At 39.4% G+C, this 72089-nt stretch overlaps 2 protein-coding genes across 3 annotated transcripts; one reads left to right on the top strand and one right to left on the bottom strand.

Annotated features, from left to right (window-relative positions):
- The first annotated feature begins 17638 nt into the window (after positions 1-17638).
- Positions 17639-24750, top strand: GORASP1 (golgi reassembly stacking protein 1). Its single transcript, XM_039711217.1, has 8 exons — positions 17639-18119; positions 19129-19332; positions 20005-20091; positions 20426-20556; positions 21102-21243; positions 21755-21899; positions 22195-22347; positions 22631-24750. The coding sequence occupies exons 2-8, from the start codon at positions 19144-19146 to the stop codon at positions 22912-22914; spliced, it is 1131 nt and encodes a 376-aa protein (XP_039567151.1). The 5' UTR covers positions 17639-18119; positions 19129-19143; the 3' UTR covers positions 22915-24750.
- Positions 24751-27908: 3158 nt separating this feature from the next.
- Positions 27909-55918, bottom strand: WDR48 (WD repeat domain 48). 2 transcript variants are annotated; one of them, XM_039709539.1, is made up of 19 exons: positions 55827-55918; positions 47319-47459; positions 46472-46550; positions 46112-46194; positions 45867-45996; positions 42291-42379; positions 41315-41416; positions 40778-41002; positions 39371-39445; positions 38929-39031; positions 38536-38633; positions 36852-36959; positions 36356-36452; positions 35763-35858; positions 33597-33702; positions 32141-32228; positions 31496-31572; positions 30471-30663; positions 27909-29911 (listed from the first exon to the last, which is right to left on the bottom strand). In XM_039709539.1, the coding sequence occupies exons 1-19, from the start codon at positions 55872-55874 to the stop codon at positions 29816-29818; spliced, it is 2034 nt and encodes a 677-aa protein (XP_039565473.1). In that variant the 5' UTR covers positions 55875-55918; the 3' UTR covers positions 27909-29815. The 2 variants fall into 2 exon arrangements, with proteins under 2 accessions (XP_039565473.1, XP_039565480.1); XM_039709546.1 differs by lacking the exons at positions 38536-38633; positions 38929-39031 and having other exon boundaries at positions 29618-29911.
- Positions 55919-72089: the final 16171 nt, after the last annotated feature.

Here is a 72089-nt window from a genome sequence, read left to right as displayed (position 1 = left end):
TTATTGAAATCCACAGTTTTCATAACCCTTAAGAGTTACGGGTGTGATTTTTCTACAAGCAAATAAATTGTATGCTTTAGAAAAATTAGTCTGTGGAACATTATAAACACTCCTAACTCCACTGAAATGAAAGGAAAAGTTTAGTATTTATGACATCAGAATCTCACCCACTGTGCTTACTGGAAAAGCTCACTTTGACTTTAAGTAAAAAGGAAAAAGTACAAGATAAACAGCTTACATTCTGAGTCCTTACTCAACATGGAAAAAGCAGTAAAAACATTCATATATAGTATTTCAATATGCTTATTAATTTAATGTCAGTGTTTTTTGTTTAAGGTGAAAAAGAATACGTTATTCACTGTGAATTAAAAAAGGTGGAAAAGCAAATCAGGAGCTTATGTGCAATTTGTAAAAGGAACAAATGTACACGAAAAGAACTAAAGACTATTTAAACTAATTAAAAAAAATAATTCTACAAGTAGACTGAGAGCTTTTTCAACATCTCCTCTGTCTGTAGTAGCCATTACATAATATTCCTGTAATGTCTTTAGATGATATGAGCCCTCTTGCAAACAAGGACAAAACTCCTTTAATCACTTTTCTCTTACACCCTGCTGCCCCTCTTCTTTCTATTCGTCTCAATTACAACAACATTAAATTCACACTGGCATTTCCCAGTTTCACAAATAGTGAGTAATAAAAAGCAAAATGCATTTTTTTGTCTATAAATCCTGACTTCCCCATGTGTAAACAAGGTGGTTACTCATTTACTTTTCTAATCATCTCATAAATCACACCTTGCCCCAGACTAGAAATTCATCACCTTAAACTGCTACAACCTGCTCTGTAGCTGATGCCATCCTACTCTTGCAGCATGGAGGTTTTTAGAAATTCTGCAATTTCATTTTTTTAATGAAAAGGTGTTTAAAAAAAGAATGTCTAGAAATTAATATTCTGTATCTAAGTGGGTTGTCAGTATGTACATTTGTGCTTTTCCTGAGTGTGTATTCATGCACTCAAGACTGACAAATTTTTATCTCAGTTGTATGCTCAGGGAATAGCATCAAGGCACCTTTCTCTTCCCTCCTTTCGTCTTTCTGACATCACATTTGCTGGTGTAAAAAAGAAAGGCACAATATCACCGTCATATTTTCTGAAAAACCTCTTTGCCCAGGGTTCTTCTCTTGGGAAGCTGAGAAGCCTCAGAGAAAAATGAAAACAATAATTATCTGATTTGCTTCTCCTGTGTTTTGCTACTTTGGAATATGTTTGAACATTGTTTACCAACAGGTGATTGTTTCATTGGCTTCTGCTGTGAATTGTTTTGACTCAATGGCCAATTACAGCCAAGCTGTGTCAAGGCATTCGAAAATGTCACAAGTTTTCTTTAGTATCTTTTAGCCTTCTGTAAGTATCCTTTCTGTATTCCTTAGTATAGTTCAGTTTAGTATTTAATATAATCTAGATCATAAAATAATAAATTAGCCTTCTGAGAACATGGAGTCAGATTAATCATTCCTTCCTGCCATGGAGCACCTCACAAATACAAGAGCACACACTCTGCCATACCCGTTCTTCTCAACATCAGAATTTCTGGAAAAAAAAAAAACCAAACCAACTTGTGGCCTCAAAGCAATGGGTGGATGCAGGAATATACTCACAAAAACATATCTGAGACAACAGGATTTCAGCCAATAACAGGAAGTTCAACATAAAGAGCAGAAAAAAGGCTGAGTGCTTCCACATGTGGATGGGGTTCTGTCGTCTCTGGCTGAAGGAGTTTAGCTGCAGTTTCTCTCTGTTTGCAGTGCCACATTTCCAGCCAAAGCAACAAGAGTCCCTGAGAAGACTGCAGCTGAAGAACACGTGTACCTGGATGCACAGCAAAGTTATTTTTGCCTGAGGATCAGGATTTCCATTGCTAGGAATTCACAGAATTACCAGGTTGGAAAAGACTTAAAGATCATCAAGTCCAATCCAGCCCCAACAGCTCAACTAAACCCTGGCACCCAGTGCCACATCCAGGCTTTGTTAAACACACCCAGGGATGGTGACTCCACCACCTCCCCAGGCAGCCATTCCAGAACTTTGTTGCTGCAGGTCCCCAGCTGGGTAATAATTAGCATTGACTCCATCATTCCAGAAGGCTGATCAATCACTTTATTACACTATACTTATTAAAAAACCCATTGCCCTTACCGACAGTCACAATACAGGGGGCCCAATTGGTCCTTCAATCTAATCACCATCACCATTGACCAATAAAGAAACCACCCTTTGGTAAACAAATCTCCATAACACATTCTACATGTGCACAACAACAGGTGCAGCAAGTGAAGATAAGAATTATTTATCATTCTTTTCTCTGTTCTTACAGCCTTCCCCAGGGCAATGCCTGGGAAATTTGTGTGTTGCTCTCTGTGAGCAGAGAGCTGCTGCCACAGAACTTTAGCACCCTTTCTGTGAAAAACTTTTTCCTGATACCCAGCCTGTATTTCCCTTGGTGCAGCTGGAGGCTGTGTGCTCTGGTTGTGTCAGTGCTGCTGCAGACAGAGCCCAGCCCCAGCTGAGCACAGGCACCTTTCAGGAGCTGTGCAGAGTGATGAGGGCAGCCCTGAGTCTCCTTTTCTCCAGGCTGAGCACCCCCAGCTCCCTCAGGGGTTCCTCTCAGGGTTTGTGTTCCCAGCCCCTCTTCAGCCCTATTGCCCCCTCTGGATGTGCTCAAGGAGGGAAGTTGCAGACATGCTCTTATCCAGCAGGAAAACCAACATCAGGGATGGCAGAGCCAGGGATGGCAGGCCTGGCCTGAAATGAGTACAAGAAGGGCTGGAAGGAAGGACAGGACTCTTAGACTGACTGGGTACCTCCAAACCAGGAAATCCGTGGCCAGACTAGGACCAGCTGAATCCCTGGGAGCAAACCCCACTTGGCAAGGGGTGTGTTTGCACCAGCCAGTGCTGCAGCCCTGCCCTCCCAGCCCTGGGCACTCAGCTGTCTGTGCTCAGGGCCAGCTCTGGTACAGTGGAGCTGAGAGCTTGGGTCAAGCTGCTCTGGAAATTGCTCAGTTGGAGGAAATGCTAAGTGAGAAGGAAAAGCACCTGAGAAGCCTCATCTGGGGATGTACCCTAGGAGAGCTGCTCTGGTCCTTGCACTTGGTCCTGCTTGAGCTGTGTTGTTTAGGGTGCAGCTCCTCATTCCTTCTTCCCCCACCCCCCATTTCATGGCCAGCACTTTAATTCAACACTTTCACTGGTGTGTTTGGAGCTCGTGGAAAATGAGTTCCTTGCTGTTAAACTTGATGATAAGTGCTTGCTGGCAAAGGAGATGGGAACCTTGCAGTATCTTATCTGTTGATGTCACAGACATGGAATTCCCTGTTACTGTGTGGAGTTGATGGATTTTGTCTATGTAGGCCCTTGGGATATTCCCGAACATGACAAATTTTGAACTTTCAGATCACTGAAAGGGGTGAGCCTTCCAACCAGGCAGAGAGGCAAACCTGACTGTTAACTAGAGCAGCAAAGATAACATGAAAGGCATCCTGATAGATCCTTTCTCCGTGTTTGCCATGGAGAAGTAAAAGCCCAGGACTTGGTACAAAGAGGGACATTCATGCTGATGAACTGATGAAGTGCTCAGGAGAGTTGGTGCACTGACCAACTCCATGCTCAGCATTTTCAAGATGACCAATCCCAAACCAAAGGTTTAATCCAGAGGTTCAGTTGGCTCCAAGGAAACCTTTTCACACATATCTTCAGACTCAGATCTCTTTCTACATTGAGAACTAAACTGCACCAGAGCCCAAGGCTTGACATTTCCTTCTGCTGCCTCTTGTGAAACTGTTTGCACAGTTCCTGGTGTGGTTTTGCCCCATGTCAGCCACCACAGTCCCAGACAATACTTGGTTACATTTTAGAGCATAATATGGGCTGGGAATTATTCCAGTGGGCAACTGGGCTGCCCACACTCTTGTTTAGAGATAAAAGAGTTTAACCACATGGACGTGAGATGTCTGTTGCCAGCTGGACTCAGGAATAAATAATGTGTGCCACCCATTTGGTTACTAATAGACTCATAATTATTTATTCATCAGCTGAAACCCTGTTCAGATGCCTCCTTTGTAAGCCTGACGCTGATGCAAAGTGTTGCAATTAATCTTTTCACCCTCAAGTGTGTGATGAGCAATATCACATTTTAAAAAAATCTGGATGCTGCAAAGCAGTTGAGCAACAGAGTTCTCTACTCATGGTCATGGTTCTGCCCCATGGTAAACAACATAATTCAACCTGACTGAGGCCAGAAGACAGTAAACCAATATCCTAATGAGGATTTTCAATGGCAAACTTTAATAACAGTGTTTGAATTACTGTGTTCAAGTTCCTCAAACCCTCAGTGGTTTCCCAGCTCCTCTATTCTTTAATAGTAGCAAACAGCTATGAGGAACTCTGCCCTTAAAATATTTTTAGATGGGTTTTGGTGTTTTAGGGTAAGTTGTTCACCTGCAGCAGTGGCAGGTCCTGACTGGGATCTCCTTCCTGCCCTGAGAAATCCAAGGAAAAGGATTGCAGGAGAACTGAGCTGTGCAACTCCAGGGTAGGATGCTGAACACTTATGGCTCTGGGGTAACAGAGCTGACAGCTCTGCACTGAACATGTGCTGATGCACAAAGGTGGGAATGGAAAGGAAAGAGAAAATGGCTTTGACACCTGGAACACAAACTCCAAATGCCTGTTTTGGTGTTAAAGGCCATGCCAAGGTCCTCAAGCACAAAGCACAGGGTACTGTCAGTACTGCCAGGTTCATGCTGTTCTTGAAGAGCTCACAGTGACTGAAGCAGAGAACATTGTGAGTTTAAAGCAGCTGAGGACACAGTGGCACATTGTTCTCTCCCTGGAGAATAACAGGATAACTCCTTGGAAGTGATGAACCAAATTAGTCCTTTTCAAAGGGTCAGAACTTGCTTCAAGCACTGAAAAAGGACTGGACAAATTAGTTCTGCACTTGAGAGTTAAATGAAAATGCACAGGAAAACTTCAGGATAGAAGCCAACCTTCCTTATAGACAGCCCTGCATGTACAAATGTTGGATTTGATAGAGGCAAAGCTTGGGAATGGAGCCTTATCCCAAACAATGGAAGGAGTGGTGAAGTTCACCAGAGCAGAAAAATCACTTCCAGAAGTTATAAACAATCTGTCAGAGAAGCTGTGGTCCTGTTCCACATGAAGAGCCAAAGCCCCAGAGGATCTGGACAAATCTGAAGCACACTGTTCATAGCTCTCTGTCCTTTCCAGCTTCCCCAAATTATCCCAGAGCTTGATTAGATTGTCCATGAGCCTATTTGGAAAAAAACCAGAGGCTGACCAATCTTCTCAACATGAAGTTTCCATATTTATCTATATAAAGCACCATGAAATAGAAAAGTTATTTTACAAAAAAGAGAATTTGGAAATATTTGCAGTAAGCATAGATCTGCACGTAAATTTATAAACAATAAGTGCATAGTTTTCTTTCAGATAGATGTCTAACTTTTTACAATATATTGATGAATGTACAGGTTTTCTCATACATATGCCATCCTTCACATGCCATTTATAGCTTCACAGTTCTTACAGTTTTACAGATCATGTGCTTGCCAGTTCTGATGCACAGATTAATGGAAAATCAACCACTTAAAAAAGAGACAAATCAGGCACTAAGCATATAAACTCTGCCAAGGAAGAAGTCAGCCTCAGAGGAAAATTAGTTTGTTTACTTTTCCCCAAGTACCACAACTCTTCCATCGAATCATGACAGCTTAAGTACCTTGTTTCTGATTATATGCTTAGACAAGGAGTGCTTCTGCAATTAATGAAGTACTGCTGTCAGGCACTAAATAAATTTAAACTCTGTCAATGGCATGTGTTGCTGGAAAGCTGCCAATCCAAATCTCTCCCTGGGACACAGATGCCTGCATTTCTCCAAACTTCTCCCTTGAATCTCCGAGCTGATGCTCCCACTCTCACCCTGAAATTGCAGCACACCCCTGCACTCTGCTAAGTGCACAAAGCCCCCTTTGTTGAGCATGGGATTTTATGGGTTAACTGAGCTGTTTAACACCATCCACAAAGAGACACCTGCACGGCTGTGATGATGACAAACAAAATCCAGCTCGGTGTTGATAAAGAACGACGTTTCCTTTAACGACTGGAAGGAGCAATCCCACGAAGCAGCTGGGGAGGATAATTTATTTATCAGAGGATCTTTAGGGCAGTGGCTCATGGCTCTCCATTTCCAGGTACTGACACAGCTCACAAGTGATGATCAGCTGTGCCAGGGGTGATGTTACAGGCATGGCTGAGCTCCTCCAACAGCTTGTTGCTGCAAAAAGGAGTGACTTGTTATCACTCTATTCCTGGCAGCAGATCCCTCACTTGCCTTGAGCTCTGGATCCTTTCCTCTCAGGGGGTGAAAGGATTTGATTCACTAAGCCAGGGAAAACGTATTTCTGTTTTTGCTGGTTGTTTTAGAAAGCTGAATCAGGTGCAGAATTAGAGGCAGGTGAGAACCTGTGAGAGAATTAAGGCTGGAGGAGGAGCAGGACCTCCCCATTTCAGCACAGCAAGTTCTTGAGGGCCTTTTTGGTTGGACATCAATGTTTACAGAAGTAATAAAAGATGTGCATCTAAATAATGAACATTTTACTGTGCTTTTCATCCAGTGCTGCCAGTCCCATGCAGGATAAAAGATCTGTGCCATCCACTCTCACACAAATCCCAGCCTGTAGGGAGCTACCCCGGGCAAACACGAGGAAATCACTAAAGATGGGAAGAGATTCCAGTTACAATCTGGGTTAGAAACTGCGCCTTAGAGCCATCACACAAACTGCACAGAGGTGTAGCTCTGAAAATCCCAAATCCACAAACATTCCCTCACATGCCTTACCAGCACTAGAGTCCTTTGAAGTAGTTATAGCCAGATTCCAAAATTTATTTTTTCTTCAACATTCCAAAGCTTTTAAAAAAATGTAATTATTTTCTAGTTGTATTAAGGTTACTACTTCTCAGACAATTTAATATTTTCAGGGCTGAAAAGTTGCCTAAAAATTATAAGGCATTGAAGCACATTTTATTGCTACCTTACAAAAACTCAGATTATACCAGATCTGAAAAAACTTAAATATTGACTTAAATCATGCAGACTTAATTTTGTTTTGTTTTGTGTCTGTAACTAATCAGATAGAGCAATACTTCTTTTCTCTTGGGAAAAGAGTAAGGTTTTTAAAAGAAATAATGGCAGAGCTACAGAGCCAAGAGGAATTTAAATGCTGCTGACATCTCCAGCTCCTAGAAGTAGAAAGCTCTTCCAAAACTGTCAAATCTATTAATTCTCCATGTCACACTACAAAAATGCCTGTGAAATCCTGGATTTTACCCAGAAAGGGAAAATTTTTTAGGTGAAATTAAGAAAACAGAGTTTTTATCTTTTCATAACTTTTTGGGCTTTTTTTTAACTTGGAGTGTAAATCTGACTAAAATAACAATCTTCAAGCTTATTTAATGTTATATATTTATCATTTCTATACAACTTTCTGGTAAAGGATTATTGCCCGTTCGTATTTCTGTTTCTTAAACATGAGATCTCTCCTCATCTAGAATACAAAAACTTGTGAAAAGGAAAGGAGATGAACAAATATAAAGCCCTACACATGCATTGCCATTAAAAAATATTCCAAATTTGTTTACTTTAAATTCTCTCAGAATAGATAATAAATGAACTAATATTACCATCCCAAAAAGTGTGTAGGACATTTCCCCTCTTCTGGAAGAGTTCCAAACCCATCTCAGGTGTCACACTGTAATGGATGGATGGATCAGTGTCACCACTTTGGTGGCAATAACCTGCAAAACCCAAAATTTCTTCTCTTTTTAGATGTGTGTATTGAGTGAATACATTTTCTATCCTACAGAGACAGTATTTAGGGGATGCAGATCTCTTATTTTCATAATTTTATTTCTTTACTCCTTTTCTATGATTTTCTCTGGAAAAAAAATTAGTGATGCAAACCATTCTCATGGAGCAATTTCCTGCTTGGTGCTTTTATGTAAAAACAGTGTGCTGGTGTGTAGACTGGAGAAACAGTTATTGCATCTTGACAATCAATCACCCAAATTAAAAATAAGCCAACTTCATTATTGTCTGAGAAAATAAGAAGTAATTAAAAATGAAGTATTTAGATAACAATTGTAATAAGTATCAAGAGCCTCTTATTTTCTCTCTATTGAGTTCTATCATAAAAGACAGAAACAGAGCAGATCAATTTTTTTTCCAAAACAATTTCAATCTAGTTTTATAATTAAATCAAAGATAGATTTCCCCATTAGCACAACTATTGCAGTATCAGAGTAATTATGAATAATCAGCCAAGGGTATTTTTTACTGATTTTCTTTGTGCATCATTAATTATCTGAAGTGACAGGCCTAACATAATTTCTATCATGAATAAACAAGTAGAGGAAACACAGAGGAAGTCAAGTACAAATAACAAGGAGATGGCCTCTCTTTGAAAATCAGAGCAATCCTGCAAAATGTTAATGACTGTTCTATTTAAATGAAGCTGCAAGACATTAAAGCTTGTGATGTGTTGCATATCATTAATTCTCAGTGAAAGTGTAGATGGAATTCATACTTAATTCAATGCAATTTTCTGCCAGTTAATGGCCCTGAGAATCAAACATTCACAAATGTAAATGGGAGTTGTTCCATACCAATACTTTATGGGCTTTAAGAACTGGCTTTTACTGTGAGTAGAAAACTATACCCGAGCAATTTTCCCTTTTCTTGAGTGTGACCTGATTTTTATATTTGTAATATGATGCTCTCTTCTGATGATTTATTGTATTACATGTGAAGTTTAAAGTATTTTTCAATTTGATACATTTTATTTAATGGATAAATAAGTACAAAAATTGCTAACGTGGCTAGATTTCCTTTTTAAATTCTTGTTCCTTTTTGGTTGTTATTCCATTTCAATACCAGAAATACCATTTAAGAATGCCCTCATGATAATTCCATGGTTTTGAAAAAATTAGGCAGTATTTCCTTTCTTATATTTTTGAGGCTGTGACACCAAAAGAACAATTTCTCTCACCTTGTATAGTGAGATAATGATTGAGATTTTTAGAAATACTTTCTTTACTATCTGTTGGAGTAGAGATTTATGTATCTTTATAACTTTCAGCAGCTTGTACTCAGTCCTGGTGCTGATGGTGCTGGACATTAATCAGTGTTGCCAAATTCTGGTGGAAAAAAATTGGTCCTGGATGCTTGAAAGGTCAGGGTTCTGTGTCCTCTGCTGTGTCTCAAAAACCTGCAGTAATGATGAAAAGCGCAAGAAAATGAAGCAACAACCACAACAATTCCTGGAAGTTTTTCAGAGCAGTTTCACTTGTATCTGTGTGAAAGGAAGAATACTTTGAAATCTCCTTTTCCTGGTCCAAACCAGAGCACTCAATTCAACAACTCAAAACTTCACCTTCACTCCCAAAGCTCTGAGGTGACTTCTCCCAAAATCCCAGCTACCCCAGCGTGCTGATGGCTGCTTTACTGACTGCTGCCAACCCAGCTGAGCAGCTCCTGCATCCATCTTAAATACTGGAACATTTCCAAGGGTTCTGTTTGCTCAGGAAATACCTTTGCCTACCAACCCAAGCAGCTCTGATAGCACCGGGACAGTAAAGGAGACTAAAGAATAAGCTGGGGAGTCTCTGCAAGGCTTTGCCATGAGAAAAATCAGATGTTAAACTCATATAATGCTCTGTACAACTGTAATGAATATAGCTGCTCTGCATTTGGAAGAACCACAGCTTCCTTTACCATCAACATCTTATCTCTGTGAAATGGAAATTCTCTTTTGTGAATACAAGAGGGAGCTTGAAACACACCAGAACAACAAAATCCGCAAAACTGGACCTTGTCTCTGGCAACTCTTAAATGTAGAAATATCTTTCTTTATGCTTCTCCAAGGTTAAAAGATTCAATGTTTTACAGGTTCTGAAGAGGAGATATTGTTAACGAGGTAATATTGTTAACAAGGTGATGATGATTTAAATTCTTTATGTATGATGCATATATGAAAATGTTGTCTAATCACTGTCAGAATTCCCATTTATGAGCATCCTGTGCATGCCTTCCAAGAGGTATAAATATCATTGAAGATCGTGACAGATTTAATAATATTTGCCAGTGAAGTGGATAACTCCATCAGATACATAATTGTTCAGTCAGAATTCCCATTTATGAGCATCCTGTGCATGCCTTCCAAGAGGTATAACTAACTGTCATTGAAGATCATGACAGATTTATTAATATTTGCCAGTGAAGTGGATAATTCCATCAGATACATAATTGTTCAAGACAAAATTCACTTGTTCACATGATAAAGGTTCTGCAAAATATCTGCACAAGTGGAAGATGAAATAAATCTCCTTAAGAAAATTCAGTTTAAACTGGTTTGATGTACAAAGTGCTCTTCCTTTTAATTTTAAATAATGACTTCCTGTAAACACTATTGTTCTCTGTCACGTTGAGTTCTTAGTCCCAAGTATTTTGACCACAACATTGCTTAGGGTCAACTTATTTCATAATCCTAAAATTTATTATAGGTGTATTACTGCATAAATATTTTGCATCGATAATGAAGAACTAATATTCTATTAATATTTTTCATCATTCTTAACTAATGAAACTCATTCACAGAATTTTCTCTGTATTGCAAGCTTACTTCTGAAGCTTACTGGTTTTAGTATATATTTGAAAATATTTGAAAACATGAATCCTTTGAGATTTGTTATTCCTTTATAATTTCTGGTGAGTTCTACAGTAAAAGAGTTCTGAAAGAAGCCAAAATCGTTCTACTACACAATCCTTCAGCCATACTGAAAAATTACTTGAACAACAGGCTTGAGAAATCTTTAATAACAGCTACAGTCAAGAATTGCCTGTTTTTCTCCACTGACTGAAAAAAGAAACCTAGCTCAGTTGCAGTTTTTTATACTGTATCTACAGATCTAAATGTAGAGCAGTCAGCACACATCTCACATTTACACAGGAACCTTTAGAAAAGATTGATATTGCAGGCAAGCTGTAAGTGCTAAGCACACAAAGAGCTTTGGAAAATAAGCATTTGAAGTGTACAGTTCTCTGCAGGATCTGCCAGCTCTGTGTGACATTGTTTTAGTTGCATTGCCATGAATGATAAATGACATTTCTTTCAAAATTCAGTATCTGCAAAAGCAAAGACCTGATGTAGATATCATTGTGTGGAAATGCCACAACACTGAACTATTTGTAGTGGCTTAAAGCCCTGTAACAACCACAGTATATTTTTGACTTCCTGCCAGTTGTTATGGATTTAACCTCTCATTATCAATTACCCGGTTTTTTATCATGGACTGATTTTATTATAAAAGGAAAATCTTCTGTGGACAAACTGTTTTGGAGAATGCCTAAAATATTAATCTTAGCTATTTATTACCAATAATACAATCCTATTTTCACTGTCTAATACACAATTAACAGAATAAAAATTTTAAAATTTGAATTTCAAAAAGAGTTTGCTAAGAAATTTGATAATTTTTACCCACCAGTTAAGGATTTACCAGTTTTTATTACATGAATATGCCACTTTGTTCAGTGTCACATGGGACCAAAAAATCTCCTTTGCCTGTTTTCAGAAACTCTTTTAGATGCAAAAACTTGAGCAGACTGTTACCTGTACAAGACAACCAATGAGGAAAAAATAATTACACACCAAAAAAAGAAAAAAAACCCCCACCAAAACAACAACAAAAACAAAACACAGGGAGAAGTGGAAAATCTTAAAGTCCTTATACCTTTTTGTCACTAGGTCAGGATTTGCCTCTTAGTGGAACACTCAGTAAAACCTGTTCAGAAAGCTCTTTAATTCCAGCTTCCTTGCCTCTGGCATATAATTACATCAAAGTAATTCCAAATTTACAACCATATGTAAGTAGACATGATGAAACAGTGTTACAGCCAACCATTATTTTATTTTCCTCTGTAGAAACAAATAAACTTTATTCCCTGTCTGAAAAAGTTTTGGAATAATATAGAAATATCTACTTAAAAAAAATTATCCCAAATTTCATAGTAAACAAGAAATGTAATCTAGATAATTACAAACTAAGGTACAGTATACATTTCATTTTGCATATTAACACTTATTCATATTGGGCTAAAAGTCTAATGATCTCATTTTACTTTTTAAATAGTGAGGCCTTCTGCCTTGCTATGGGTGAAATACCATTGATACACTCCCTCCCTCAAGATCCAGGAGACATTTTCAGCCTTCTGTCAAGTCCTTCATCATTTTTATCCATTAGCTATAAAAGCATTATTGTATAATATAATTAATTATCCCACATTCTTCCCGTTTCTTTGATTCTCCACCTCTAAGCCAGCCTCAAAATCTAAAAACCGAAATATTCAAATTCCAAGACTAAACCAAAAATTTGCTAAATGTGTACAATTATTAAAAGTGATGAAACAGCAACAACACTCAAACAAAGAAAGAAAATCCTCCTAATGCTTGAAACACACGTGCAAGGCTTTTCAGATTCTGGTGCTGAAAGCAAAATTGTTCATAATTTTCCAGATGGGAAAGTAAAGCAGTAAGTTTTCTCCTTTAGAAAGTATATTTTAAAAAAATTAAATATTTTTTGCAAAAAAAAAAGTCACACTGAATATACAACATATATATTCACACACATATTATATATATATAATTCTCCACTGACAGATCTTTGTTTTCCTAAAATTTCTTATTTCTAATTGAATAAATAACTTTCTTCTCTAGCATCTGAAACACTCTTGTGCTGATGTTCCAGAAACACCCATGCAGCCATTTAAATTAAATCCTTAGAGCAGCACAGAATCATCCTTGAGGGAGCCACGTGAAAATAAAACTTGATTTTTCTCTGTGAGAAGACACAATGTGTCAGTAGAAATCCTGCTATGCAATGTTGCTCTTTAATAATTTATTGGAGTCTCTGGGCCCTGGCTAAGCTGACAAATTTAATATGGAAGTGCTGCTCAAGTGTTGAATAAACATGAGCTAAGAATTTTTCCAAATAAACAAAACTGCTGCAAAAGAGTGGCACGGGGCAGATTAGGGTTTTTTCAGTAATTTTTTGACCGAAGCACTATTTTTGGTGCTGGTTTCTTTAGTAAATTAGATAAAACACTATTTAAAACATGCCTACATTTACCAAATCACCCCCAGATTTCTTTTGTTCTACAGCTCCTCATTTAACCTGCAGAGGTGGATGAAACACTGGGCTAATGGATCATCAAATTTCAGACTGCTGGAACTTGTGACAAGCAAAATCTAAAAGCAGAAGTTAAAAAAAAGACAAGCTTATCCATATTTTTACACCTTTTGTCATCTCAGTGTGTATCTCTCTTTCCAGGCTTTTAGATTATGAGGAAAACCAGTGTTTGGGTTTTTTGATAATGCTTTGAATGATCTTTCAGTGATCATTCACTCTCATAATCTATTTATCTTTTACCCACCCATTGATATAAATATAACTCAAAGCATTGCTGCTTAGTTTCCTCAAAAAAACTTTGGTAAAGCTTTGATGAGAGAGTTTTTCAAATCCAAGCCAGCAGATTGTTCCTTTCTGTGTATTTCCAGATGTGTGAGACAGGGTATTCCTTTATCAGAGCCATGTTGGCTCTTCCCAAGAATATAATACTCAGGTACCCAATAAAAATATTAATTATTGAAGTTTCTCTTACTTTATTAAGGCTTGCAGATCACCCCTTCAGATCTCTGGGATCCCTGCTCCAGCAGAAGCACAGCTGGCACTGCAGGAGGGCTGAGCCCCCATGGGATGGGACTGTGCCACCACCCTGACCCACAGGGCTCAGCTCCTGCTCTGACTCTGGCAGTGGTGTTCTGTATCACTGCATTTTTTAAAAATGTATTTTCTTCCCTAGTAAAGAACTGTTATTCCTGCTCCCATACCTTTGCCTGAGAGCCCCTTAATTTCAAAATTACAATAATTCAGAGGGAGGGGGTTTACATTTTCCATTTCAAGGGAGGCTCCTGCTTTCCTTATCAGACACCTGGCTTTCCAAACCAGGACACCTTGTTAAAAATTTGGATGTTTAGCACTTCCCAGTCCCCTGCAGCCCTTGTAGCAAGAAGTACAAAACATCTGCTTGTGGTGTGCCAGCTCATTCCTCTGCTCCTCCAGAAACATGGGATAAGTGCTACCTATTCTTGAAAATTTCCTGCTTATTTTCTCCCTTCATGGGCTCTTTCACCTCCACCTTAAACACAAGACAATGCAAAGAAAGGCTGGGGATGGGAACATCTTCACTGCCTTCCGTGATAAACACAAATGCAAAGAATTCCTCTTGTTTTATTTTTTTGTTGTTTTGTTTTTGTTTTTTTTTTCTTTTTGTGATGGTCTTTTATCTCCTAAATACTAATTTAGTGCTGGAATCAGACTCTCTCCTCTGGCATCTACTTTTGGTAAATCTGAATAAATGTTTCTCATTTCTCTTTGTAAAAATGCAATTACACGGCCAACGCTGCAGCTCCTCATTGGCTCACCTGTTACAAAAGACACTGAAATAAAGCAGTTTAATACAAAATACAGCCATGAGATAAGGTTCCCAAATATACACAGCATAAAAATCCCACAGATAAACATTTGGCATAATTTTTTTTTCTCAATACTTTTATTTCCCATCTGCTCAGTAAATGTGATGCACAGATCTGCAGCCACAGCTTAGAGACAACTCCAGGGAAAAGTGACTTTAAAAGGCCCCTAAGAATATCCTGTGCTTTCTTTGGATAAATATGAACCAAAGTGTGTGGATTTTCAAGCATAAATAGCTCCTGAGGTGACAGGGAATGTAAGATTTCACTTGGAAGCAAAGGCACAGAATGGAAAAAGGAGCTCTTTTTTTAATCCTTTTTTTTTCTGTTTTTATGCATCAGACTTGAGCCACTGAGATTATGTGGATGGGTCCTTTGAAAAATGAGATCTTGGAGGTGACAGCAGTACTAGCAAGGAGTTTTAATGAAATTAGTACTTTTATACTGAAATGAAAATGTTCATGCAGGAAATACAACTAACATTTCAACAATATTAATAAAAAACCACTTCCAATTAATTCTGCTACTTTGAAAGCGTTCAGAACTTTTCCATTCATGAGTTAACGCCGGAATCAGAAGGATCCATCCTAAGTAGAACTCAGTGGGGCTGACATGAAATTTCAGAGGGGTGGAAATACCAGAACCTCTTAGAAATATTAATACCTACCTACTTAGAAATACCACAGCCTACCACTCGTAAAACAGCAACATTGGACTATTGATTTAGTAGTATTAATTAATCCTAAAAGTTGTCTCAGCTGGTAGAAACACTGTTCTTGAGCACAATTCTCTGTTGAGGGAAAGGAATAGAAACACAATATGGGTAAAAAATTAGCAATAATCTGTTTTTGGATTATATTAACAGGATGATTTTTAAAGACTGTTAGAATGAGAACAGCAGTGGGCGAGTTTGGGATTTTTTTCACAGTCTTAAGCCATGCCAGGGGAGGTTTAGGTTGGACATCTGGAGGAATTTCTTCCCAGAAGGGGCTGCCCAGGGAGGCGGTGGAGCCTCCATCTCTGGAGGTGCTTGAGGGAAGATTGAACTGCCATGGGCTGTCCCCACAGTAGTGTTCATTGACAGGTTGGACTCAATGACCTCAGAGCTTTTTCCCAACCTAAAAAATTCCGTAATTCCGCGATTTTGTGATTCGGGGACTCCAGCGCCGGCCACGGCCCTCAGCAATAGAAGGGGCTGCCCAGGGAGGCGGTGGAGCCTCCATCTCTGGAGGTGCTTGAGGGAAGATTGAACTGCCATGGGCTGTCCCACAGTAGTGTTCATTGACAGGTTGGACTCAATGACCTCAGAGCTTTTTCCCAACCTAAAAAATTCCGTAATTCCGCGATTTTGTGATTCGGGGACTCCAGCGCCGGCCACGGCCCTCAGCAATAGCCACGCCCCTCAGCACAGACCCCGCCCCTCAGCAATAGCCACGCCCCTCAGCACAGACCACGCCCCTCAGCAATAGCCACGCCTCTCCTCGATAGCCACGCCCCCGCCCCCCGCAGCAACGCCTCGCTTCTCCCGCCCCGCCCCCGTCGCTAGGGGGCGTTCCCCGCCCGTCACGCGCCAGGGCGCCGAGTCGAGCCGCTCTCCCGCATCGCTCCGCCGTGTCCCGGCGCTGCGCTCGGCGCTCGGCTGCGCGGGCCTGCGGGCGCTGCTCGGGGCCGCGGCCGCCTGAGGGCCGGCTCCGCTGCGCCGCTCCCGGTACCTGCGGGTGCCGAGCAGCCTGGGGGAGCCCGTGGGGCTGGCCTCGGGGGGCTGCAAGTAGTTCGAAAATACAGCAGCGCTTCTGCCCTCGCTGTGCCCCTCCTTTTCTCCCGGCTCCTCTCCCTGTTCCCCTCCTTTTCTCCCGGCTCCCCTCCCTGTTTCCCTTCTCTTCCTGCTCCCCTCCATCTCTCTCTGTTTCTCTGCTCTTCTCCTTCTCTCCGTTCTTCTCTCTTCCCTCCTTTCCCTGCTCCTTCCCTGTGGATCTCCACAGCGCCCTGTTAATTAAAGGCTTAATTCCGTTTCCAGCCGTGTTTCCCCCGTGTTTGCCTCTCCCAGGTGCAAGTTCTGCTGTAACTCCTCTCTTCAGCAGATTGTCCGCACGTACAGCGGTGTGAATGCATTTCTGGAAGTTTAAGGATGGGCAGGCAGCAGCTGTTTGCATGAGTTATCGTTTCTTTTAGTGGCATTTTCCCTCCCAGGAATAAGAATGGCAGCGTTGCTGCCACGTGCTGTTTCCATTTCATCTGCATTCTGTGTTTCTCAGCAGCATTATAAAGCTGCCCGTTTGCTTTTGATGCAGTTCAGGGCTGTGATGAAAGTTAATGCTTCCACTCCAGCTGTGGTTACAGTGCTCAGTCTTGACTATTTAAAAATAAAGCATGATTTTTATTCTTATTCTTGCTTTAGAAGCTTTTACTGAAGTAACTATGCCATTAAATATATTTTATAACTATTGTAGACAGTTCTGCAAGCAAAAGCCCCAATATCAATACAACTTTATCTGTTAAAAAAAGAGTAAAAATATGTATCCAGCATTTTGGTAACACCAGGCTAAATAGAAGATTTAACTTTCCTAGCAATGGACTCAGTTTAGGTGATGCCTGGGTTTTTATTTTGTGCTTAAATTGTGAGGTGGCCCTCAGGAGTCAGATATATCATAAGTCAAGAGCAAACTCAGTAGGTTTGCAGTGATTCCTTAACACCATCTTGCTTTGTCAGTGCACCTTGAAGTGGGTGGATTTAATGTAGTTGCAGACTTTTGGAGGGGTTTTTCCTGGTATGAATGTGTTTTATGAGCATTCTCTCTAGTGATGGCATCTCTTCTATGACAGCTTTGGTTCTGATGAAATTGAGATGTCCCAGCTTTTACTTCTTAGGAATCTTTTGTAAGTGCTGGCAGTTTTCTTGACCAGAACTTGTGGGCAGGTGTGTGCTGGTGTAAATATTCCTGTTCCAGTGGGCTGGAAATGTGGGAAGCCAGCTGTCACTTGTGTTCATGGAAAAATGGCTCTGGTGCAAGTGGGGACTCTCACTGTGCTCAGGTTGTTAGAACCATAGCAGAAAATCCTGCAGCAGCATGTTGAAAACCAAGCCTTTCTGCAAAGTATTCAGTATTTAATAATTGCAGGCTGTGCACTCTGAATTAGAACATTTGTTTCTTGTATGGGGTTCAAAACCTGCTTTTTACAGCTTGGTTTGGATATCTGTTCATAGTCACATAAAAGTAAGAGCCTAATTATGCACTGCTGCTTGAGGGGGGTCATTTGGTGCCTTATCTCTGGCTCACCTCAAAAGTAAATATTGAATCAAGTGTAAAGATTAACACTTTCACTTATGTAACTGGAAATGTAGAATAACAATAAAATCTGTGTTCTGCAGGTTCAGGAGAACTCCCCAGCCCAACAAGGAGGACTGGAGCCTTTCTTTGATTTCATCATTGCCATAGGACACACGAGGCTCGTAAGTCTCAGATGATTTCAGTGTTGTTTTCCACCCTGCATGAACTGTGGGTGATGATGAAAGGTAAAACCATAAACTGTCACAAGCAGAGAAACTTTTCACATTGGACATTAAAAGTAAAGTAGAACTTGCAGGGGTTCCAAGTCTCTTTGGCTAGATCCAAGTTTGAAGGTGAAGTTTGGTTTATGCCTTTATTCACCTTAACTTCTTAGCAGGTTAACACAATGTTTTTGTTATTGCTCATTTGTACATATTTACCACAAGGTGAATACTGAACTGGTGAGTCAGTAGTCAGAGCTCAACACTTGTTTAAACAAACTTGTTTCAACATTTGATAAAACGTGGAAAAGAATCAGTGTGTCTACTTCTGAGACCAAGAACACAGTTCCTGTGTGTTATGAGAGAAGAGTTGAGTTTTGGTTTGATGGGTTTTTTGGGGGTTTGATTGGGGTTTTGCTAGTTTACTTAAAAGGCTCAAAGCTTTGCCTTGTGTGCTCCACTCTAACCACACTCAACCAATTCAAATTAAGTTTGTCTTGGATTTATGAGAGGAGATGTCTTTTTTGTAAGTGATCATTATAAGGGCAGATTTTGGGGGAAGATCATTAATCTTCTAACGTGACAGAAATGAAGCTATTCTTTCCCAGTCAGTGTGCAGTGACTTTGAAGGGCTGTTGAAGAGGGATGGGGCTCAGAGACATGAAGTGAAATGTTGCTGCTCGTTGTAGATTACAGTTGGCATCTGATACTGCTGGTATTATTTAATAGCAGTTGTGAAGGACAGGAATGCCAGTGATGAAATGGACTAACAGGAAGTACTTATGTAAAGGGATGTGTGTTGATAGTACTGACTGCCTTCTAGTAAAAGAAAATTGAATTGGAAATTGCTGGGATTGTTTGTGAGCCATGGAGCCTGCACTTTGATAGTTTTGGTTCTTTGTATTCAAATTCTGCCACATATGTTACAGGTGCAACTGGAAATAATGTTAATCTTGCATCTGCTTTACAGAACAAGGAAAACAACATGTTGAAAGACCTGCTGAAGGCAAATGCTGAGAAAGCAGTGAAGCTGGAGGTGTACAACATCAAAACGATGAAAATCCGAGAGGTGGAGGTGATCCCCAGTAACATGTGGGGAGGACAAGGCCTCCTTGGAGCCAGCGTGAGGTTCTGCAGCTTCCAGGGAGCCAACGAGCACGTCTGGCACGTTCTGGTGAGCAGCAGCTCTGCCTGGCTCGTTCTTGGCTGTGTAACCTTGTTCTGCTGTGTGGTGTTTAGCAGAAATGTGAAGCACAGTGATGCAGCCACACAGAGGAAGGGAACACAGTCTTGAAGTTTTGTCTGAGCTGAGGAGGGACAAGGAGTGGGTGGCTGTCAGGGCTCCCAGTGACAAAAATAACTCCATCCCAACCAGACCAAACAGTATAGATGGAAAGGGTTTTTTTCCTTTTATGTTGAAGAATCAATGGCAAAAGTAAAAAGATTCTGCCCTGACTGGTGTCTCTGTGTTGGCTAAGCTACACTGAAGTAACATTAATGTTACAAAAGGCACCAACAATTTATTTTAAAATTAAGAGGAAGAGCTGAAAGAGTAGAACTGAATAGGAAAGAACGTTTATCTTTCTGGTTGTTTAAGCAAATGTAATTTCTCAGCATCTTCAGAGGATGTAATTTTAAAGTGGTAACATTTTCTTACTCATCACGTTCTACATCTTTCTTACTCAGCATGTTTTACAGCATGTCACAGGTAGACATAGACTATTCGAGAACTTTTTTTACCCCATTAACAAATTGTTCCTTCCTTCCTTGCTCTGGGAGTTAGTTCTTTTTGCTCTTGGGAGTTTGTCCTGCTGGGGGTGCAGATGACTCTGTCATTCTCTCACAGGACGTGGAGCCTTCGTCTCCCGCGGCTCTGGCCGGTCTGCAGCCGTACACTGACTACGTCGTTGGATCTGATCAGATTCTGCAGGAGGTAGGGTGCACGTTCTCCCAGCAGGCACTGATTGTCTTTGTGCCTGCCAGGTGTTAACTGTAGGATTGGGGTTTGGTATAAATCTCATCAAACACATGGGGGTGGCATTGAGGGATTTTGGAGGGTTGATGTTTATGACAGAAGCTTTATTGTTAAGGTAAATGTTATGTTTCTTTTAATCTGACAATAAAAAGAATTTGCCACTAAAGATCAAACTACATTGGTGCTTTTTCTCTCTCTCAGTGTTTAATATCTCACACTGAGTAACTATGTAAAATGTTGACTTGCACATATGGGTTTATTAACTACTACTTTCTATATTTTCTTTTCCTAGTCAGAGGATTTCTTTTCCCTGATTGAATCCCACGAGGGGAAGCCGCTGAAGCTGATGGTTTATAACACTGAGGCAGATTCCATCCGAGAGGTAGTTGTGACTCCCAATGGAGCTTGGGGTGGAGAAGGAAGGTACTGATCTCTCTTGATGACAGGTTTTACACTTGCTGTAAATTAACTCATGTTAGGAGTATTACTGCTATCAGTTATTGGTGTTTCCAAGTTAAGCCTTGTTTCCTCACACTTGTCACCCAAAACTGTTAATCTTTATGTTAAAAAAACCAGCTTAGAACTAGGAATTGGGCACATTCAAGATCTAATCCTGCTCAAGTTGAGTCAAATGGCAGAACTCCTGTCTTGAGTTCCCCACTAGCAGATTCATTATCTGCATTCTCATAGTCAAAACATTCAGCTAAAGCAAGAACAAAACCCACATCAGGTCAGATTAAATATTTTATAAAGATATAAAATAATTCACTGAAAGCTAAGCTGTCAGCATTTCTTAAAATTGATTGCAGAGTGTTCCTTGAGTACTCTTTAAGTGAAATTCTTGCAGGTAGGTATTTCCTGGTATAGATAAAAGACACAAACTATTCTTGTTTTTAAAAGTCAAAATTTAAAATGTTAGCTTTCTTAAGAACACCTTTTTTGTGTCTTGATTTTTTTCTCTTGTACAGTTTAGGATGTGGTATTGGATATGGCTATTTGCACAGAATTCCAACACAGTCCATGACATCAAAGAAAAAGCCAGAAAACAAATCACCTTCACCCTCACCAGAAGCTGGAACTCCTGTGCCATCCACTAATGGTTACACGGAGGTAGGGGAAAAAAAAATTCCAATCTCTGCGACGTTCTCTGGAGTTTCAAAAATTTCTGCTGTTTGGGACAGTGGTAATACAGAATGTTTGAGTACAGCATTCAATTTTGCTGAATGAAATGGAGTTGGGTGAAGGGGAGGAGCTGATGCTGCTGAGCAGGTGCAACATCACCAGTGTCAGCTGATACAAATTTTTGCCAGGTATTTTCTCCCTATTTTCAAGTCTTGCATCCTACAGCTGTGCCAGTCAATGAGGATCACGTTGGAACACCTACTTCACTAGGAGAAAGATAGATAGATACACCTCCAAGAACCAAGTTCTGAGAACAGACTGGCTTTAAAAGGCTGAGCTGGAACATGTCCTAAGTGTATTTGTCTTTCAGTTTCAGCACCACAGCTTTTCTCTGAACTGGTGCATGTGGAGACAGGCAGGATGCTTTCATGGGAGGTTTGGCTACAGGTGAAGCTTTTGATGTAAAACAGTGTTTTTACTTCTTGCTGTCTTATTCCAGACTCCACTGTTGGCACCTACGTCTCAGAATGACAGCTCTGAAACAGTTATGAACTTGGATCATTCCACAGAGCAGGAAATGAGTGGTTACTCACCAGAAAGCTCCCTGTCTCCTCCTCCCCCTCTCCAGAGGGTTATGGATCCAGGTATGTTTTCTTGGGTGCTTTTTTTCACCAATCCTTTTAGAGTACATCTAAATAAACTAATATGGTCTTAAACAAGCTAGAGGTTTAAATTCAGAACTGTGAGCACTGGTGGTGCTTTCCTTCGAGGTTTTTTACTTTCCTGCATTTCAGAGCTGTAGAATTTGGGTACCAGGGAAGTTAAATTCAATTGCATTTAGTAGGAAGGGGATTTCACTGACTTCAGTCTGGATAGAGCATGTCCTTTTGAATCTAGAATTTTGTGTTGCATCTAACTAATGCTTGCTTTCTCCTTCAGGATTTCTAGATATGTCTGGAATTTCAGTTTCTGAGTTCACAAGCTTAACAGAAGTGTCCAGCCTGCCCCCATCTGCCTCCTTCAACGTGCCAGCAGCAGGGGCTTCTGGAGGCTCTGAAACAATGCCAAATAGTGAAGCCTCTGCTTATTTTGGTAAGTGCAGTCAAGATTTCCTTTGGGTCTTATTTCTGGAATGGCACCAACTCATGCTTACTTAACATCATCACAGTTTTTGGAAACTGGCAAATTTTAATACAAATCAGAAAGAATGGCAAAAATGGGATGGAAAAAGCAGCAGAAATCAGGTTTAGAAATGGAAAATCTAATGTGCTTTTCCTTAAGTTTATAGCATGTGGGTGTCTTTAAACAGAAATGCTGAGGCACTGTCTGTTACCTGATCTGTTTTGTTTTTTTACAAACTCTCTCAATTTCCCAGAAAATGCCTCAGCTTTGGACCCCAAAGGTTTAACCCCATATCCTGAAGGATCAGGCAAGCAGCCCACACTGGATGACCTCCTGCCATCAATTCCATCTTTACCTTCTCTTGATCTTCCTCATGACATTTCTTCAAAACCAACACTAGGAACTGATGCTGATAACCAGGAGTCCCAGCTGCTTGTGAGCAGCATTGAGGGCTCATTAACCACTGCTCCAGAGACCCCAGAGCACAAAGCAGCAAGTGAGCAGAAAGGAGAAGCAGCTGCACAAGATCCTGAGTGAAATGGACCCTGCTGCTGTTTACAGACTGCTCAATGCTGCAGTGCTACAGCTTGGAATATTTTTCTGATCTTGAAAGAATTACAGTTACTCTATTTTGTTAGTGTAGACAATACTAGAAAAGAAATCACATGAAGTACATATCCTGTTGTCTTTTCCAATCACTGTTTAATGGATTGATCTATGCTCAGAATTTGAATGCTGTCCAAAATCACCCAATCAATAGAGAAATTGATGCAGAAACAAGTTGGACACTGGCAGAATGTCAAGTTCTGGAATTCACATTTGCCTAGAAGTGCTCCTGAATGTATTTACAAAGGCACTGTGCCTGAACAGTGAGACTTAGTGATGATTTTTATCAATATGTTTGATGGCATTAAAAAAATATTTATAGTTTTGAATTGTTAGGAAGCTTTTCTAATGGTACACCTTGGTTAGACTGTTCTTGTGACTTGCAAGGCATTTCTTACACTAAGATACTTTTACTTACTGCTCTAGTACTCTTACTAGACTCTTACTTTTCTTAGTTTAATTCCCTTCTCTGCAACAGTCCTTTATGTATCTTCTTTAGGAAAGAAATACAATGGGGCTTGAAATTGCAGCCTCAGATGGGACAAAGCCATGGTGGTGGGTCCTGTCATTCTCTTCTGCTCTTGAGTGGACCAGGTGCTGGCCTTGCAGTTTTATAAACAGTGAGGGGGGAGGGAACGATGGTGGTTACATGAAATAAGCTGAAGATGATTTTAAAGTAGGGGTGATGAATCTTTTTGGTGAAGATTGAATGTCCTGGCTCCTGTAGTGACCAAGAAATAGTTTGCCTTTGCTTGTGCTTTTCTATTTACTCATTACTATTTTTATACAAATTGTTTTAAGTATAAAACAGGACTGTTGTGCAGCACCAGCAATTGGTTTTTGTAGCTTATTTTTGTTTGCATTTGTCTCCAAATCACTTCTGAATGTAATGGAAAGCATGACATAAACAATGGAAGACATGGATGGTTTTACAATCCTCAGGGCAGTGATTTATCATGGAGTTTCAAAGCTGCTGATAGGCAATAATAGAGCTACTGCAGTGAAAACCCTTTGTAAGTGAAGAGAATGGGGTACAAGGTTATTAACTAAAGTTCACTTACTTAGCACAATATTGCCTGATTTCCTTTGCCCTGGCTCCTGCTCTGTTTGTGCACTGTCACTGCATTTTCAGCTGACTGGGCTGAAATCTGGTACTGATGCAGGGGGGACTCAGGCTCCCACAGGTCTGCCTGTGACAGCTCAGCTTCAGCCAAAGGGTGCAGGCAAGGTCACAGCACATGAGGACTTCAGATGAGTCCACCCTGACAAAGAAACCTGTCCTTGATCTGTTGTTAGTCTGAAATACTGCAAGTACAGTAGTTCTGAACAGGACTGTCAAAGCACCTGTTGCTTTAAAGAATGTACCAAGCTTTAACTAAAGGCAGTAGAATTGACTGGATTCTAGTCTGCTAAAGGGTCTGTTAATTGTGGGCCTGTTTTATTTCCTATGTTGCTAAAATAAATTTCCTATTTTGTTCCCCCAGCTGACTGTTACAAGGGAGAACAGCCAAACACTAAAACTAAATGTAATTTAAACTTCCTAGGTTTGTTTGATCTTGGAGCCTGATGCCTGAAGACACCTAGGTAGTGTTTTATTCATGTTGTTTATTTAAGACTGTTTCTAGTCCTTTACCTTTCTCAAAAATGGCCATGAGAGGGTAATTTAAGTGACTCTGTACCATAAACACCTTTTAGAAATCTAAGAGCAGGGAATGTCAAAAATCATGTTAGATTTCAAATGTCACCATAATAAATGGGTTAAACTTCCTTCAGTCTGTGTCCAGCCTGTGTGTTATGTTAACTGGCTCTGGGAAGGGGTTTGGAAAGCCAAGTACTTAAACCTTGAGCCAGAGAATGTGTTCTCCAAACCTGAAACCTGATCATTCAAATGCTAAATGAGGTGAAGAGTTGGACCTCCTCATCAAATTTCCTTTCTCTTACCCTTGGATACTCCATCACAGCTGCAGCCCAGCAAGTGGGGAGTACTCCTGTTTGTGGGTGCAAAGTGAGAAAAATGACTGAAATTTTAATTTCAAAATAAAATCTAAATAGAGGAGGAGAAACACCTGAGGGTGGCTGGACTCAGAGCCAATACTAAACAGCCACGCAGCCTGCTGCTGTCCCAAACATGTTTCCAGGTAAGCAGCAGCTGGATGTGACCTTTCTCCACTCTCTAAACCTGAGAGCAGCAGACACAAGCAGGATTATCTGGGCAGCATCAGGAGAAGGGTAGAGGAAAGGCAGGAGGAGAAGGAGGTCACCTCAGACATTACAGCAGCAGGGTGATTTGTATGGCCAGACACAACAGGATGAGCTGCCAGAGCTGAGCTGCTCCCTGGAATTACCAGTTGAGCCTGAGGACACAGGTCTGGCCGACGTTCAATCCACAGAGGCTCCCAGCAGCTCAAGCTTTAGAGTGAGGATTGGGCAAAGCCCATCTGCACTGAGCCCTGCTCCTGCCAAGGCCACAGCACCCAGGGCCGATGGGGCTGAGCCAGGAGAGGCTAATTTGATCCATGGGAACCTTCCATACAGCATAACCCTGTACTGGGAATGATGGTAAAGCCCCAAGATCATGATAAGGAAATAGAGATAAACATGCAAATCTCATTATTAACAGCAATATGGATGCTGGACTTATTCTAGCTGAACTTGAGTGAGTGAATGTGGATGTTGAGCACCTACTAGCAGAACTATTTTAACAACAAATTGAGGCAGTGATGATTTAATTTTCCCTCTTAAACTTCCACAGCAGGTCTCCTGAAGCTCCTGCTGTACTGCTCTAGGCTCTGTGCAGTGGCTGCTCAGAAACACTTAGCTGCAGAAAAGCAGGAAAATGGATCTCTGCAATGCTGAGCAGAGATCACATCACTCACACGTACTGGTAAATTCATGTACTTCCACATGCATTCTCCATCTTGTCCCAAAACTGGACAAGTATTTTCACCTCCAAGCAGTAACACAAGAACAGGCTCTTAAGAGAAAGCAGCTACAGATTACTAATTGCATTGATTAGCATGCTCCATTTCCTGAGCACTGCCCACACAACCTCCTTCTTGGCTTTTGCCTTAATGAAACACTTAACTGGCATTGCTTCTGCTGTAGCAAAATTTCAACTGTTTGCTCAAAGTTACATTTCTAAGCTACAATATGTAATTAATATGTCATTATTACATATTACATACATATTACATGTGTAATATATAATTAAACATTCAGAGTCCCCTGAAAAATACATTTAGAATAGTGTCACAATGTCCTCAGAGAGAGATCAGGCACGTCCCACCCAGGCTCTAGTCAGCCTATTACATGTGTAATATATAATTAAACATTCAGAGTCCCCTGAAAAATACATTTGGAATAAGTGTCATAATGTCCTCAGAGAGAGATCAGACACGTCCCACCCAGGCTCCAGTCAGCACCTCTGCTCTGCTGGTGTTTGCACAGCTCTACAGAAAAACCTCCATGTAGTACAGGGAACTCTTTCAATCAACCACTTTCCTGGTAAGTGTGTGTGTGCTCCCAACAGCTCTGTTATCCAGCTGGGAGGGGACTCTACCTGGCTCTGTTCAGGAGCCAGCACCACATCCACAGTGTAAGATCATGTGCTTCAAGATTGATTCCAAATGTCAAGTTCAATACATTTCTAGGGATAAAGTTGGAATCAAACAGGACCTCTGTGAAAGGAAAAATCTTACCTTGGTGTAATGTCTGTATACCAGTAACTGCCCTGCCAGCCCCTGGCTGCCCCTCTCCTGGGGAATACCTGGACAATCCAACTAATAAGTCCCAAGACCAAGAGGTAGAATCACACTAAGGTCCCTTCCAACCCAAACCATTTATTATTCTGTAATAAAGCTCATCCAGTTCCAATCCCCTGCCATGGGCAGGGACACTTTCCACTAGAACAGGATGCTCAGAGCCCCATGTAGCCTGGCCTAGAACATTTCCAGGGAAGGTGAGTCCACAACCTTTCTGCCTAGAGCTTATCTTGAATATTTTTAAGTGTTTCTTAAAGTAACTGGTAAGTCCTTCAAGCAGTTCTCCTCATCCTAAAATGATACTTACACTTCAGCTACAAGTTCTGAGCCAAGCTCTCCTGTTCTCAGTCCCACCCCATCTACAGAGAATAAAAAATTACCTGTCATACAAAATTTAAATGCTTTTCTAGAAGACAGGCTGCACTACTAAACACCAGATTTACAACTCCTTCCCATTATGAACTTTAAAATTAAATAACTTTTGCAAACCTGCTGCCTTCTCTATGATTCTGGCAATCTTAAACTCTCTGCTCACAACATTCCCAGGGTATGTGACTCTCAAATTAACTCAAAGCTCTCCTCCTTCTGCCTTCAGGACTCTTACAGAAAGCACAACTCCAGAAAAGGTGACAGAATTTAAAAGGTAGTAGCAAAAAAACCCTTCTCTCACTTTATACACCAAGTAAGTCAGAGCTAGGAATCTGGGAGCACACCTGGGCACTGAATTACTGTGTGCTCAGAGAGAGCAGCTCAGCTCACAATTCCCATTGCAAAAGCTCTGAGCATTCTGTCCTGGCATTTTCAACATCAGGAAACCCAGCTTGGTTTCCCATGTGCCTCTTACAACGTTTCCACACCCAGACAGCTCAGAAGCAACTGGCACAAGTCACTTGTTAGCACAAAATACTTTCATGGTACAAAAGCAGCACTGCCCATGTGACATTCTCGCCTCAACAGGACTCAGAGCTCACATCTGAAGGTCTGCTCACCTCAGAAATTCTTACATCCAACCACATTACAAGATTACCTTCACAGGATTCTGCTAAGGCATTGCCATTTCTTCAGCCATTGCATTACTTGAGGCTTCAAAGCACTCTGAAGCCCTTTGTTAAATTCAAGCTCCAAAATTGCACAATTTATCTAGTACACAAAACAACTTGAAAATATTTTAACTAAAGCCTTTTATTCTATACAACTGTGAAACATCATTTACCCTTCTGGCATTGCAGACTCTTCCATTAATCTTTCCTGTTACTGTGTTTTGGGATGGTTAGAAAGAAAGAACAGAAGGAAAGTTACAACCTTGGGCTGATTTCAAACAAAAAATTACTGTGAGCAACTCCAATGTATACAATAGGACAGGAAGACAACCAGGAAACAAAACATAACCCAAACAGTGCCTATTGGAACAGACAAAGACCCTTGCTAGTAATAAATACAAGTCAGGACAGATTACCAATAAAAGTTACAGTTCTGTTTAACCATTTAATTCACAAACAGCACTAAAAATGTGCAGTTAAAGCACAATTGTGTCAAACGAAGCATACACAGAAATGGGGATAGAAAACTGAACCTGATTCTCAAAAGATGGGAAAAGACATGCTAGCTGAATTTTGAACCATGGTTTTGTCTAAGCAATGAACTTGTTTTGCTGGGTTTAAAGTGCAGAAGGGAATGACTATTTTGACTATATTTTGACTATTTTTTCAAATAAAACATGATGAAAAATACTTTACTTTTTGTCTGACCAATACAATCCCAGTAATATAATTTATTGGGACTTTCCTTAGGCCTCAACCTAAATCTTGATCACAAGATACAGGAAGGGCTGTCTCCTGAAGAAACTCCAATAATATACTGCCCCTTGAAGGCACTTGTGCTTCTGCTTCAGACAAGAGTAATTTTTAAACCATTTCTCTACGAGGACTTCTAATTTGCTCTGGCTACAAATGGTTTTCTGGGATATCCCCACATTTTCCTCACAAAAAGCTGAAAGGCCCTTACCCTCCCTCCCCCCAATAAGTTAAACTTCTATAAAAGATTACCATGAGCCTAGGACAGTCACAGATTTTTAGAAATAGCAGTGAAAACAAGATCTGCATAAATCTCTAACAAAAGAACAATTGCATATAAAACCTCAGAAAAGAAGAATCAGTATTTTTATGCCATGAATATGAAATCTGCTGAGAAGTTTAAGTTTAACATTAAACATATGAAGTTATAATCAGAATGGTTTGAAGTTTTAACAAAATGTCACATACTTTTGGAGCACAGTTACCAAAAATTAGACTGGTGTGTCTTTAGAACACCTAGGACACAGTGCAGGACCAAGTTATATATATTTAGAAAAAAAAAAAAATCTCTAAGTTGCTGCAAAGCACGTTCACTCTATTATGATGCACAGCATCACTGGACTCACATTGCTCTGATATCTTTCTAGTGTTCTTTTCTTGCATGTCAACAGCTCTCTAAAGCAATTAAAACAATTCTCATGTTAACCCTTGGTTTGCAATTAAATGGGCCCATTGATTCAAGTATTCAATAACTATTTTCTGGTGTTTTCCAAATTTCTTTTAGTGGTAGAAATGCTTGAGTAATCTGTGAGAAATCATTGCTGGAACTTTATGAATGGAATGTACTAAAAATACCTTGTGTGCAGTTCTTAATTACATTGTGAACAGTGACTAATACGGCCAAACCTGTTTGATACCGAGCATGAGCAGATGAGGGGATTATGTTCTGGAAAAAAAACCAAAAGCAAAAAGGAGGAAGCAAAAGTCTGCACTGGGTTATCATCCACTCTCTGTACACCTCACACAACACAAACCACTCAGGGACCTCCCATCTCATTGACTGAGACTAGGACAGACTTTAGTTTAAGTCATATAGAATTTTTTTTTCCTCTATATTACAGGTCTATTAGTCACTTCAATTAAATGTTTGCTTCCTGTCCATACTGAGGCATTAGAAGTCTCATTCTACCTTAGGGGTTCAGGGCTGCTCTAGAACTACTCTTGGAACCAGCACAGCAAGGTCAAGTCAGTAGTGACCGCTCTGGGTCCGCGCTGCCCTCACGTCGATTTCTGGCGGTAGTGAAGCGTCAGGTCCCCGCCACTCTTCCAGATGAAGTGCTTTACAGTTCGAAGGTCCATGTTGGGGTCCAAAACCTACACAGCAAAAAGGCAGCTTTTACTCCACAAGTCTGCTGACAGAAATTTAAAAAAACCAAACTGAAAACTGATACCAAGAGGAGCCATGCAAAGGCTCAGATTTTTCGATTAGCAACTGAGCCCGATGCATTACTGAAGGATTTTAGCAGAGTAACATGTAACTTCAGATTATGACCACCTATTCAGTGCCTAATCTCCATTATACTTATTAGGTTTTGGACCAATTTTGAAAACTGCCAAAAATGCAGAAGTCAAAACATTCCAAAAATGCTAAAAATACAACTCTATGGAATTGTGTTAAGCCCATTTGTTGACTATGAGCAAGTGACCCTGTAAGGGCCCCATGCCAGACCAAATTAAACAGGTTTATTATGAAAATTCCTTCATCTGCCTAACTGCAACTGTCAGAAACTTGTGTCAGCACTAAGTTAACAATGTCAAAACATTTACTTAGTTTTAAAGGTAACAGATAATCTATAACATATTTCAAGCTCAAAAGTCAAAAATTCACAACTAATTCACTGCTAGAGCCTGGTTTTGATCACAGAGAACTTACCTGGTCCTGGCACAGAAGTTCAATCTTCTCCTCTGCTAGCACAGCAATGTCCTCCTCCTTTTCTTGTTCTCCTGCTTTCTCATTGTTTGAGGAGCTCGTTGTCTGAGACTCATTGTCCAAGTTGATGATTTTCTCATACACGTGTTCCATCACCTTCCTCACCTGAAGCATGTCACTGGCTGACAGCCGGTCTCTACAGGAGTTAGAGAAGTTTAATCAGGAAAAACTTCAGAAACAAACTGCATTTCTTATCTTCACACCACCTTCCTTAGCTGTAGTAAACTATGCAACTATACAGAGATCATCTCTATATTGTCTAGTAGTAAATTATCAGGACCATCCAGAATGCCATGATCACAACAGCAATTTATCCAAAGAGTCACTCAGCAAAAAACTCAGAAAATAAGCTGAGATATTCAAAAGACCAGATAAAAATCTACATTGATTTCTAACCAACCCAGCTCCCAGTTACAGCTCATTTTTAATTAAATTAATTAAATTAAATTAATTAAATAAAAATCTACATTGATTTCTAACCAACCCAGCTCCCAGTTACAGCTCATGTGACTGGCAAATTAATTTGCATTCCCTACTTATCCCTTTTCCTTTCAAAAAGCAATTATTCATCTCAGCTGGCAACAGGAAACAAAGCTGTGGTTCTGAACAGAGTAACAATCTATCAATCTATAAATTAATCTGCTTTCTGATTAAATACCACAAAAGACAAAGTCCCATTTCACTAGTTAGTTCTTAGACATTTCTTAGCATAAACTTGTACAACTGTCTGTTGAACCCACATCCACAGTTCTTTTAAGTATTCTGATAGAACTTGTTGTTTCAGAGCAATGCTGCTAAATGACTAAGAGCTTCTACAAATTCATCAAGCACAGAAAAATTCTCTGGAAAGATCAGTGAATTGCTTTGTTGGGGTTTTTTTTTGGTTATTGGTTTTTCTTCCTTAAGTTTGCAGGTTTTTTCCTGCAATTTGGATATTCAGTGTTGATAGTCATATTTGCATTACTTACTTTTTTAGAGTTTTTGCCCCTGATGATGAATGAGGTTGGAGGTAGAAGGGAATCTTATTGAACTTGGGCATATTTTTCTAGAAGAAAACAAGTTTCAGAAGTGTTAATTTAGGATGAACCATTATCAGCTCCTATTTGCAGCAGCATGTGCTATGTGAAGTATATTCAGCTCCTAATTATCAAAACTCATGAGAGATTCCTAATCAGCATTCCCACCACAGCCAACTTCCAAATTACTCATACTCCTGAGACACTTCAATTTACATGATGCACAGATCATCTAGCTTTTGAATATAAATTATCATTTATTTCAAAGGCAATTAGATAGTATCAAAAGACAGCAGCAATATGAAGTGAATTCTCTATTCCTGAGTTCCTCACTAGGAAAGGATATCAATTATGCACAGGACTTTGAATTCTTTATCTAAGACAGTCTGTCAAAAGAAATTGAGCAAGAAGTATTTTAACTAGACACATCAAAAATGATGCATCTCAAAGGGTCTTGATTACAGACCTTGAAACCACTTATTTTAAATACAAACACAGCAAAAATTTAAAATGTCATTTCAGATACTGTGAAGTTAATTGTAGTACATCGTAAAAAAAACCTTAAAAAAAGGCCAAACTTTTACACCCAATACTCACATCCACAGTGATGTCAATTACCCATTGTGGCACTGTTTCATTAAGAAGCATGGATTCAGTTTCACCACCTGAATCCCGACATAACAACCTGAGACACAAAGAAATAACCTTTATTGTAATAACAATTATTGCCATTTGCATTAAAAAGCTTTCAAGGGAAGTTTTAATGGGCAGGGAGCCTGCACTGTTAGATAATCTCTTTCCCAGTAAGTTCATGATCCTATTTTCTGTAAAGAGCAGAAGGAGCTGTAGGAAGACAGACCCCAGAAACAGAGAGTAGGATCTCAGACTACAGCTTTGACACAGAAAATATATAAAGTGCTTTGCTCTGGATTGTGTTATGTCTGTGTTGAAATACAGAACTGTCAGGAGAAGGGGAAAGGCACCTGGCATAAAGCAATTCTCTCCTTGACAAAAGTGAGTTCTGCATATAAAGCATCTGCTAAGCCCTCACTTGAAGAAAAGAATAAAACTAGTTTTAGGAAATGTGCCCATGCAATGATGCAAAAAAGCCACATTTCATTTTATAAATCGCAATGAGGTATTTTGTCATAGTCCTGCAAGCCACCTTTTAGGTCCCACAAACATGGCTTGCTCCCTTCAATGGGGTCTCTCCAGTGTTCTCTTGGGGAGCAGCAGCATAAGAGGGAAGATGCACCAGAACAGAATGCAGGCAAATATTAAGCCCCAGGTACAACATAAATACATGGATACTGTAGGAGAAAAAGTCAATTTTCCAAGCAGAAAATGGTTTCCTGTTTCACTGACCAAAAGATACAGCATTTTGGGGCCTGTTCAGCCTGGGAAACAAAACCAACAAATCAAACGTGCCCCACCCCTTAAATTTAAAATCCACTATATCAGTAAATATCAAACAATTCAGTGTTTGCAAGCTCAGCACCTGTTTTGCAGCACTATTAAACTGTCTCTGATGTATCACATATTACAGTTGGGTTTTTCAATGTAACATAAGACACAGAAGGGTAACCATTACACACGTTGCAATACAGAACCTGTATGGCAGGGATTAGGACCTTCTACTGGATTTATCAACTAATTCTGGGAGCAGAAGCCAATTCTCTAGTGAGTAGCAGCTCTTGAGTAATTCATTCTCAGAGGTCAGCACAACACACAAGAGTCTGAAGTAGCACAATTTCATTTTAGAACAGTTTAATTTATCAGTTTGCAGAAAGAGGGCATCCAGAAATCTCACACACAACTAAGGACTATACACAACTCCTACTGCTTTAAAACCCCACACCTTGCTGATGCTCAAACTCACATGCTCAGTTGGACAAATCATCATAAAATCATCATCAACAGCTGCTTATTTTGCCTTTCAAGGGCATGTCTTAAATGCACAGAACAGATCCAAAGAACATTTCTAATAACATTCCTGCGTGCACTAAGAAAAGGATTGTTCAGCCACTGTGGTTGTATTTTTAAGTTTTTATACCTGAACAAAGTGCGTCCTCCAGCCTCACCAAAAATAACTGGTGTATGTGGTGGCACTTGGAAGTATCCATTTCCTTTCTGGACTCTGTTCTCCTGCTCTCCATTCACTGTTGGAAAAAAACACATAAAACAGTGGTGAATCTGCACTAGGCCTTAAAAGTGGGCACCCATGCCATCTACAGCAGATACGTTTTGTAAATTAATAAGATCATGAAGACGAAGAAAATCCCCATTTCCAAGATACAGCAAGTATATAAAAAAACACTGGAGAGTAACAAGATCAATACAGGTTTGTGGAGGGACTATTTAAAAAGCCTGTGAAAAACAGAAAATAATGCCCAGGAGTCAAAACCCAAATATGAGTTTTATTCCCCATTTCTTTTGTCAAACTGAACAATACTAAAATTAGGAATCAACTAAAGAGAGACTCTGCTGAGAAGAGACTATTCTTCCCTCTAGAGTGACAGTACTTCAGAACTCTGAAGGGTTGTTTGCACTGCTCTTCTACCTGGATTTGCCAGATATCAAAACAATGTACTAGGAAAGTTCAGACTCAAAGTGCCTTGAACTTCCTTTGTTACAAATTCAATTCATTATAGCTAATTACAGCAGTATGGTCTTCAAAGAAGAAGACCAGAAGAACCTGATTCCATATAGCATAAGATTAAAGAAAAATCAGCATTATTTATACACCTCTTGAACAGTGCAGCTTCTAATCAGTAGGTGTCTTGAAACAATGTAGAATTTGGATGCCTGACTTGCACTTGGGAAAAATCATCTCCATTACACTGTAGCACCTCATTACTGCTTGAAGAGGTGTTGAATTCAAGCAACATTAAGAAATTGAAATGGCACAGACTTGATGAGATGAATGATTGCTCAGCTTTCTAACCAGAAACTTATGTAGGCAAAGAAAGGTCAGAAATTGTAGCAAGCAAAGAAACAAAAAAAGAAAATCTATATTGCAAGGGTAAACATGATACTAAAGTTACAGCAAGTGAAAAATCCTGTAGCTTGAAACATTTTTTCCTAACACTTCTCTGAATAACTGAAAGGAACAACACTGCACATAGTTTGTGTTTATTAAAATTTGTATCTCTACAAAAATGCCAGTGTCCAACAGCTACATTCCACCTTCTCAAGTCACTGCTCAGTGGCAGTCTCCTGATTTTTTACTTTTAGAAGGGCAATGAAAACATTCTGTTGGGAGTACCCCAAACATTTCACTAATCCACAACTCTACACAGGAATAAGGAGTGTAGCATCAACAATCCAACAGCACAGAAGCTGTGAGTGACACTTCTCAAGCCTTGTCTGGCTCTAAGCTGCAAACTGCCAATGCACAACAGTCTGAGAATCAGCAGCTGGATCCAGAAAAGTCTGCCAAGAGCTCTGAACCTCCTTGGAGGCCAGTTTAGAAAGAAGAAAGCAACTAGTTCTTGGCACAGTCTTGTCACAAAGCAGTGAGATATGCTGAATGCACAGTTTTGTTAATTGCATCATCTAGCTATACAAAGTAATTTCTTAATCACCAAAAATGAGACTTCAGTTAACTCTGACCTGGGTTGAATTGATTTCCAACTCAGGATTAGAGTCTCTTATTTTGCCAAATTCAGCCTCTACCTTATATTTTACATGGCTTGCATCTAAGGCCTGATTAGACTTAGCATTATTACCTTAAACACCACTTTAAGGAGTTTTTCTAAGGTGCTACTTCATGTATTATTGCACTGACTGTATTTTTTCCAATAAAGCTTTTATTTTGTTCACAATACCTAGAAGAAAACTGGAATTATGTCAAGAGAATACTTGCTAGTGTTGGATAACTCAATTATTGCTATTTGCTGTCATTATCTAGTGTTTCTTTTCCAAGTCAAGCCTCAGTTTGCCAGGAATTGTGTTTCATCATTATTTTTCAACATATTTCTGTAACTTCAGAATAATTTATTCACCTACTTTTTTTACAGACAGACCTAAGATTTTTGTTGATACTTTTGGAAGTACAACACACTTCCTGGTGCAAAGCAAATTTAGAAGTGCTAGAAAACATGAAGTCTATAATCCACAAAAAGATAGGTGTAAGAACAACAAATGTATCTGTTTAAGAAACATATAAACAAACAATGCATGGACGAGTAATATAAAAGGAAAATATTAAAACACTAACCATGGTTTATCTCATTTTCTTCTTCATCCATTGGATTGATATGTGTTCTAGGCCAATACTCCAGAAGTGCTTGCAGCAGAAGCCCTCCAAGGTTTACTGTCAACACACAGGGAGGCAGAACTTCAATCACACAAAAAAATGGGCAACGTAATATTGTTCATTTGATCTACAGCTGAAAATTCCCCACAAGTTTGAGCAGGTCTGTTCCCAAAGCAAACTATTTATGGGCACAGAAATCTGCCTGCCACAATCTGAGAGCTGCATGTTTCAATCTTTCAGGAAAAGCTGATTTTAGAATCCCTGATGTTGGATAACTCTTGTGCTTTAGCATTCTACATTAGGTTATAATTACTTATTCACTTTTTCATCTTAAAGGTTTAAAACAATTAAATGTAAACCCTGAACATGACTGTTTCAGAAAAAAAGGAAATACTTTCTTTGGAGAATATGCTACAGAATTTAGTATTAAGAAAATAAGCCTCAAAATCCAACCAGATACTGACATAGGTGGCAATGGAATACTTGAAAACAAATATAATGGAATTTACTCTGATTCCTTTGTTAAAATAAAACACTTATTAGTTAAAACTTACATTTTGGATCAGAACCATCAGGACTGCTAAATCCAGCATCCTTTGCTGAAACCCAGGCTGCAAAGCAGTCACTTTCATCCAAAGTAATTGTCAACATCTGTTGGCAAAAGACCACAAGGAATGTAATAGTTATTTGGGATTAACTAAGTCTATGGATTTCTAACTTTACTCCTACTTAGCTGGGAAACCAAAGAATTTGGTTACAAACCAAAGAATTTCTGAAAGCATGACAGCACACTTTCTTTACCAAACTGTATTAATTCATAATTGGTATTGGTGGACTATACCTCAAGTAAAAAATTAATTTAAAAATCTGTTATTCTGATTATTAAAAAGAGGTAAAATTTGCTGTTTTAATTGAAAATAAATTTAATCCACTAAATAAGCAATGAATGTTCTTCTGAAGGTAACAAACTAAACCTTTTTTGAACAAACAATATATGAAAAAACGTGAAATATGACATTAAAGCCATAAGATGTAGGAGTTGTATCTCACCCCGGTTTTCAAGTCCACTGAGAACCAGTTTGGCACATAAACCATTTTAAATCTCTTCTTAATTTCTTCTTCAAAATCTACCTTCCCAAGGTCTTCAACTTTACACGCCTGTTCACCAAAGAAAATGCACAATACTGAGTCATATCAACACCTCAAGACTTCCTTGATTTTCATACACACTTGGAATGATTGTGACTGATGATCTCTCCCTGAGCACTGCAGTCCAAAACCCTCCAAGTTAAAGGTTAAATCTCTTTTAAAAAGTCAAACAGTGAGTTATATGGTAAGTAATTGTTAGTCTTCATTTATCTCTGAGGTAGTGGCATCAAGCCAGTAGAGAAGTCTGGAAATATTACTTCAGATTGCTGGAAAATATTTTCCCTACACAGAGTAGACTGCTGTCTTCTAATAGCCCCTGTCATTTCTCTCCCCATCAGCACCAATATTCAGTACTCCATCAAACACCAGTATGTCCAGCACATCAAGCAACCAATTCAGTTCAACTACTGCAATGGGAACAGCAGTGAGTGAATTTCTGTGCAGATGCTTTATTTCTGGTTTTTTCATACTTTTACTTTAAAAGTTCTTTAAGTAATTCTGTTAAAATCCAAATTATTATAATCCACTTGCAGAGTCATTCTGAAATACTTGTTTTAGGCAAACACTAAGGACTGCATTTTTCCCCTCAAAATCCAGGAAAAGTTACAGGAAGCAAAGACTGAAGGGTGCAGCTTCAGGAAAACCTCCCTCAAGTCTTCCAGCATCTTCAATAAAGTCTCAGCTTTCAAGTGCAGGGAGCAACACTCTGACCTGACAAAGCATCTCACCTCTACAGTGAGTATGTATTTAAACATATATCAAGTGACACTTCTCACAGCCTTACTGAAAAAAAAAACCTGAATGAAAGTAAAAATTACCATTAGCATTTGATTTTGGTCCTGACATCTAACATTGAACACTTAAATACAGACTGAAATAAAGAAAACTTTTCCAAAAATAATCTAGATAATTTTTAGTATAAATCTACATCCTCCAACTTAATTTATCTATTGCTTCATTCAACAACTCAGTTGGCTGAGCATGCTTTACCTCATTACTGATCTTGGCTGCTGCACTCCATAGCTCAAGAAGAAAATATTTAGAATTTAACAGGCTTTTGCCAGAGAAGAAATTGCTGATCATCTCACTGATGTGGGATTTGAGTCCTTTCTCTCTGCACTCTTTCCCCTCTCCTCTGAGCAATCATTGGGTAAACCAAAATAAAGAAATGTCACACCAAGTCTCCCCAGGCAACACCAGGCAGGAGCCAGGCTTCCCTCTGTTCATTTTCCTGCCTTCCTGAGTTACCAGCAAACACAACCCCTCTTTGCAACAAAACCCCATCAAAACACACATTACTATTTCCTGGAAAAAATTCAAGGGTGTGAACATCAGGAGAATGCAGATGTCAATACTGGATTGAATTCAGGTGAATGCAGATATCAACCTCACATCAGGGAAAGCTACAGAAAAGCTCAGAAATGTCCCCTCCTTTTTCTAAAGGCAAACCTTGCATCATATCCTGAGACAAAAAGTTGATTGACTTTCTACCACAGAAATCTTAAACACTAAAAATTTATACATAAAAAAGTGGCACAAAATAATTCATCATCCAACAGTAGAAAATCTGAAATTACATCCTTACCTTTAAGACATCCCAGTATGCCACATTATTATTTGTGTCTTTGGTTAATATGTGCCTCTTGTCATTAAGAATGTGGCACTGAATAATACTAGCACCCCCTGGCAAACAAACAAGAATTAAGGTTACTACTGTCATTATTTTTTTCTAATATCACATTAAATTAAATTGCAGGACATATGCTGTTCTTTGGTTTCACTTTTTTGTGTAAACCTTGGATACCATCAAGGTTTAAACACTATTTTAACTGTAACTAACAGTGGACAAACAATAACCACATTGTTCTGGTTGAAATCATAGTATCAAGTTTTTAACAAACTGAGTACATCTTTATGCTCCATCACTTGTGCTAAAGAGAACAGATTTTACAAGGTCCTCTGCAAAAGAGCTGTTTACCTTTTATAACTTGGTCAGGCTGTGTACACAGGGGTGGTATGGGATTGGTACAATCATTATCATAATCTCCTGATGCTCTAAAATTATGGATTCCCTTCAAAGTCTAAAGAAAGAAAAATGACACATTCATAATTATCTATAAACTTTGCTTTTATCTGTGAGTAACAACTGCCAGCCCATGTTGCTATTTAGATGTTAACTATCCAGCTCCAAGGAATATAATTTCTAAGTGCATCATAAATACAGAGCAAAGACAGTAATTCAAAGCTTCACACATTTTGAGCAAATTTAATAGTAGTATTTTATGATTTATTCTAAAGAAAGCTTACAAATCACAGCACATCCCAGTCAAATTGAAAGAAACAGCCCAACAGTTCCCACAAAGACTGCAAATCCCATGACTACTCCACTGTATTCACAGACTGTAAAATGTATCACTTACCCATTTATTCACAGAGGATTTAGTTGTTGCTACCCAAAGTGCTGGAGGAGGATCAGCTGATCTATCCAGTTCCATCTAAATAATGAAACAAAATTTCAGTCATGCTTAACTTAGTTTCCCTTTGATAATTAGTGTTGTCTTGTATTGATCCACTCCTATAATTGCAAGTACCTCAGAAACAGCACTAATTTCAGTTTACTGTAGAAACACAAAGTTTAAACAAAAAGTAGCTAAGATGAAACTTCCAAAAATCCACAGGAATTATTACAAATATTCAACAAATGAATTCTAGACATGGGCAATAATAGATGCAGTGTGTATTAACACAGAGTTGCTTCCAGCATGATGCAATCTTGCCTAATGGACAGTTTCCTAAGTACACTATTTTCTCAATTACTTTGTATTCAGACACTTCCTATGGTTAATATGAAAATGTAAGAAGTTCTATAATAATGAAAAAGCAGAATTCTATACATTTGGCTCTGACATTACATTTCTCAGATCAATGTAGCCAAGATTAGAAGCTCCTCCTGACCTCTGTACAGCTGACCAGCACATTCATTTTCTACTGTGAACTGAAATCTCACATCCTGACTTTTCCAGAACTAAATTAACATATCCAGGATTTTATCTTAACACTCTAAGCTAGAATTCACTCCTAAGGAAAACCAGACTGCTCATATCTATTTGTATATGTTTCAATTGCACACTCTTTACACACCTGCAGGTTCCAAAGTCATGTCATTAGAGACAGCAAAAACATTCAAAAAACAGCCTCTCAGAAAGAGTCAGACTTGTGCATACAAATATCATGTTTATATGTTCAAAAAAAACCCACAACAACTTTACTCCTGGTTCCCATGAGTATGTAAATATTCTAAAACAGTCCTGTGCACATATGCTGCTGCTAAGAAAAATCCACTTTTGCACAAAACCTTGGCAACGCCAGCTCAATTTCTTAAAAATGTACTAGAGCCTGATAAACCCAACTTCCTGCGTGTAAAGCACTTTCAATTTCAGTAATATTCCAATCTGCACATTTTCAGTAGCTGCCAGGCATCCGTCTTCTTCAGGCAATTAGACCTAAATGTAATTTATGAGACAGAGCCAATCTGCTGAAGGTGTGGTACCGTAAACACTTGTTAGCCAAATGTGAATTCTTTAATCAATTAATACCTCAAGCCAGCGTTTCATGAGAAAACATAAAATTATCTTTTTATACTGTGAGGGTGACAGAACACTGGCCCAAGTTGTAGATTCTCTATTATTGGAGATACTCAAAACCCATCTTGATGTAGGTTCCAAGTTCCAGTGCTCTTGGGCAAGGGAGAGGAGTGGACCAGATGATCTTCAGCCATCATTCCTAACCCCAGACATTGTATGATTCCCTGAATTAAACTCAATTACCTTAAGAACTGGTGCCTTTTCTTCACAGATCAGCACCCGGATATCCGGATTTCGTAGATCTGTACAATAAATCTTCCTGTCTCTCCCTCCTGAATAAACATGAGTGAAGGCTTCATTGACCTGCAGAGCCCAAACACCCTCATCGTGGACTCTGTACGTGGCTATGCACCTCTGCTGGCCCAGGGACCACAGGCGGATCGTCCCGTCAGAGCTGCCTGAAAGACACTGAGCAACGACCAGCACACTTCAATCAAACAGCTACTGAAGTATTTCAAAATATTTTTCCCCATAAAAAGGATTTATATATTTATATTTTTCCTCTAAAATGGTGCTAAATGGGTAACAACTCTAGTAAGGATTTCCAGTATTTTATGTAAACCTACTGCACACCTAGATGAACATGTAATTAAAACTTTCACCCATCAGCCTCCCCCCCTTAACCACTAAATATCTGTAATCTATGACATTAAATAATTACATTGAAATGGATTGAAATTTCTGCTCTCTGTAAACTGCCTTTCAGGTTAAAGCACATACCTGGGTGCCATCTCTGTTCAACAACAAAGCTTTGACATTGTCTGTGTGCCCTTTGAGTTTCATCAGTTTTGCACAAGTCCTTGGATCCCACACCCTTAGAACCTATGGAAACAGGCAGTGGATAAATGACATTAACAGCATTCTTCCCACCAATGTGCTACCTCTGCAGAAATTAAGGCTTTCCAAATTAATCAGCCCTTATTCCAAACATTTGGACAACCATCACTGAAAATATATTTTTGAACAAGACAGATATAACTATATCTCATCTCATGCAGCTCTAGTATTCAGATGTGATCTTCTCCTGATTTTAATTGAATTTGCTCTGGCTTCTCCTGTCTTAAAGAAATTAAAGGATGGAAGTGACTGGAAACAGGACAGTGTGATGTGGGCATAAAATGTGCTTCTGAGAGTCCTCTCAGACGCTTCATTGGTGTATCCTGTTTTCTGGTTTACATTGTCTCGGAAATAAAATTCTCTCAAGGTTAGATTAGACAAAAGAAACCAACTCAGAGACTTAAGCCTGTTTTAACTTCCTTAACAAAGAGCAAGGGCTGTCTCTTGGGAGCACTTGAGCTTCATTAGCTCACTTCATTTCCCACCTCCTGCAGGCATCTTGCAAACTGCTGGCACCTTCTCTCCTACCTGCAGCAACTGCTTCAGTTTTGATAATCATCTGAGTCATGTGCCCTCAAAATCAGAGCTCTTGTGGGGAAATGTAATGATCCCTGACAAAGAGGGTTACACAAGATGATCTGATTGTCTCCCCTATGTATTAAAGCTCTATGGATACATCACATCTTCAGTCTGAGGCAGGATTTGTATCCTACACTTGCACTCCCACTTAACAGAAGTGTCTGCCCTCACTATTGAAAACACAAAAGATGCTACAGACATGACATTGAAAATGAATAAAATTGTCTCTTTATACTGAAATCAAACTGAAGTGAAATGAACCCCACCAAATTTTGCTTACCTTTTCAGTGGACCCTGATACAATAACTGTTCCCATTTGATTCATTGCAAGGCTGTAGATTGAGTCTTTGTTCCCACTCAGGGAAGAAGCTATTTCAAAACAAAATTCACATTTATAATTTTAATGCTGTTATTTGAAAAACATACTCATTGACTCAAAATTGGTATTTTAATACTCTTTGACTCATGAAAATAGTGCCACTCTGCCCCATATACAGAATTGCTTTAAGAAAGGCTATAGTCAGTATAATGCTGGGAAAACCCCATTCCAATTCTTAATCTACTGTTGCATAAAAACAAAGTAACCCCTCAGATTTATGATGATTACAATTTTGGTGACCATTGGCACCACAGTTCTGTGCCAGGGCCATCAAACTACTCTTGCTCAACATGTCATTGGAATATGACACTTCTTTGTGATCTTGTAACACACAGCATTTGGATTTAAGTGTAGATTTTTTTCCAAGCTGAATAACAGTAAAATTCTACATTTTGTATTAAAGGCTCTTCTAGCTCAGCAGAAGTGCAGAGAAGTTACATTGCAGCACTGAAATGTGTTATTTGAGCAGGGATGCTACCTCTGCACTTGTGAAAACCATATGGCAGCTCCTTAGCATCACACCTACCATCAGAGCTGAGGAATTCTACACCAACCAACCTAACCCTCTTTTGGAGATTGAAGTACCAGTCCCTCAACTCAGAAAAGCACAGACACAGCAAATGAAAATCATCTATTTGGAGAGCACAATCAGGCATTTCATCAAGCCTCAAATCCATACCATCAGTACACCAAGAAAGCTGAGAATAGCAACAAACTGTATGGCCAGTAAAAATGTGAAACTTCACACAATGATTTATTTCTATGATGGAGCTAAGTTTCCAACACAGGATTTGTAACCTAATATCATAACTTAATATCACATTTTGTCACAATGGAGAAACCTGTGTTGTGGAGGTTTAGGCTGGAAATCATGAAGAGGTTCTTCCCCCAGAGGGTGGTGGGACACTGAACCCCAGGGCTTTGTCATGGTCCCAAGGCTGCCAAAGCCCCAGGAGCATTTGGACAACAGTCTCAGGCACAGGGTGACATTTTTGGGGTTGTCCAAAATGTAGGGCTAGGAATTGGGACTCAATAATCCTTGAGGGTCCCTTACAATTCAGGATATTCTTCAACCCTGTTATAGAATTATGCAGCTTTACTTCAGAGTCCTCTTAGCCACTGGTTATAGCATCCAAATGCAAAGTGTCAAATGAAATCTATTATTTGGAGCTAAAATAAAGTGAGTTTTCCACTGTCCCTAGAGAGCAGCTGAAAGCAAGATACAGAACTGAAAACTCTTGAAGGTTGGCACACTGTTCAACAATCACAATAATTTAGGAAAGGACAATATACAGAATTATCAGAAGCTGAATAGCAAGAATAGGAGAATCTTAAATGTACAGAGCAGAATTTATGCCAGAAGAAAAATGAAGCTCAACTCCACTGCCTTCTGGGAGGGACTACCTCTCAAAAGCTAAATCTCTCCCCTTAATTTAAATTACATCTCTGCTGACTGAGAGACTCTTTAGAAATAGGCTTCCTATTAATGCTGGTTTGTGCACACTGCTTGCAGGTAATCAGATAGAAAACTAATGCACAGGCACAATATTCATTTGTACTCTGAAAAATCCATACTGCTTGAAAGGACTCAGGAAAACAGGTTCTGTGAGGACATTGTGTTCTTTCCAACAGAAACACTTACTGGAGAGCACTACAATGAAAGAAAAAAACTCCTCTGCTTCCTCTTCCTCTCCTTTACAAAATATTTGTGCTCCTACTCCAGAAATGCAAATTTCTCCCTGTCACCTTAGAGGCAATATCTCCACTTCCATTTAATCCTGGGTTCAAAACAAGCACCAGCTCCTCAGTACTCCCCATTTCTGATTCACTTCAACCATTTAGGTTCTGTATCACTGTTACAGTGTATAAGAAATGTTTTTATGTTTCTTTATTACCACACAACTCAGTTTTCCTGTGAGCTCACAAATAAACTCTTCCTTCAAAAACACTTTGTTGAAGTAGAAGACAGCAAAACTTAGAGTTATCAGCAAAGTTTGGCTATAAAATAATTCTATTTTCAGTAAAAAAGGAAGAAATAGAAGGATTTTATATTTCTGGGAAATATAAAGTAGATCTCTTTAGTCATGTGCTATCCCAATAGCATTCTGCAGTGCAACACAGCTCTCTAAAGCCATGTCTCCTCCAAAACTACTCAGACATGTCAGCACAAGGCTATGCTTGAATTAAAAAGTTCTTTAGACAACAAATGAAAGACTGACAGTTCTGCCCAGCAGATGCACCTCTGGCTTCAGAAGCTACCAAATCTATAAAATTAAACACACCTTTTGAAATCAGCCCAATACAGCAAATAAAAACCTCCACACCAACTGCTTCTTACTTACAGAATTACATATTCCTGAAATGTCTTAGGAATATGTGTGTCAATTCCAAGTTTTAGCTTTGCAGATTTTCCTGGAGTCATTACTAACCCATGACTGAGGAAGCAATAGGCTTATTTAGGAAATTAAAGTGTGGCAGTGTGCAAAATGGTTCTGTTCTTTCCCAGTGTTGTTGTTTAAATGTCCATTAAACTAACTAAAAAATGAAAGATCAATCACTGGGAACACAATTTTTCCAACCTACCTAACAGGCAGCAATGTACACTGGGGTCACACTAGATTTTTCTCAAAAAATCAACTGTAAAACAGCCAATACAAACCAGGATGCCACAACCCATATCTATTTCATTCACTCAAACCCAACTGAGCCTAAAGACTGGTGTGACACTTCCCAGAAGAGCAACTTAACCAGCTCTACCCTGACCAGTCTAAACAAGGCAGTGTTGGAATTGCTGTATAAAGGAAAGATCTCACAATTTATGTAATGCATTTCTGGGAGAGAGAAGCAGGACAGGTGACTTCCTAAAAGATGTGGGTGACATTGAGAATTAATCTCCAGTTTCTCCTTGCCTTCCAATCTCTAGTCAGTCAGATCTCACCAGTCTGTTATCCTCATGTGTAATCAGTGCTTTGTGTTTCTCTGTGTGCTTTTTAGTCTAGCTTATCTAGTAACTATTCTTCTGACAGATTTGACAAATGTATCAAATCCTGCTTTAGGAGCTGTACTTCCTGTTTTTTTCAGCATCTATACAAACAAAAAACCAACCCCAAATCACAGAAAATGTAGGAACAAACAAGCTAACAGAACATTTTGATAAAAGGCTGGTTTAGAGGTTAAAATCTTCTCAAGTTAAAGTTCTGTCAAGTTTCAGAGAAACCAGTATGTCACAGTTCAGGAGGAACAGTTCAAAAGAGAACTTGTCCTCTATTCTAAATGCCATGACTGTTGGCTGCTCTAGATTTCCAGCTATTACATAACACAACAAATAGACTAAATGCATACAACCTCCCCCCTTCAAATTTCTTGTCCATTTTTTATGTACAGATAGAAAAAGGCATCCATAGTTTTAAACTGACCTCACAGATTATGCTACTCAATAAAATGCATTGCATTTGCCTCCCCTCCCCAGGTACCTACTTGTGACAGTATTATTTGAGGCAGTCAGTGCTGTGAGAGTATTTACATCCCAGAGGAATATCTGTCTGTCCAGCCCAGCAGATGCTACCAGCTCTTTATCTTTTGCATATGCTAAGGCTTTCACATAGTCCTACAATAAAATAAATGTAACAATATGAATCAATGTTATGCTTTTGAAGTCTACATCTTAATAATTTTAAGAAGGGCACTGATCACACACAGTATTTACAGATAATGTTTTTCACCTTATGCGTCCTTAGTGTTGACATGCAAAATCCCTTATGTGCATTCCACACTTTAACAGTAGTATCTGAAGAAGCAGATATCACTAAATTGGAAAGAATAAAGACTAAATTTTAATGGCTTATATATTACTTTAGAGCATATTTGTACTACTCTAATTTGTTTTTCAAAAGAGATTAAAACAATTTATATAACATTTCCATTTTCATTAAAACAGCTGCTTACACTATTTACCAAAATTAAAATATACATCACAAATTAATTTTACATGCTAAGAAAATATGCAAAATAATTAAAGCAGCAGATAATTTACTTCTATGCAGTTTCTGAATACTGCAGTTCTGAAACTTTTAAGTACTTACATGTTTTGCCATTGCAGCAGAGCACAATGTCATTTACCCAATCTGTGTGATGTTCCATAGATGCTATATAAGGGTCTTGCTGCAAATTAAGAAAAAATAAGCTCATCACCAATAGAGAAGATTGTGACTACAACATCCTGTCGTGGTACCTTCTTTAACCTGCATATGGATTCAAAGTTTCCTAGTGCAGAGTTGTTTGAAATCACTCCCCCAGAACCCTTTTTGTGAGAACTACACAGTTATGTATGATGACTGTATTTGCAGAGATCCCCATGGCAGGAAGGAATGATGCAAATGACTCCATGTCCTCAGAAGGCTAATTTATTACTTTATAATACTATATTATATTAAAGAACACTATACTAAATTATACTAAAGAACACAGAAAGGAATGCTAAAAAGATAATAATGAATAATACTGAATGCTAAAAAGATAATAATGAAACTCATGACTCTTTCCAGAGTCCTGACACAGCCTGGCCCTGATTGGCCAAAGAGTCAAAACAACTCACACCAGAATCCAATGAAACAATCACCTGTGGGTAAACAATCTCCAAACACATTCCACATGAGCAAAACACAGGGGAAGCAAATGAAATAAGAAATGTTTTCCTTTTCTGAGGCTTCTCAGCTTCCCAGGAGAAAAATCCTGGGCGAAGGGATTTTTCAGGGAATGTGAATGCCACATACAATACCACAGTACAACCAACATCAAAAGGATTCTGTGATCACACTAATTGGCAGCTGCTAAAAAACAGCATCAGGTACAACCCTATAGGCAGCTTACCAGCAGGAAAACTTGGGGAAAAAAAGTAGGTTTAGAGCCAGGAAGGCTGTGCTGACTGACCTTGTGCTGATTGACACTCCATATCCGTATGATGGAGTCCCGCCCTGCTGTGAAGAGTCTGTTTAATGCTGGGTCCAGCTGAAGTGCATTTACCCCGTTCCGGTTGTACTTCTCCACTTCATCTCTAATCACATAGGAAACCTGAAACACATTTGCATAAATCCAATTATGGTATTAAGATATTGACATGGCCATAAAATCTGAACATCTAATTTCATCTTTGTATGGTTCTTGAGTAGAAAATATGAAGAGTTTTACAAGCATTGCTTTTTCAGTTGAGAGTTATCAGCACCACCAAAGTCATTTTTGTCCCCAAAAATGGGGAAGAGTCGCAGAGAAGATTCAGCAGTGATAGAACTGGAGCCCAGAAAATTCTTTCAATCATTGCAACTTAAGCTGAGTTAGACCCAGAGAATCCTCAGTTCAATTCCTCAATTCCCTGCTGTGTGTGCACATTCTGGGTGATCTTAGAACACACTAAGTCTGTGTGTCACTTCCCGAGTGGGTTCCACAGTTTCCATAGCTGCAATGCCAGCACTTCCCAGCCTCACAAAGGAGAGGATATGTTCACCATGGCTTACAAAGTACTGACAGACTGCAGATTCAAATTCAACAGGTGTCACTATTATTTTTAAACCAATTTTTTAAGAACTACCTACCTACCAATATAATAAGAAACTCAAACTCTTAGTGCTCTTTCAGATAAATTGTTCCATTAGTTTCTTTCCTTCCACGTTTGACAGTATTGTGTGTAAAGGTTATTTCATGTATTTGCTCAGAAAAACTAAAAGGAAATTTCAGGAGAACCTGAAAGGCCACAGCAGTCCCCATTATTAGTGTTCAGTAAATACAATTCTAAAACACTGCAGTTTCTTCAGATCTACTGCACTGACTTTCCTGATCTCTGGATTTACACACTACTCTGAGGAAAGCCCTCAGAAAAAAAGCTCAAAGCTGAGCAAAAAGTAGGGAAAGATGCTAGATATGCAGCTTCCCAGATTCTATAAAATATAATCAGAACAAGGTAAAGATTCATGCTTGGTGTAATCAAAGCTGCTCAAAACAGGAATCTTCTGGATACACAAGCACCCATGTTTTGAAAATGCTTATAAGGAATAGTCTTGGTCTAGAGATCTGAAAGCAATTTTTCACACCAGTAACTGTGTTAAAGCAGTATAAAGAAAATGTTTTCCAGATCAGATCTCAGTGACACAAAATAGATCCAACAAATTAAGATGCTCAGTGGTCCTTATCACAGAAGAAGTATTTTACACAAGTATATTTGCAGCTCAGATACCATGAGAGCTGCAAGGTCCATTTGTGAACATGGGAAACACCTCCACCAAATTATCCCATCCTCAGGCAGCACTGAGGAGCCAGAGCACTGCTGCTTCCAGAAAACACACATCCAGTGCTATTCTCTGGTTGAGAAACAGCTGCAGCAGCTCTACAGACCAACACTGAAGGATCACAATTAAGAGCCTCCTGAAGCTTTGTCTCAACACTCTCCCTTATCATTCCACAAGTCCTTCACTACAATTATTAATGTGATGTACATAATACATAATTGTATATCTACAATACATTTACATAAGTGTATTATTATATCCCAAATGCTCTTAAGACCTTCTGTCAGCCACTCTCAGCCCTTTTACTACCACAGCTCTTCCTCCCAGTTTTAGATTGCCCTCATTTCCAATGCTTTCAGCTTCTCTCACCCATTCCAGACTCATCCATAGCATTCTCACTATCCATGCTCAAGTTTCCACCTACACACAGCTCCAGAGACGCTGCTGAAAGGAGACACCATCAACCACGCAGAAGTGTCATGTTAAAGCACTTCAAGCATTATTTCTTTATGAGATGCAGAGAGCAAGATCCATGTGCCACTCCTTACCTGGCCTTAATCATATCATGGCTGCATTGCTGAAAGACCCACACAGGTTACGTGTACAAAAGTTAAGGTTTAAAATTATTCAAACACAAGGCAAAGGAATGCCCATGAAATTCACGTTGCTGTCAAACTCTCTGAATAAAACCAATGAAAACACTCAGTTAAAAATACTAAATGTGAACAGCTAAGACACAAACCTAGAGATCAGTAGATCAAATTGAATGTTATTCATTAGAGAGAACAGTATTTTCCTGGTACAGTATCAGGCTCAAGATCAGCAGGGCATTTCACCTGTTTTCCCAAATGCTACCAGGATATTCTTTGAGAAATCCCCAATTTTTGGATTTGTTCCTCCTCTGTCAGTCATCTCCCATATTTGTTATATTTTCAGGTATGATTTGAGAGTTCTTCATTCCACTCTTAAGTTAGAATGTCAAACTATGTTAGTCACTTAAGCATGATAATGCTGATGCTTTTTGCACATAATGATGTTACTTCTTTTTAGTTTAAAGGAAGTCAAGAAAAACACAGCCATAAATATTTAAAAGTGCAAAAAAATCCCCAAATGATGGCTTATTTTAGTAAATAAGGTACTTGTCATATATGATTAAAACTTTCACAGGACTTTGGAAATTGAGTCATAATTCTACATTAATCTTGATGAAATTAAAGTCAGCTCAACCAAATGCTGTTTTTCCCTCACAAAAAGACAGAATCAGAGGAGGCTGACAACCATTTCTCATTATTACCAGTACTGAAATAGTCAAAGTTAATTTGTCCTCCATTGCCTTTAATGACTTCCAAATGTTAATTTAGTCAAACATCTCTTGGCAAGTATTGTTTTTATTTTAAAAGAACTGGGATAAAGAGAGGGGTTATATTGTTCCAGTGTTATTTTTCCCTGGTAGATCTGAACCAGATCTCAGCAGAAGTTGAGCAGAAAACCCAACATCATCCTTCTTTCTCCCTGTGACAAACTTGAGAAAATAACTGCTGTAACAACTGAATCAAACAAGATAAAAATCTTGTGTTCCTCTTCGTGGTGTAAATACAGGAGATCTTTGATGTAAAAAAATATGACAAAACAACAAAAAGATCTTGATACAAAATTTCCCATCAGTGACTGCTACTGTGGACAGAATTCAACAAACTATTTTTGACTCTCCTCAGAATTTTACAAAGTGTTATTTACTGTCCACAGAAGGAATAGTATACTAGTCCTGATAAACTGTCTTAAAAATTGAAGGAGTAGCAGTAAGAAGAAAAAGAAATCCTTATTTTATTAGGTAATAGTAACTTCCTCCATGTGACATGGAGAAACTGTGACAGATATTTTTCAATCATAAAAGTAATTCTAGTCCAAATTAAACATGGACTCCTTAGTTAACTTTTTAAAAATTTCTAATACTATAAGGACAAACAAAGAAAATCAAAATGAGGGAAAATTATTCTGTGGTCAGCAAGTTGATGGGACACAATATCAACACTTCACATGAACACTGCAATTTGAGCAGCTGGCTAAGGACAAAGAAAACCATCTGTCCTGAAAACAGTAGGAGCTGAAAAGGGCTACAGCAAAAAATGGACTCTCCAACTCATTTTGGAGATCTAATGATATCCAACTAACTGTCAGCTGTTTACACTGAAAATACTTAATAAATTTATTTGCTCAGCCAAAATAAAAAAAAATATTGACTGGCCCACTCCTGCTAACCAGTCATTGAGGCTGAAATAAGCATACACTGAAAATACTTAATAAATTTATTTGCTCAGCCAAAATAAAAAAAAAATATTGGCCCACTCCTGCTAATCAGTCATTGAGGCTGAAATAAACATCTTGTATATTAACAAAACTAGAACAAGACACACAGCACATGTGGCTGAACTAAAAACAACCCCATGAGACATTTGCTGCACACCACATGGAACCCTTTGGAAAGGGAGGTGTAACACCAGAAGCATCCAGGCTTGTACTTAAATGCATTTATTCCATACTAACATAGAGGGAAAAATTAAGGGCTCCACAAAATCTATTTGTTGAAAGGCAGCTGAAATGCATGGGGAACTTAAAGTGTATCAATAAAAGCAACAGCAAGTTGGGTAAAAGAGCTGAAATTTGTGTAAGAGTGGTGGACATGCAGCCAAGCCCACAAAACCAAAACATTCACTAATAAGAACAGAGGAAGACTGCTGAGAACCCACACGTGTTTCTCCATTATGTTCTTATTTGGGGGGAAAAAAGGGTGAGAAAGTGCTTTTTTGTTTGGCTGGGTTTTTGAGTGACAGTTAGCACAGACTTAAGAAATATTAGAAGATTTAGTAAGTATACAAAACAAAAATAAAAACAAAGAATATTTTCAAGCCTGTGTGTACACAAACATATCTAAACAATATAAATGCAGAGAAGTTGTGGTTGAGGAGAAATTGCTGTGATAAAATTCACCTCTGCTCCTGAAGCACACAGACCTTATCACTGAAGATAAAGCACTGGGTTCTGCCTGGAAAGGGGTGTGCAGACCCCCAGAAGTGAGGGCTCTGCCACCTCAGTGCCATCTGCTCCATGCAGGACAGGCTGGAGCACATCCCTGCTGTGCCCTCTCCAGCAGAGCACAGAGCCAGGGCACAGCACAGACACAAAAATTGGGATCTAGATCAGCGTGGCTTTATGCCACATGGGCTGGGAGGAGCAGGGCTTGTGGCATGTGAAATATTCTACTGACAACCAAAGCTTTGCCATCGACACTGCTGCAGCTTTTCTAAGCTCCCAGAATAAGAATCTTCCACAGCAGCAGTGGAACAGCACAAACAACCACTCATTATAAGGAGTTTATGGGATTCAGGAGCCTAAATGGATCAGGAGTAATCATTTTAATGACTACCTAAGAGCTCCAGACATAAAGCTACTGCCCACAGATATATTTTGGCACACAAAGCCAAATGAATTTCTTGCAGGACTTACACTTATCCATGCAGGAAACACTTGTATCAGTTGACATGGGATCACGTTACCCTTGTTATATTACATGCATTATAACAGACTTTATCTTCACAGATGGGTAAAATCTGCTTTTAAAACAGCCCACCAAACCACACGGAGGAAATAGTAACCAGCTGAGCTCTGAGAACACTCATTCCTTGTTTCTAAGTGAGCAATTAAAAAAATATATTTCTCAAAATCATGGAAGGGTCCTATGAGATCTGGATTGCATCAAGAATGAGATAAGCAGCAGTGAAATACCAAGAAAAAAAAACCAACATTGTTTTACTATCTTGGCGGAGCACATGTATCCCTAAAACATGGCTTTTAATTAAGAAGACTATTTGAATTTTTATCAAGGCTCCAGAAGAAAAGTAATGGAAGGCATTAAGAAGCTCATTTTATCCTTTTACAGTGGAATCAACATACTGGCTATTTGTTTGCTTAAGCATTATATATGAAATAAATATATTTGTAATGATAATTTTTACATTTATTATATATAAAATATAAAATTAACAAAGGTATCACATCTAGTAAGCTGCAAAAATTAGTGCACAAATGTGACAAATCAGTTCAAAAAGATCACAATGGTTTGGGTTGGAAGGGACCATCTCATTCCAACCACTGCCACAGGCAGCGACACCTTCCACTAGACCAAGGTGCTCAAACCCCCATCCAGCCTGGCCTTGAACACTCCCAGGGATGGAGAATGAGATTCTTGTTCTGTACATGACTTAAAGATAAAAAGTGCTTAAAATTCATGCAATCGTATAAGGATGCTGATCCTTACATGGCAAAGTTTTCATGTGTTTTTTGAGTTTGGGGGTAAATTTATTCTGGCCAGGGAGCAAGTTTGGGAGAGCAGTTACAATGCAACCCCTGCAAGGCAGCTCCTCCAAGGCCCCTGCTGGGAATGCTTCACCTTGACCTGACTGCCAGGACAACATCTGAAAGCTGCAGCACACGGCCAACAGCAGCGTCTGACACACCCCTGCATCCTCCCTCCTTCCCAAATCAGTGTCTGACACACCCCTGCATCCTCCCTCCTTCCCAAATCAGGGTGTGACACACCCCTGCATCCTCACTGCCTCCCCAAATCAGGGTGTGACAGACCCCTGCATCCTCCCTCCTTCCCAATTCAGGGTCTGACACACCCCTGCATCCTCCCTCCTTCCCAAATCAGGGTGTGACACACCCCTGCATCCTCTCTGCCTCCCCAAATCAGGGTGTGACACCCCCCTGCATCCTCACTGCCTCTCCAAATCACTCAACCTCACTCCTGCAACCTTCAGAAAGGCAGGGCTAAGCTTCACAAACATGAGCCACTGAACACTTCAAATGCCTGACTCCCATTTAAAGAATTTAAATTCCTTTCTTTCTCTATTCATAGAATTTATTTTGAGGCCTAAAACCCTGATTAAACCATTAGAAACTAAAATTACATGCAGAAGCACCTAAACTGACTATTTTGGACGGCTTTGCTTACCAGTAGAACAGGTGCATCCAAGCTCATAATAGTTCTGATTTCCATAAACTTCCAGCAGCTCTCCTGCCATGTAAGGAATCAAGTTCCTTCATGCCTGAGAGGTGTCTTTTGTAAAACCCTCTTCCTCCGTCCTCAGAGGTTTGGAACAAATTTCTCCAACTCTGTCTCTCTCTCAAAAACTCTCTGCAGATGCACCCTAAATGCTCAGCCATTGGGAATTAAAATAAATCATGAGTGGTTTTATTTTTCCATTTGCAGCTGATGGATGAAACAGCCACTTAAAACTCCTTTACCTGAACAAAGTCCTGTCACTAACCAAGCAGGTGAAATAATAAGAGTCAAAAAAAAAAAATCCAGCTTCTAGTCAAACTTTATAAATGTTTATCATGGAATGGTTTGGGTGGGAAGGGACCTTACAGATGCTCTCATTCCACCCCCTGCCATTGGCAGGGACACCTCCCACAATGCCAGGCTGCTCCAAGCCCCATCCAAGCTGGTCTTGAACACTTCCAGGGCTGGGAGCTTCTCTGGGAACACAACCAGTCTGGATCTGAACTCACAGAGCACTGCTGAGACACAGAGCAGTGTCATGTACATCACATGTCATTAGTACATGAGGTGAAAAAGTACCACACAGCACAATGAGAACAGACAAAACATGAAAAACCAGCACAAAACCACCTGCAGAAACAAACTTTTGAGCTAAGCAATGCTTGGAGAACAAAAAGTAGTAGTGACAAAAGGAAACAGGGAGCTCTTTGATGCATGCTGCTGCCAGGGAAACAGTTCATAAATAGGAGTGCATCAAACAAATATCAAGGCATAATAAAATTCCCCTCCTTTGGGGTGTAAACTGCAAAAACTTGTTCACAGCATTGGCATTCTTTATATTTTAAAGTACATCCAATCTTTTTCTGTCAAGACAAGGGAATTCTTTATGCAGAATTGAAAGAGTGCTTCCCTAACCACAGAAAACACTAAATGCTCTGTAAGATGCCCATTTCCTCTGCATGATAAACAATGCATCCAAAAACCAAACCCACCTCTGTTTTTAAAGCTCCTAATGCTATTTCAAACCTAACAATATTTAATTTGATCCCAGTGGATAGGTACAGCTGAAACTGGCACTTGCCACTTGCTTTGCACATTGATAAAGCACTAAATCTTTTCCATAGTGAAAGCTGTAAAAACATCTAAAGGGCAGGCAGTATCACAAATTAAAAAAGCATTGAGAACCATAAAATAAAACCATTTTTATGAGTTTAACTGTTAGAGTCTTGACAATTTATACGTACTTTGGTAACTCCAGTCTCCACCAAGGCTACAACAATCCACTTGCAGGTACACATGAGTCCAAACCACAGGGTTTAATTAATTTAATTGTTCCTCAAGTGTGCTGAGAAAGTCTACACCCACCTGACTGCCTGTGCCATGGGTTTCCTTCAACAAATGCTGCCTGGAGCTGGCAAGGAACCCTTCTGAAATCTGAGAAGAAAAAACCCTGCTCCTTGCTCTGTGCCAAGGCACAGAGTGTTTTACAGAAACTGAGCAGAAATACGATGCAAAGCAGACCACAGAATCATGGAATGGTTTGGGTTGGAAGGGACCTTGAACATCACCCCGTTCCAACCTTCCAGCTTCCTCTGGACCAGGTTCTCAGAGCCCAGTCCAAGCCGGCCTTGAAATCAATTCCAGGGATGGAGCACCCACAGCTTCACTGGGAAAACTATTTCAGCGTCTCACCACGTTCGCAGCAAAGAATTTCTTCCCAATATCTGATCTGGCAACGGGCACAGCCGAGACAGGAGCCCGCAGCCCTGGCTGGCCATTCCCGCTGCCCCGCTCTCGGCTCACCTCCCGCCGCGTTCGCTCCGAGCTGCTCCCGCTCTGCCTCCCGCGGGCGGCAGACCCCGGCCCCGTTGGGCAGCGGGGCCAGCTCAGCCCCGCGCTGCCTCCGGCGGCCGCTCGCCCCCGCCACGGCGGCCAGCGGGGCCGGGAGAGACCCCGGGGGCGCGCGGCGCTGCCTCCCCTCAGCGCGGCGACGGCGCTGCCATAGAAACGCCCAAAGGCCGACACCCTGCGGCCGCTGGCGTGGCCCGCGAGGCTCCGGGCGCCCCTCGAGCCGTGCCGGCCCCGCCGCGCCCTCACCTGCACTTTCCGCCGCCCCGCCGTGTTCTGCCGGTGATGCGCCGCCATCTTGCATGTTGACACTGTGGCGTCATGTCCGACCGGAAGTGCCGGCCCCCTCACCCGGCCCGCGCGAGGCTTTTATAGGCGAGTGGCAGGGGTGGGCGTGGCCAAAGGGGGCGCGGCCAATGGGGGCGTGGCTGCCGTGCCCGCCCTCACGCAGTGCCCGCCATGTTGCCGCCTCATGAGGCGCCGCCTCAGCCCGGCCCCGGGGCGGGTCGGGTCTGTCCCGCTGCTCCTTCTTCGTCCCTGTTCGCCTCCTGGTGCTCCTGCGGTGTGTTCGTCCCGCTTTGCTTCGTCTCGAGTGGTGGTGAAAGGATTACGTTGAAATAAAGGGCCCAACCAAATAAACAAAATCAGCCGTTTTAGCTGCCAGTAATAATCAGACGGTTCTGTACTTCATTAATAATTAATAATAGCCAGAGATTTCTCTGTGTGGGATATTCTTGTTGATTAAGAAGTGGGGGTGCTGGTTAGAGCATGGTGCTGATAACTTGCCATGGGTTTGATCCCCATGTGGGGCACTCTGTTAAAAGTTGGACTCGATCATCCTTGTGGGTCTCTGCCAACTCACAATATTTTCTATCTCCTTCTATATCTTCTGTTTGAAGTTGTATGCAAGACTGTTCTCAGCACACTGTCACTACAGGACGCAAAAAAATCTGTGTGGGATATTCTTGTTGATTAAGAAGTGGGGATGCTGGTTAGAGCATGGTGCTGATAACTCGCCATGGGTTTGATCCCCATGCGAGGCACTGTGTTAAAAGTTGGCCTCCATCACCTTTGTGGGTCTCTGCCAACTCAGAATATTTTGTATCTCCTTCTATATCTTCTGTTTGAAGTTGTATGCAAAACTATTCTCAGCACACTGTCACTACAGGACACAAAAAACCACCACATGAACACGCTGCTGTTCTCAAGGTTAAAAGGGACGTTTATTTTCTGACTCCAACATTTATAGATTTCCAAAAGTGACAGTGGATTGGGGGGTGACAGTGCCACCTCTCCAATGACACTGGACTGACCAACAGTCCATCAAATTTCTCCTCCTCCAGAAAAGAATGCAAAACAATAAGTTATTCACGGAAAGTGTGTGAGAAAGTTTGCTACAAGAATGTAAACATCAGAAGGCTTAGAAAATCTTAAAAAATCAGGGCGACAGCACACCATTTCTTAGACTTCTTAGATTACTTCTTTGTGGTAGATCAGTAAAGGTTTAATAGTTAATCAGTGAAAGAAGAATGCTGTGAGAGAGTAAAAGTGCTAAACATCAGAAGGCTTAGAAAATCTTAAAAAATCAGGGCGACAGCACACCATTTCTTAGACTTCTTAGATTACTTCTTTGTGGTAGATCAGTAAAATAGTTAATAGCAAAATAGTAAATAGTTAATCAGTGAAAGAAGAATGCTGTGAGAGATGAAATATAAGGGTTAGGGAGGAAATTATGCATTCATGTGTTCCTATTCTTCAGTGCTGGCTGCAAGGCTAAGTAGAAGGTAAGGGTATTTATTACTTCTGCTGATTGAAGCTTTGCTTGTTTTGATATAGATCAGTTTTTCTAGCAGTGAAGAACTGTATGTCCTCATCGCAGCTGCAGGTGGAGTTTGTGAAATGAGATCTGCCTTGGCCAAAACCCTTCCTTCACTGCAGTGTTTCACAGAATAATGGAATGGTTTGGGTTGGAAAAGACCTTAAAGCTCATCCAGCTTTAAGGGTGCTCCAAGCCCCATCCAGCCTGACCTTGGACAAATCCAGGAATCCAGGAGTAGCCACAGCTTCTCCAGGCACCTTGTGCCAGGGCCTCACCATCCTCACAGGGAAGAATTTATTCCTAAGAACCGAACTAGAATCCAGTGTTTACTGGTTAGGTTAAGCAAATTTAAGACAAAATTAATGTTGCAATAGTAATTTATCTCCTTTAATCCAGCAGCAAGAGTTGCTGTTACAGACACACCACTTCTGGAGAACCACTGCAAACACTGGGCTCATTGTACATTGTCATGTTAATGTATTTTTGTGGCTTTTACAGTAGATTTTGGTCATGATGGAGTCTAAAACTGTGGAGTTTTTTACTCGAATGCCTTGCTTATGCAGACGTAGAATATGATATCTCAGGAGATTTTAGTCACACAAAACATTTAGATTGTATTTTAGATCACCAAGTTTCACATCCCATAAAGCACAGCCTAAATACAGTATTTTCAAACAGTTGCATCTGAGTCATGCCATAAATTATATATAACCTACAACGCTTTTGGTTTCAAGCTATGTAGAATCTACCATTCCTTTGGGTAATTTTTCCATGATTATCTGATCTTAAAATGCATGTCTTTATATCTTGAATTTGTGTAGCTCTTATCCCAAGTAGAGAACCTATTACAGCTTTTCCTGGAGGATTTGAGAGGCCTTTTTTTATACAAAACATTTTCTACTTGTAGTTGTATAATTATATCTTTGAAAAATATGTTTGGGAGTGATGTCCTAAAACCAGTTAGTTCATTTATCCCAAAACAGCATCAACCCCACTGATGTAATTCCTGGAGATATCTGTTTAGTCCCTAGTTGCAACAGATGGTGATTCCAATACCTTCATCTGCGACATATTCTATTCCTTCACTGTTCTCACTGCCAAAAAAGGGTTTTCTTGTGCTTCATCTGAATTTCCTGAGCTGCAGACTCAGCCTGTTACTGCTTGGTTCACTCCTCGTGGACATGAAGATGAGTTTGTTCCACATTTCTCCTTAATTATTTGTCACGCTGTCGTCTTTCCTTCCATCTTCTCTCCACTGGACAAAATCATACTTCTCAGGCTCCAAATCATTCTTACAGTCTATTTCTAAAATTTTTTAACATTTTAGTTCTGTGACTGTCAAGCCTTATGAGAGAGAATGCAGCAGCACACAGAGGAAGCTGGGAAATTCCACAGCATTCTAGAAGTCACTATTATTAAGGAAATCTAATCTCTCTACTCTTACTTACGTTACTTGCTCTTCATTACAAGGTTTGTTCACTCAATGCTTACATTCTAGGCATTTCCATTCTTCCTTCTCTCCCTATCTCAACATCCTGGCTTCACTCCTGAGACCTGTTTGGCTCTTCACCACTTCCTTTTTGACTCAGCAGCAGTTTGCTCACTGCTGTGTTCTCAGAAATTCACAATCTAGCTTAAGAAGATCAGATTTTCACGGAAATCGAAAAATAATCCCTAGACTCATATAAACATCATATTCTTTCTCTTCCAAAACCTAAAGCAAACAGTTAATGTTATAAACCAGCTCATCTTACCACTTTCCTACTAGGAAATGACACAAACATGATGAAAGGCTGGAAGGTTTCCTGCATAACAAAAAAATCATTACCCACCGTGCTTTTTATATAACATTGCCTTTAGTTCAGGTTTGGTAAAAATACACAAGAGAAACCAGAAAATTACCATTATTATGATATTTATATTTTTAGCTACCCTTAGTAAATGTGATCTTTGTTGGACCAGGCAATCTCCAGAGATTTCCTCTGACCACAATGGTTCTGTGATACAAAGGCATCACTGTACATTTTTTTCACCTTAAATTTAATGGCCTGACAAGTTGAACAAACACTGCATTATATGCACTAATAGCAGCCACAATATACTTAAAAAGAAACCCCATTTTTAAATTGCATAGAAATGTAAAAATCAAACTTCTCTGTCTATAAACAAAGTCAATTTCAAATCAAATGTACAAAAGATGCTGACTGCTCTTAAAGACACAGTGTTATCTTTATTAAATGAATAATCCGTTGGTGATTATGGATAATGAAATTATGGTTGGGGTTTATGAATTCAATTAGTGCTTCATTTCTTCAAACAACAGCACAAAATTAACATCAGAATTTCACTACCTCTAAGACAAGACTAAAAGTCACTTAAGTGTATGCATGAAAATGACTGTTATGAGAAGAAATAATCTGCTTCTTAATGGACTAATGTATAGTGAAATGTAGTCAGGCACTTTGCTCAGTATTTACTTACAGGGAAAACTTCACTTTGCCTCATTCTTTTCCAACCCAGAATCCAATTAATCTCCATACTTTGTGCATGAGAAGCATCTGAAACACTTTGGCAATTACCATTAGCCTGAACCCAGCACGTCTAAACTGAAAAAAACCAAGCCTTCATTTTATATTAAAAAAAAGCCAAAAAACAATAAATATATTTAATATTTGTCTTAGGAGATAGCTTAAATCATAATCTTCCCACTGCTGTAACAAAAATGCTTCCCAGAGTGAGTAACAATCAGATTCATGACACCTGAATGTACATAAGTCTAAGGGAACTGATGGGATACATCCTGAGGGATTTGTCTGTAGTTGCCAAGCCTCTCTCTAAGTATTTGAAAAGTCCTGGCAGTCAGGGCAAGTCCCAGGTAACTGGGAAAGGAAACATTTTTGCCCATCTTTAAAGAGGGTGGAGAGTGCTGGAACTCCCACCCTGTCCGCCTTCCCTCTGTGGCTGGGAGATCACAGAACAGATCCTCCTGGAAGCTGCAATGAGGCACACAGAGGACAGGAAGGTGACTCAGGACAGCCAGCACGGCTTCACCAAGGGCAAGTTCTGCCTGAACACCCCAGTGGTTTTCTGTGATGGAGTGACCAAGGGAAAGGTTCTGGATGTCATTTCTGTAAAGCCCTTGACCTGGTCCTCACAACATCCTTCTCTCTGTTATGCCTCAGCTTTTAGTTTTTTTATTTTTCAGATTCTGTGCTGCTTTAGTGTGTAGTTCTGAGCCTCGTATTAGGGGATGGTGAGCTCTCTGCACAGAGCAGAGAGACAAAACAATTCCTTCTCTACCTGGGCACCAAGGAGAAATTATCCAAATTTCAGGCCCAAAAGCATAAACAACATGGGCTGAAGAGAGAAAAACAAGAAGGATGGGACTTGATGGGCTACAGCTGTAACTGGACAATTAACTCCAATATGCAAAAGGACCAGAACTTATAAAAGTGAGAGATCCCGTGAGTGGTCGTCCATTTTGTGACCATTTTGGTTCCTCTTGGGTGTAGGCCTGGCTGGGCTCTTGCACTGCCCAAGGTGGATCCATGGAGACCTCCTTATAAATCCCTGCTTTATTCTTTAGCTCCATCTAGCCTCTGTCCTAGGTCAGCCTTCACAAGGCATCACCTGAACTGGAGAGAGATGGATTCAGTGGGTGGAGTGTTTGGTGAATAAGGAATTGTGGTTTTCACCCCAGCCAGCTCCCAAAGCCCCTCAGAGCTACTCATTCACTCCCCCACCTGTGGGATCAGGGAGAGAATCAGAAGGGTAAAAGCTGGAAAACTCTAGGGTTGAGTTAAAGACAGTCTAACAGGGAAGGCAAAAGCCATGCACATAAGCAAGGAAAACCAAAGGATTAATTCCCTGCTTCCCATGGTTGGGCAGTTGTTCAGCCATCTCCAAGGGAGAGGGGCCACATCATGTGGAACAGTGACTTGGGAGGACAAATGCCACTACTCCGAATGTTCCCCGCTTCCTCCTTCTTCCCTCTGCTTTTTCCTGATCGTGATGTCACATGGTCTGGAGTATCCCTTTGGTCAGTTTGGGTCACCTGTCCTGGCTGTGTGTCCTCCCAACCTCCCGTGCACCCCCAGCCTCTTTGGCCAGTGTGGCAGCAGGACAAGCAGGCTCAGTGTAAGCCTTGCACAGCAATCACAAAAACATCTCCATATTAGTTTCTTTACAAGTTGCATTCTTGACATGTTGAAGTTTAGACTTTAATCATCAGGGAGGTACAGTAAGAAATAGGTGTGAAACCAAATATCTCAACCTTTGCTGTGCTCTTGGCATTTCTCATTTCATGGCTGTGTTTGGAGGCCCATGCCATGGAAGGGGAGACTTCATAAACTGTGTTAACGAGACTGCATCAGAAATGCTGGAAACCTTTCAGAGGTTGTAACAGCAGTATTTTGCTCTTAGCATCTGACTCTGGAGAAATGTAAAATGTTTCAAAGATACTAATACTGTTTTTCAGAACACTAAGAAGAAACAGATGGAATAACTTGAACTTCAGGCACTGAGATAATTTTCAGGCTTCTTCAGTGTACATTAGGTCATTAGGCAGAAAGCTATTTTGTGTAACAATGCCTTTAATGTGTACTTACCATAAAAGCTATTTCCTCTTGTTCTGTAAAGTCAATTAGCTATTTACCAAATACCAAATTTCATGTCTGTCAATTTCTTATTTCATTGTGCAGTATGAAAAAAGGGAAATGGCAATCATGCAAATTATTGTCTTGATAAATGCAGCATGTCCTTTACACTCTTAAATTATTTTCTAAGAAAGATTGAGTTGCACATTTTGTTTATCTCACAGATAATTTGCCAAAGCCCCTCCTTTTTTCCAGACTTGTGCCTTTGGAGATTTTGTATATTACTTTCTCTATGTATTGTTTTGGTTTTACTGTGTATGTAATATTTAGTTATTCTGTGTTCAAGTGTAACAAAGCAGATGTATTTCTGTATTTTCCCACCCCCTTTTGTTTCTTTCCTGATGTCCCCTCTCACTTTTGTTCTTGTTTCAGGGTTATGATCCTTTATAAGACATTCCAGGAACCTCCTCTACATCTTGCAATTAGTCACCCTCGAAATTAAGGGGAATCCTGAAGCTTCTGGCCAGCAGCTGAATTAGTTCAGCCCATGAAGGATGCATTTGAGTTTGCATTGTAATAAATGTGTGGGCATTACTTAGAGATCACTCTTAATGTGATATTTCAGTGGTTATAGTGCTTCCCAAATTGTGGACACTGCATTCCCTGTGTGCCAGTTTTGGCTACAGACAGGAAGGAGGATTGCAAATTCTCTGAAGCTGCAGCCAGAGTAAACAGAAATCTCTGCAGATAATTTTCATTGCAAGTGTCTCCAATGCACTCTCTCTTTCATATTCCTTGAATTACCAAGGAGTATGAAATTTTATTGCTGAGCAGTGAAGGACCTTTCAAACATAAATTTGTAAGAAATATAATTTATGAGCTGTTAGCATCAGAGTTAGCAACTGTTGCACTTGATGCCTAAAGAGGCTACCTAGAACAGAGGCTAGAGAGAGCTAAAGGAATAAAGTAGAGATTTATTAAAAGGCCTTCAAAGGATACACCTTGGGCAGTACAAGAGCCTGGCCATGGCTCTACGCAGGATGGACCCAAGATGGACTCTGAGTCACGAATTTTTACACTTTTATAAATTTTGGTCCATTTTTATATTGGGGTTAATTGTCCAATTATGGCTTCAGGTTATGCAGTCCCATCCTCCCAGTTTGCTCTTCTCAATTCACTGCTGTTTGTACTTTTCGGGCCTGTTTGTACTTTTTTGGTTCTGGGGCTGGAAAAGGGTAGCTTTGTCTGACTATCTGTGAGGAGAACTTGTTAACACTTTATATGAAGTTCAGAGTTATATACTAATGCAGTACAGAATCTGGAAAATATGAAAGCTAAAACTTAAGGTATCACCCTGTTCAAGATCTGTGTTATAATGAATTATTGCCCTACGAAAATCTGCTGTGAATTTCTTGTGTAAGTAAAGCAAGGTGGGGATGCAAAAACAAAGGTCTACTGCCACTATGAGACACCAATGATTTTGAGTATTTGAGAAGGCCACAGGTGCTTACAAGCTGTTTCAATAGGCAACGATCCATGCAGTTAAATACTGGTGCTATTCTGTTGGTCTACATTTGACTAGTTTGAACTTCAACTTGAAGAGCCATCCTGTATTAAAGCTCTCATTCATCTGCAAGTCTTTATGATTTTATGTTGAAAAATTCTGCCTGTCATGCAATCACGTGTTCAGGTTTACAACGTTTAAACAGTTCCTCCTCATTAGTGGAACTTTCTGATTTTTACCTCTAAAGTTACTTGGTAACATTTTTTCCTTGCATTTTGTAAGGAGACAAAAATAATATTCGATTTTTCTTAATAAAAGCTTTTTGCTATGATTTGATTTGTGATTATTTTTATTATGTCCAAAAGAGACAACCTCTGTTCCTGTGGTGGATCTATCTTTAACAAAACTCAAAACCTGCCTATGCTCCCTCTGACATGATTTCCATTCCCTGCTCTCCAGAGTCTGAGATTTTGCTTTCAGGAGACAATTTTGATGTCTGTGTTCACACCTCTTTGCTGTTATGTGCACAGCTGTAATTTTTGTGTTTTTGGGGTTTTCTGTGTGAAGGATGATTTGCATTTGCTGGTTCTAATGGAGATCATTGGCATCGTTGTGTTTGTCTCAGACTCACTTGTGGTTGGTTCTGGCTAATGGACAATGAACCATAACTATAAACTCTGTAATTAACAGTCGTGATTTGCCTCTGTGAGAATCTTGACCTAAATTAAAACACTCAAAATGATACTTTATATCAAATTCAATAGCATTCTTTTCAGTGGATGAAATGATCTAGTTACAGATTTTATGATTTTGTTTTGCAGGAGCCATTTCTTGAAAATTTGAAATATCTTTCTCAGGCTCAAGTAATTTTCCTTCCAACTGTTATGGTCAAAGTTACTGTATGTTTTTAACTTGTAAGTAAAGGAATGTTGATTTCTCCATTAAATTTTTGGTAAATATATTTCTTTTGTCTCTGTAAAACACTTTACTCAAACTTTCTGTGCTTGTATGAATCATACAGAGAGACTATTGGAGAGGTCAGTGCACAAATTTCAGGACTGGATTTACAGATACATCAACTGATGGTAATGACTTGTTTGTTTGAAATTCTTGTTCCATTCCCTCTTGTATCCATTTGGGATCTTGTGTCCAGCTTGTGATTTTAGCCAGTTTGAGACACAGCATCTTAATAATACAGATGTATATTGGAGGATAATGTTGTGAGAAAGAGATTTTTCATTATCTTAATTTCAGGTGTCCCACAGCAGGGGTTCCATGGCTGGCAAGTTACTGAGGGAAAGTCTCAGTCACACAGGAAAAGGATGGAAGTGACTGGGTGGAACCTGAGGATGAGAGGGTCACGCAGTGTGCATGAAATCTTGAAAATCTTTCATGACTGCATTTCTGATCCATAATTTAAAGTAGCAACTAATGTTTAGAGTTATGGCACAGTTACAAGATACATTTAATTATGCAAAAATCTGGTTTTTTCAGCTCTTGACATCTGTACACTCTTAGTCATTAAGCTAATGGTGGTGTGCTAATGCTACCAACAAGAAATATTTGTCTTGTGCTCTGGCAATAAAAAGGAAAAAGAAAAGTGCTGTACTTTGCAGTTAATGGAGGAAACAGATCCACGTCAAGAGCATGGTGAATAAATTAACAGTAATTTCTGTAATGAATTTAATTTTAGTAACTTATATAACAAACATTATCCTTTTCTTGTGAAACGTCAGCTTTTTTATTTCCTCAATTTTCCTCCTCCTATTTCCACAGGAATAATGAATGAAAAAGGGAAGAAGAGAGTGTTGTTACTCTGAGGCTGGTTTTCTGTCCCCTTCCTGCTGTAAGAAACTGTCTTCCCAATGGGAGAAAGGAAATTTTCCACCGTAGCACAAGAGAAGTAACTTGTGTGAGTGTTTTGTGGTTAGCTGCAAGTCCTAAGCTGCTGCAGATAAAAAACCTTGTTCTCTGAGCTCTAGATTTTTGGATTTTAAACATTACAGTGTCCAGAAGGAGTGCAATTCTTTTTTTTCTGTGTTGATCCCCTGTGTCCCATTTTTCACAGGGGCAGATGGATGGAGAAGATACAGCAGAATAAATACATGCAGGTAGGGATTTTTATTGCATTTAATGGTATTAGCTGGTACAGCATTGTAAATGTAGCAGCTATAGTGCCTTTATAGAGTGATGCTTGAGTGATCTTTCAAATTCTGCTCTCTTAATTGAACTTGTCTTGAGAACATAATCTTGCTTTCTAGAAAAATAACTTACACTGGATCTTAATATTCCTTTTGGTGCTTGCACCACAGAACACTTAGCGTTTTATTTCTTTTAAAACCATCTGCAGTTGTACCTAGCCAGAAAAATGTTTAATCACTGTTTGTTTCTTTGTGTGCATTAGTGCTGCCTGGCTTTTAAGGACAGCGTAGTTCCTTCAGTAGAATCCTTCCAGCAAACCCAGAGTAACTCCCTTATCATCAGGAAAGATGATAGGAAAGGTTTCTATTCTACTTAATAAAGAAGAAAAGAAATTTCAGACAATAATGGGTTCTGTTGATGTAATTAAGAGAAATAACTGTACTTACCATTAGGGCTTACCATGAATGTGGGTGTGTGTTACTGTGCAGTACCTGTTGCTAGCAGGCTTTATACATCACTTTTTAAAAATTAAATAATTTCAGATATGAGGATAGATGCTGTGATTTTCATTTTGCTCAAACAAGGTTTGTATGTTTTATTGGAGGTTATGACATGACATTGAATGTATTTTGGGCTCTGGCCTTGTGTATGACAGATAGTATATTTGAATTTCGGATTTTGTCTGCATAAAATATAATGAACGTACATCAGAGCCTGGGAATAATAAAAAGCGGAAATTAATGGATGAAAAATAGTAATATATGCTCTAATTTCTAACCAAAAGCTTTTAATGAAAGGCAAATTTTGTGCCAATATTTAATGCATGTCTGCATGGTTAAAAGCTTGGAAGGAAATGTGAAATAGGAAACCTTTTGCTTTCTTACCATTTTACAGATACATTTTATATTTATTGAAAAAAAAATCTTTGCTTTTAATAAATGTAGTTATGATTTCAGCAGAAATAAAATAATTGATTAATAATTAGTTGATTATTCTTCAAAAGTATCACCCAAGCACTTTTCCCTTTCTTACAGTATTGTCAGTGAGAGCACAAAATTTCATTTACTGTTTTCAGAAATGCAACCAAGCTCCTCCCTCCATCCCTCCCACAGGCATCCCACTACAAAGAAAACTTTCTGCATGGGAGCTGGCTCAGGAGAAATGATGTTGTTGGGAATGGAAAGGTGAAGGTGAGAAAACCAAGAGTTTCTGTCTCTTTGGAGATAACAACCAGCCAGCTTTACCCTCAGAAATCTGTGTGAAGGCTTTTATATTCGGAAGGGGATATTGTAAGTATTTTGGTTTTGCTAAATATTTGTATACTAGAGAAAACTCAATTGCTGATTATCTTAATTTAATTCTATGTCTATTCGATCAAAATATTTGGGGATATATGTATACAAGTGTGTGTGTCTGTATATGAATAAAATATGTGCAGACATGTTTACAAGTATTAGATGTGCTTTTATTTAGGTACAGGGAGCATCTATGTAAGAAAATCATTTATTTAAAACCACTAATTGCTGTAAACATGTAGCTCTTCCTATAATTTACATGTGTCAGTGAAAGATTTTACTGAACATTTATATATTTGTCATATTAATTACTATTAATTATTGACCTATTAATTATTATCATTTTAATTACTGTTTTGTTATATCATCTCATGCAGAGTATTCCTCAAATTTGCTTTAGCATTATCTAATCTTAGTTACACTGAACTTGACATATTAAAATTTCTTTACCTACACAAGTCTGGAATGTTTCTCTCACGAAAATACTGGTGAGTGATTTTTTTCAGGATGTTTAAGTAATTCACAGACTAGCCCATTGCATAGATTTGTGAATTTTGAAGTAATGAGTGACTATATGAATTATATTATATTGATATTGTGAATAACTTTGTCTATTACATACGTTAAAAAATCAAACCAAACATCACCAAATAAAAACCAAATAAATATTTTGAAGTAATGAGTGACTATATGAATTATATTGATATTGTGAATAACTTTTTCTATTACATGTGTAAAAAAATCAAACCAAACATCACCAAATAAAAACCAAATAAATCCCAAAAAAAACCAAACCAAAACAAAACAAAAAAAACCCACTGAAAAACTGCACTGGTAGGAAAACAAACCCCCAGAAAACTGCTACTGGTAGATATTTATCCAACCCATCCAACACAAACTTTTCCTTGAGACAAGTGAGAAGTGGAGAATGGGGAACAAAGTGCTGGGTGGAAAAAATGGCCTTGTATTTTAGAAACAGCAGTAGTCCTCTAAAATGTCCATATTGGATTTTACTAAGGACTAAAATCTGTTAGATCTGTTCACCATCACTGGCAGTTAAAGAAGAAAATGGTGATCAGAAACAGAAATATTTTCTGCTTATTGAAACAGTAGGTGATAGCAGAAGGTATCAGAACAGAAAACAAGGAATTCCTGTCCTGTTTCATAACGTGTTGCTGTGAACTGCTTTCTCTTTTTTTCTTTTTTCTTGTTTCAGGTGAAGAGGTGAACACATGTTTATTCTTTATTCCCGTGTGAAAGGCTATAGTAAATGCACACTAAAACCAAACTACAGTTAGCTTACCCTTTATTTTTTTCCAGATCCAAGTGCTCACAGGAAATATTCAGCTGGTGGCCCTTGACAGGGAGTTGATATGATTACTTTGGCACTCAGAATTGCTATAATTCTCTTTTTTTCTTTTTTCTTGTTTCAGGTGAAGAGGTGAACACATGTTTATTCTTTATTCCCGTGTGAAAGGCTATAGTAAATGCACACTAAAACCAAACTACAGTTAGCTTACCCTTTATTTTTTTCCAGATCCAAGTGCTCACAGGAAATATTCAGCTGGTGGCCCTTGACAGGGAGTTGATATGATTACTTTGGCACTCAGAATTGCTATAATTCTTGCTAAAACTAGATTGAAACACAAATAAGGACACTTTTATATTTACCTTCCTACTAGTTTTCCTATTTTGAGAAACATCTCGTAAATGCCCCTTACTAACTTTTATAGTATTTTACTGAGCAGTTTCATCAGTTTCAATTCTACTTTTGTGGACTGTTGATATCTTATGGTCAATAGTTTGATGGCTGCATTTAAAAGGAACTCTGTGCTTTTAGGGAGCTGGAAAGAGTTCTGAAATTCATACAAATGGAGACAAATCAAGGAGTTGTATATAAGGCTTGAATTTGTATTTTGCTTTTCAATCCAAAAGTCTAAATTTGTTAGTTATCATCTCTACTGATTAGTCAGTACCCCAGAAAACATTTTGTAATTCATGTCTCTGAAATATTGTATTAATAGACTCATTTTTTTGGCATTGCTTTGCTATTCTAGAAAAGCCCTTTATCTTAAGAAATTTTAGTAGCAAATTGTTTTCTAGTAGTACCCAGTGTCTGCTTCACTTAATGACTCTTTGTTCATTCCCTTCTAGTACCTTGCAGGTCATTTGTTCAGTGTCAGCATCCCAGAAAACATTTTGTAATTCATGTCTCTGAAATATTGTGTTAATAGACTCATTTTTGGCACTGCCTTACTATTCTAGAAAAGCCCTTTATCTTAAACAATTTTAGAAGCAAATTGTTTTCTAGTAATGTCCAGTGTCTGTTTCACTTAATGTCTCTTTGTTCATCCCCTTCTAGTATCTTGCAGGTTATTTGTTCAAAAAATTTCATCAGTATATCTGGAATTCCTTGGGTTTTGACATAAAAATATTCTGTGTCATTTTTGCAGCACCTTTAAGCCAATGAGACTAACCTCAAACAATGCCTAGCTTTGTACACTGAATACAATTCCTCTCAAGATAAGAAAACCAAGTCATTTCCACTTTAATTGAAAAGAAAAATGTGTTAATGCATCCCTGATCCTGTGAGTTAATGCATCCCTGATCCTGTAGAAAGCGGTACTTTAGCAACTGAAGGTACCAGTGCATTTGTATCTGTTGCTGATGGACTGGTCTCTACTGCAGGAGCAGAGATATCAAAACCTGTTGTAGGATTTCCAACTCTTAATTTAATTTAAATGCAAATTTCTTTCATTTGCTATACTGGAAATTAACAGATCTGTAGTCTTGGATCTGCCTCAGCAGCATGTTAGCATAGTGCATATTGACCTACAATTTCTTTGCACTAACTTGTAGTCACACACCCAAGTTTCCTCTCTCAGTTTCTAGAATAAATCTTGTGCTTAGCCTAAAACTAAGAAAACTTGTTCTGTATCGTCCCTCCCAGAACTGGTTACTAGGGAAGCTTTTGTGTCCCATGCCAAAATTGAAATTATTTCTCAGAATAACACTTTACCTCAGTGTCTTGCCTTAAAAATTCAACTAATTCAGCAGTGGCTGAGTTAGCTTAGCTTCAGGAATTCCAGGTAGTCACTCTGTCTTTTTAATATAATTTTAGTCCTTTGTATTAGAAGGATTTTTCAGTCACATGTTCTTAGCTTCCTTTCTCCTAACCCAAGTCACAATCCAGAAATACTTGGCAGTTGATCAAAAGCCAGGAAGTCTGTTGTTCCATGTGAGCACAGTGCATTTCTGGTACAGGTCTGCTGAAGAAATCCTCTCAGAAATATCCATGAAAGTTTGTCCAATTATGACTTCTGGTCACAGTTGCTGAAAGGAATGTGTCGCATCTTTTTGCTCTTGATCTCTTGATCAATACTTCTGTCTCATTCTTTTTTTTAAATTCAGCTCTGAAATCCTTAATACAAAAACGATATTTGTATTTGCTAAAACCATTTTCTTTGCTTGATTTATTTCAGTTGATGTAGTTCCCTAAAAGCCGAGGTTCTCCGTTGTCCTTAAAACTGCTTTGACGATAAAATTGATCTTAGAATTATTGCAAATTAAAAAAAAATATTGATTTTCAATTTATCTTTTGAGCTTTTGATTGGAAATGGGTCTGTGTGGTTTGGCAAAGTAACAGTTCTTTGGTTATATACTTGCATTTTGTTACCATGGTAAATTCTGTTCTCTGAGTTGTGGTTCCTGATCCAGATCCTCAACATCCTTGGAAAGTCCCAGAGGAGGGAAAAAACTGCTCCCAAGTCCCATATACCCCAATAAAATCATTGCACAATCATTCTTGCTTTCATATTCTTTTAAAATAAATATATCTGCATCTAAAGATGAGAGCTGTAATTGCAAGAGAGTATTGATTCTCCAACATGGTCCATATGTGAGCTCACAAGAAGCATAGATGGACCTCAGCAATCAAAACTGCAGAGTGTTTTAAAGACTTGGCAGTGACCAAAATGGTTTAATAAATGGAAGTAATTGGTTTTGATGTAAGTTACAAAGGACAAATCATTCTGTAATGGGTCAAAATGTTCTTCATCTGTGGATGAGGACTGGTGTCATGTAAATTGCTGTCATCTACAGTAGTGTGGTAAATTTGGGCATTAGTAACTGAATAATTGCAGTATTTGCCTTGTCACCTCAATGCTTCTCATTGCCACCCTTCCTCTTTGTCAGGGATTTAAACCTCAAGCAGAATAATTGAAAATGCAACTGGACGAAGCCTTGAACTGAATTTGGTGTTGGCCTTGCTCTGTGGAGGGGATGGATCTGATGAGCCTTAGAGATGGGACATGTGGAACTAAATTCTGTTTTCAGGAAGTACAGAGGAGCAGTAGCTGAGGCGCAAGGCTGCTGATAATTTAATGTACAGTGAGAAACAATTAGATGATTGTCAGGGTTGTGATAGAGCTGTGATTTTGATGCTTCCAAGCTTGAAAGGCAAAGGAAGAAAGTATTTCTTCTGTAACCTGAATCACACAGGGTAGATCCAGATTAAGTAGTTGATTTTATTTGGTCTTTTTTTCATTACTCATTCTTCTAAATCCATGTACTTCTACTTGGTTTTGCCTTACATCCTGTGTGCCTCAAACACAGCAGGACCAGCGGGTCAGAAGAGGTGATTGTCCTGCTGTGTCCAGTGTTGGTGTGGCCTCATCTGGAGCACTGTGGGCAGTTCTGGGCCCTGCTATTTAGTAAGGATGAGAAGGTCCTTGAGTGTGTCCAGAGGAGGGCACCAAAGCTGGTGGAAGGGCTGGAAGGAATGCCCTGAGAGGAGCTGCTGAGGGCTTTGGGCTTGTCTGCTTTTGGGAAAAGGAGGCTGAGGAGTGACCTCATGGCTGTCAGTGACCTCATCTACAGCTTCCTGAGGAGGGGAAGTGGAGAATTAGGTGCTGAGCTCTTCTGCCTGGGATCCAGTGATAAGACATGTGGGAATGGTCCAGAGCCACACTGCAGGGGGTTTACATGGGACATGAAGAGGCATTTCTTTGCCAAAAGGGTGGTCAAACACTGGAACAGGCTTCCTAGATGGATGGTTGATGCCCCAAGCTTGTCAGTGTTTAAGAGGCACTTGGGCAGTGCCCAAGGCCTTACAATGGTCAGCCCTGAACTGGTCAGGCAGTTGGGCTGCATGGTCAT

Source organism: Passer montanus, unplaced genomic scaffold (genome assembly GCF_014805655.1).
Source record: "Passer montanus isolate IOZ18808 unplaced genomic scaffold, ASM1480565v1 scaffold10, whole genome shotgun sequence".
In the NCBI taxonomy this organism is placed as follows: Eukaryota; Metazoa; Chordata; class Aves; order Passeriformes; family Passeridae; genus Passer; species Passer montanus.
The sequence above is the reverse complement of the archived record's forward strand: the minus strand, read 5'-3'. Positions and strand labels throughout refer to the sequence as shown.

What these genes read in the sequence shown, in the direction of transcription:
- WDR48 (XM_039709539.1), bottom strand. Translation starts at nt 55,874, where the DNA reads ATGGCGGCGCATCACCGGCAGAACACGGCGGGGCGGCGGAAAGTGCAG. An exon ending in CAACACTAAGGACGCATAAG is followed by an intron (nt 45,997 to 46,111) that starts GTGAAAAACATT and finishes ATTTTATTGTAG; the next exon opens with GACTATGTGAAAGCCTTAGC. An exon ending in GGAGGACGCACTTTGTTCAG is followed by an intron (nt 32,229 to 33,596) that starts GTATAAAAACTT and finishes TTTGTGTCTCAG; the next exon opens with GTTGTTATGTCGGGATTCAG.
- GORASP1 (XM_039711217.1), top strand. Translation starts at nt 19,144, where the DNA reads ATGTTGAAAGACCTGCTGAAGGCAAATGCTGAGAAAGCAGTGAAGCTG. An exon ending in AGCACGTCTGGCACGTTCTG is followed by an intron (nt 19,333 to 20,004) that starts GTGAGCAGCAGC and finishes ATTCTCTCACAG; the next exon opens with GACGTGGAGCCTTCGTCTCC. An exon ending in TGAAGCCTCTGCTTATTTTG is followed by an intron (nt 22,348 to 22,630) that starts GTAAGTGCAGTC and finishes TCAATTTCCCAG; the next exon opens with AAAATGCCTCAGCTTTGGAC.